Genomic DNA, 72,089 nt, shown 5'->3' on the forward strand with positions numbered 1-72,089 from the left:
GGCCGTCTGACGGTCGCGGCCGTCTGACGGTCGAGAACCGGAGCATGTAGACGTAGTCAAGACAAACCCTGCAGAATAGGGTTGATAGCTTTAGGCAAGACGAGAAAGGCAATCTGTTCCAGGTGACTTGTAGTGTCAGCGGTTCAGTGCTGGACACAATAGGATCGGGCAATGGTAGTCCATTCACAGAGGCAACAGCCAGGGGTCTCTCCATAGGAACCGTGGGTAGATGCAGGCGATCCACTAGATCCTGCTGGATAAAATTTGCAGCTGCTCCGGTATCCAGATAGGCAGAGGAGGTGTGTGATCATTCTCCAGAGACAATAGTTACAGAAATAGATAATTTGGGAGAGGATTTGGCGTTTTTCCACCTACACTTGTCTCTCCAACCAACCCTAGGTTCTGGCCATTTGTAATACGAACATGGGTAGTCAACAACAATGCTCAGGCAAGGAGTGGAAAGGTGGAGGCCTTTTTATAGTCCAGGGTGATCTTGGGATTGGTAAGGGAACTTTTAGTACGCGTGCGCGCGCTCTCTCCCTCAAGGCCAGGGACGAGCTCACACCTTTGAAGACAGTGCAGTGCAGGGCAGGGCAGGGCGGCCACGCGAGCTGCCCGAGGAGGGAGACACTGGCAGGAGGCCAGGAACTCTGCGGTCATGGCCGACGGTGGGAGATGGCGGCAGTCCGCAACTGCAGCCATTACAGCCACCGGGTAGATAGTGCCACAGTGCCCTCTGTAGATAGTACCACACATCCCCTTTTTAGATAGTGTCACAGTGCCCGCTGTAGATAGTGCTAAGGACGCAGATACAATTGAATGTGGCAGTTGCCTGGACACATCCCGTGACAGTAATTTACCAGGACTGTCTCTGTAAATTTGAGACAGTCCCGGCAAATTCGGGACTGTGGCCAGCTATGAACAATGCTATTGCATACGGTTGTAAAAAAATAAAAAAATAAAAAAGGTATACCGACGTATACAGCATGAGAAGCCAAAATTGTGTTCTTATGGCCTCTGTCAGGTGAATAGGTGCCTATGGATATGTTTTACGCATGTGACAAACTTCCCCGGCTCATATCTCAAGTGGTTACTGTTATCGCAATGTGAACTCAGCCTTATTCATAAAAAATGTGTCCTCCTTACTCTCCCAGAGAGCATTTCTAAAAAGTAAGCCAATATGCATAAATTTACTGGTTTAACATGGAGCCACAGTCTCTGCCCTTATGCTGGCATTATCCCCGATAGTCCATGGTACATTGTCTTGTTTAGAGTAAAGGTCATTCTGGCCTCAGGTCCATAGGACAAATAGCTCTACTGAAAAAAAAAAAAACATGACTCTTTCCCAAGATATTCTTCATGCTACTGACAAATCGAACCAATGAGCTATTGTTTGTTAATTTAAGCAGCAATAAATATTTAGGCTGGCACAGTCCCTTTCCCTTCTGTCAATGCCAGCGGACTTTAGCCTGGGTACTTCAGAAGATAACTCTGGCCTCATGCCCTTTCTTTACTCCTACACAAGCTGGATCCTTTCAGAACATTTTTTTCTGACACTTGGATGTGAGTTAGGAAAAATGTTGCATTTTTTAGCAAAGTTGGACCCTATACCGCCCTCCTGCAAGGTAGTCTCGTCTGTAAAACACGTGCTATGACAATGGGGTTGCTTTTAGGAGTGTCCATTGTACAATTTACCAGGCCCTCTGAGGTTGGTATTCAATTTGTCTCGAAGCAAGAACTTGTTATATGTATAAACAGGACGATTTAAGCTTACTGCTTTGCTCAGACTACAAGAGTCACCTTGTACGTACAACATTGCAGACCTGTCTTATCTACAAACCGGGCTGAAAACAGAAATGGGCAAGGATCTGAGGTATCTGTTGAATCACAGATCTGACCGTGAACAAGTGTCATTGTATGATCATAGCAAGTATAGAGACACATTGTAAATATTTGTTAGCGAGTCTGACTCCGTAATAAATAATAATTTCTTGGCCCCGCCATTTTTTGAGTTGACTATAGGTCAAGATACTTGCCTAGCAAGGCATTATGCAAACCTCAGCCAGGGGCATCACTATAAAAGGTGAAGTGGTAGCAGTCGAGCTCATGCTATGTTGTCTGAAGATGGTAGGTGGGGAGGCCTGTTCCAAATTTTGCATTGGGGCCAGGGCCACCATCAGGGGAGTACTAGTGGTACCCGTATCGGGCCCAGATGCAAGTGTAATAAGAAGGGGTCCGCCTGCCACCCGGCAGTGGCGTAGCTATAGGGGTCGCAGCAGTTGCAATTGCCACCGGGTACCGAAGTCAGGGGGGCCCGCGGTGCCACGCAACATGTCTATAAAAAGTTGCTTTAGTAACTGGGGCCTATGTAATAAAATAGACGGGCCCCTGTTACTATAGTAGTAACAATATACTTACCCTACTTGTTCTGGCACAACGTCGCAACACTGGATGGCGTCAGGACCTCTGCTGCACTCTGAGCCGAAGAGGAGGGTAAGTATAACATAACTGTCTGCTGGCCTCTAACATGGTGTGATCCTGTCTGCTGGGCCCTGTATCTAAGCCTACATAGGAGGCTTAGATACAGGGCCCCAGTAGACAGTAATCTTATACTGTATAAGATTACAGGCTGAGGGGGCATAACATGTGGTAGGTTTAGATACAGGGTCCAACAGACAGTATCACACATGGGCCCCGTATCTAAGCCTACCACATGTGTTACTAATGTTTTTTTTTGTGTTTGTGCGGTTTTTACAGGTTCGGTTGTTGGACTACATCGGATTCGAGGACTACTTCAATGACACCGTTTTTTGTTATTTTCAAGAAAATAAAATCTTTTTTTCTGTCTTTGTATTTTTTTTAAACTTTATTACTACCGTCTGGATAATTGACAGCGTCCATTACAAAGGTGGGGCTTAATGTTAGCCGGTGAAAAGGCTAACACTTACCCCGCCCTTTATCACCCTGATTCCTCCACCACCACCACCATCAGGGCCGCCAGGAAGAGCCGGGTACGATCCAGTCCCCGACCATCTGTAGTGATGGTCAGGTACTGGGGTGGCCGCATGCTGGCATTATTAGGCTGGAAAGGCCCCAAAACAGCGGGCCTTCCAACCCTGGTAATGCTAGCCTGCTGCTACTAAGTTGTATCTGGCTGGTTATGAAAAATGGGGGGAGCCCACATCATTTTAAAAAAAATAATAAGTAAAAACGATGTGGGGGTCCCCCCCATTTTTCATAATCAGACAGATACAACATAGCAGCAGCAGGCTAGCATTAACAGGGTGGGAAGGCCCACTATATTTGTTTTGTCCCAGCCTATGGCTGCCCCAGTACCCAACCATCACTACAAATGGTCGGGTATTGGATCGTACCCAGCTCTTTCCGGCACCCCTGGTGGTGGTTGGTACCGGGGTAATAATGGGGGTTAGTGTTAGCCTTTTCACCGGCTAACACTAAGCTCCACCTTAGTACTGGACACGGCCATTACTAAGGCGGTAGTAATAAAGTTTAAAAAAACAAAAGGACATAATAGAAAAAAATAATTGATTGAAATAAAAAAAAAAACACACAACCTGCTTTAACCATTTTATTGAGAATAAAAACGGTCATCTAAGTAGTCCTCAAATCCAAAGTAGTCCAACAACCGAACATGTAAAAAACACCCCAAAAAAATTTTGTAACACATAAAAAAAAAGCAAAACAATGATTATACTTACCTTTACTGGGTCCAGCGCTGGAGGCGCAAATGGCAGCGAGCTGGGCCCTATATCCATAGCAATAGGGTCGTAGTGCTACATATATATCAATGGGCTTAAACTGCAGACTCAGCTTTAATTGCGGGTATTCACATCCTAATTTGAGGAAAGGTTTAGGAATTACAGCTCTTTAATATGTAGCTGCCACTTTTTCAAGGGACCAAAAATAATTGGAAAGTTATCTCGAAAGCTAATTAATGGGCTGCATGGGCTATTCCCTCGTTAATCGATCATCAATTAAGCAGCAGGTAAAAGGTCTAGAGTTGATTCCAGGTGTGGCACTTGCAATTGGAAGGTGTTGCTGTGAACCCACAACATGAGGTCAAAGGGGCTCTCAATGCAAGTGAAACAGACCATCGTTAGGCTGAAAAAAATGAAGAAATCCATCAGAGAGATCGCACAAATGTTAGGAGTGGCCAAATCAGCAGTTTGGTACACTCTTGAAAAAAATAATAAAAAAGAGCGCCCTGGTGATCTTGTGAACTCCCAAAGGCCTGGACGTCCACGGAAGACAATAGTGATGGATGATCGCAGAATCCTTTGCATGGTGGAGAAAAACCCCTTCACAACATCTACCCAAGTGAAGGACACTCTCCTGGAAGTAAGTGTATCAGTATCTAAGTCTACCATAAAGAGAAGACTTCATGAGAGCAAATACAGAGGGTTCACCACAAGGTGCAAACCATTAATCAGACTCAAAAATAGAAAGGCCAGATCAGACTTTGCCAAACAACATGTAAAGAAGCCGCCCAGTTCTGGAACAGCGTGAAACTAAGATCAACCTGTACCAGAATGATGGGAGGAAGAAAGTATGGAGAAGGCTTGGAACGGCTCATGATCCAAAGCACACCACATCCTCTGTAAAACATTGTGGAGGCCGTGTGATGTCATGTTGGAGGCAGTGTGATGGCATGATGGAGGCAGTGTGATGGCATGGTGGAGGCAGTGTGATGGCATGGTGGGGGAAGTGTGATGGCATGGTGGGGGCAGTGTGATGGCATGGCTGCCAAAGGCACTGGGTCACTAGTGTTTATTGATGATGTGACTGGAGACAGAAGCAGCCGGATGAATTCTGAAGTGTTCAGGGATTTACTTTCTGCTCAGATTCAACCACATGCAGCAAGGTTGATTGGACGTCGCTTCACAGTACAGATGGACAATGACCCAAAACATACTGCGAATGCAACCCAGGAGTTTATACAGCAAAGAAGTGGAATATTGGGCAATGGCCGAGTCACCAGATCTCAACCCCATCGAGCTGCATTTCACTTGCTTAAGACAAAACTTAAGGCAGAAAGAACCACAAACAAGCAAAGACGCTGCAGTAAAGGCCGGGCAAAGCATCACAAAGGAGGAAACTCAGCGTTAGGTGATGTCCATGGGTTCCAGACTTCAGGCAGTCATTGCCTGCAAAGGATTCTCTACAAAGTATTAAAAAACAAAAACACATTTTATTCATGGTAATGTTAATTTCTCCAATTACTTTTGCGCCCCCGAAATGAGGAGGCCATGTAGAAAAATGGTTGCAATTCCTAAACGTTTCACAGGATATTTTTCAACCCCTTGAATTAAACCTGAAAGTCTAAACTTCAATTTCATCTCAATTGTTTCATTTCAAATCCAATGTGGTGGCAGCAGAGCCCAAATCATGAAGATTGTGTCACTGTCCAAATAATTCTGGACCTAACTGTACATACACATATACACATATCCATACACACGCACACAAATTTTTTGTTGTTGCGGGGGACATATGTATTGGGGCTATTGCCCCAAACATTTTAAGACCTTAGCGACACCCCTGGCTGCTAGTGCTGCCACCCAGCGAAGCAGTTCCCTTAAAGCCGTCTGTATCCCCCTCCCCAGGGCACCTGCCATCTTTTGTCTTGCAGGTCCCTGACCCCCCCCCCCCCCCCTGCCATCTGCTTTTCACCTCTACCATAACAGAGCCCCTATCTCCCTCTGCACCACAGCTCCTACAGAGCTTTTGCCACTTTATGCCCCCCTGTCCCATGCAGTGCCCCTTCCACCTTCATACCCTTCCTCCCCTAAGGTCTCTTGCACACGACCGTTGTGCCACTTGGGCCGTTTTGGAGGGCATCCGAGTGGCCCCAGATAGTCTTCACGGACCCATTCACTTTAGCGGGTGAATCGGCTCTGTGAAAAATGGTCCAAGTCTCCGATCCGAGGAAAGATAGAACATGTCCTATCTCTCCTCGGATCACTGACGGGACTCGGACGGTGCACTCGGCCGTGCGCATGAGCCGTTAGAAAGCCCTTTCCACCTTTTGTCTTCCATGTCCTTGCCCTCCCTCACAGATCCCCCACCACATGCTTCTGTCCACTCTCCCTCAAACAGAACCTGTCTCTTTCTGTATTTTCCGTCCTCTCACAAAGCCCCTGCCGCCCTACCTCCCGCAAAAACTAATTCTGCCTTACATCTGACCCACCTGCAAACTTGTGTTTCCTCTTAACCGCTTCGCACCCCCCATAAGTTCTTCGCAGTATGGGGCCCAGGAATTGCTGGTAGCAGACATGATTGGGGCCCAGGAGCTTCAAATTACGCCATTGCACACAACACCACTTTTGGTTGTAGTTATTGGTGGACGTCAGCAAGGACTCCCCAGTGAATAACGATTACGAGGCCCATACAAGTGGCTTTATCACACCAATACAAGTAGTTCTCTGCCATCCTATGGAAAATAGTCGCAGGTGACTTTTACCGCCAGGAGACACAATTATCATCAGTTGTTGCTGTATGCCAAACCCAAACAATGACAGATCATCCCTGGAGCATTAAACCAGTTCTGACTCCACGGCTAGAAGCATTGAGGCGATAATGAGTTAAAAACACCCACAGCAGGGCACATTATGAACTCATACTAAAGAAAGACATATGGATCCGTCATCATCTGCTTGTTGATTGTTTTTAACCAGGAACGGGAAATATTGTTTTCTATGCTGCAAAGTGGAAAAACAACTGACAAAAAACATCAAATAAGTCTAAATTCACATCACGGTTTAGGAATCTGTTGAAACGTCCTGTTTTTTTGTGATGTAGAAGAAAAAAAAACTGAAGTCAAACAGAATGGCGCAACAGGATGCCTAAGGCCACGTTCACATCTGTGTTGGAGGCTCCGTCAGAGGCCCCTGTCGCAGATCCGTCTGAGATTACAGAAACAATAGTGCGGCATGTTGCGCTATTGTTTCTGGTAAAACCACGTAAACCACAACAGAACCCATTAAAGTCACTGGTGGTATCCATGGTGCAACGGATCCGTCACTTCCGGTTTTCTCTTGTTCTGCTCCTGTGACGGAAACCCCCGACACAGTTGTGAACATTACCTGTAGCGTCCTGTTGCCAAGGATTTGCATAAGACAGTCTCCATTGGCTATTTTGTTGAGAAAACGAATCCCGACGAACACCTGACTTTTAACCATGACGGAAGCCTCATGGATCTGTTAGGGCTCTGTTCACATCTGAGTCGGAGGATGTTAGGGCACTCTGTCGCGGTTCCAGTTAAAAAGCAAAGCCTGCTGCGCTATTTCTTCTGGTAAAATAACAGACCCCCTGACGGAAATGCAACTGAACCCATTAAAGTCAATGGGTTCCAATGGGTCGTTCGTGTCCGTGAAGAAATGGCTCCGGCACTCCGTTTTTTTCAATCTTACGTGCCTACGACGAAACAGATGAACAAAGAAAAACTTAGGAGAGATGTCAAAGAAGTCTAACAGGGGGGGGAAAAAAACACACAAACTGACGGCCCCAATACAAAATCAATATATTCCAGCCCTGATGCAAACTCAATATATTCCGGCCCCAGTACAAAAATCTATATATTCCGGCCCCAGTACAAAACCTATATATTCCGGCCCAGTACAAAATCTATATATTCCGGCCCCAGTACAAAATCTATATATTCCGGCCCCAATACAAAATCTATATATTCCGGCCCCAGTCCAAAACCAATATATTCCGGCCCCAATACAAAATCTATATATTCCGGCCCCAATACAAAATCTATATATTCCGGCCCCAGTACAAAATCTATATATTCCGGCCCCAGTACAAAATCTATATATTCCGGCCCCAATACAAAATCTATATATTCCGGCCCCAGTCCAAAACCAATATATTCCGGCCCCAATACAAAATCTATATATTCCGGCCCCAGTCCAAAACCAATATATTCCGGCCCCAATACAAAACCAATATATTCCGGCCCCAATACAAAATCTATATATTCCGGCCCCAATACAAAATCTATATATTCCGGCCCCAATACAAAATCTATATATTCCGGCCCCAGTCCAAAACCAATATATTCCGGCCCCAATACAAAATCTATATATTCCGGCCCCAATACAAAATCTATATATTCCGGCCCCAGTACAAAATCTATATATTCCGGCCCCAGTACAAAATCTATATATTCCGGCCCCAATACAAAATCTATATATTCCGGCCCCAGTCCAAAACCAATATATTCCGGCCCCAATACAAAATCTATATATTCCGGCCCCAATACAAAATCTATATATTCCGGCCCCAGTACAAAATCTATATATTCCGGCCCCAGTACAAAACCAATATATTCCGGCCCCAGTCCAAAACCAATATATTCCGGCCCCAGTCCAAAACCAATATATTCCGGCCCCAATACAAAATCTATATATTCCGGCACCCAATACAAAATCTATATATTCCGGCCCCAGTCCAAAACCAATATATTCCGGCCCCAATACAAAATCTATATATTCCGGCACCCAATACAAAATCTATATATTCCGGCCCCAGTCCAAAACCAATATATTCCGGCCCCAGTCCAAAACCAATATATTCCGGCCCCAATACAAAATCTATATATTCCGGCCCCAATACAAAATCTATATATTCCGGCCCCAATACAAAATCTATATATTCCGGCCCCAATACAAAATCTATATATTCCGGCCCCAATACAAAATCTATATATTCCGGCCCCAATACAAAATCTATATATTCCGGCCATTATTGGATAGAGTAAGGAAAGTACAATTTTATTTCATGCAAAATCCAGTAGACAGTACGTAAAATCATCATGTCTCAGGTGCGCGAGACAATAGCCCCAGTATTAAAATTATCCTATATAACAGTCCTGTAAGAATATTTTTCAGAAACTGGAGATATTATATTGTTAGGGCGTGTAAATGACGTGTAAACGCATAAAATACGCTAGCATTTCTTATTAAGCGCTTTTTAAAATACAGGTGTTTTTGGCACGTTTTGTGCGCGCTATTTGGTGCGCAATTAGGACTCCAATTGACTAAGAACACTTGGCGCATTTTCGCCGCATTTTATGCATCAAAGATTCGACCGGACGCTTTTTTTTTTACACTACACGTTTTTAAAAATACTTGCGTAAAAAAATAAAAACCGCGTTTTCCTATTGATTTAAATGGGAAGCTTATTGAAGCATTTTTTTTGAAGCGTATTTCAGTGCGTAAAATGCACCAAAATACAAGTCAAAAACACGCCGTGTGAACAGGGCCTAATACAGCAGGTGGCATTCTGTAACGGGATAATATCAGTTATACCAGGATGTTAGAATATCTTAACACACAGTGCCATCTGCTGGCAGCATTAAACTATTGCATTCATAATTCTTGTTTTATGCCGTGCCAACTGTACCGTCAAATGTTAAGGGGATTGGTCACTATGACAGAAATTATTTAATGAGGGTTATATAATAGGTTGGTCATCATTAACAATTGTCTCTGTATTTACTTATATTTTACATTTCGGATGTAGTTCTTCCTTATGACATACAAAAACAGTACTGACGTTACTTCTGTCCAACGTTTTCTTCAATTGTTCAATTACATTATATATTAATATGGTTCCTGATGATGAAGGGGTTAATGGTGGTGGTCTAAGGGGGGTTTTTAGGTACTAAGAACCCCAACACACACCCACAAACCATCTGCGCCTCTAAATAGACATAGAGGCAAACAGAGACACACTGTCGGGCTGGAACATCCGAGTGGCAGAGGGTCCTGCGTTTGGCCAAGGCGATGACACAATATTGGGCCCAATTTGGATCTGACTTCGTGGCTAATCACTTGTCACTAGGGTCTATTTCTCATGGGTTGAAAATGAACCTATTAAACCTTATTTCTGACAAGTTCTGCGTGTTCAATAATAACGAAAAAACTTTCAAGGCAATTAAAAGACATGCACGTGTTCTGTATATATGGAAGGCGCAACTTTAGGCCCAGTTCACACTGAGTTTTTAGACGCGGAAACAGTCGGAATCAGCAGCAAAAAAAAAACGTCTGAAACACTCTCCCATTGATTTCAATGGGAGGCAAAGGCGGTTTTAGATGCTCTCTTTCTTCAACGTGGCGCTCAACAGCTGTGGGTGAAAAACGCAGTGAAAATCGTGGCAAGAATTTGCAGGCAGGTCAATATCTACCTCCAAATCCCTGAAGGAATTTGGAGGCAGATTTTTCTGCCTACAAAAAAAAAAAACTCAGTGTGAACAGGCCCTTAAAGAGGATCTGTCCCTAGTTTATTAATTCCCTATCTAACTAATCAAATAGTCGCTATGATGCTGATAACTACAGTGTAATTTGTTTTTTCAGAAACGTTTATTATTTGCAAAGTTCTGAGCATTTTTCTAAATATGCAAATGTGGCTATACTTGCCAAATGGGAGGTTAGGGTTTCTTTTCACTCTGGGCGGTGTCATGTTTTCTGTATGACGCTGTCCGCGGGCGTAACTAGGAAAGACTGGGCCCCATAGCAAACTTTTGACACACCCCCCCCCCAGGTGCCACAAGCAGCCCCCTTATAAATAGTGCCCCCTGTAGAATGTGCCATACAGCCCCCCTGTAGACAGTGCTATATAGCCCCAACCTATAGACAGTCACACCCCATTTGTAGATCGTGCCATACAGCTCTCCTCTAGATATCACCATAAAGCCCCCACTGTATATAGCGCTATACAGCTCCCACTGTATATAGTGCCACACGGCCCCCCTCCCTTGTAAGTGCCCCACAGCCCCCCCCCCCCTTAGTAGATAGTGCAGTGCAGCACAGCCCCCCCCCCCTTAGTAGATAGTGCAGCACAGCCCTCCTTGTGTATAGTGCCACACAGCCCCCCCCCTTGTGTATAGTGCCACATATTGCCCCCCCCTTGTGTATAGTGCCACACATTCCGCCATGTGTATAGTGCCACACAGCCCCCCCCCCCCCGCCCTTGTGTATATTGGCACACAGCTCCCCCTTGTGTATAGTGCCACAAGGCAATGGCGCATCCGAGAAAGTTGTATCAGACAGGGAGATGTCAATCAAACATGGAAAGTTGGGTTTGGAGGCAGGACTTTGTGACTCTTCAAGATAGCAGCACCGCCCCATGACCCTCTAATGAGTAATTAGCATATAGTGTGCGCCGTTTTAAAAGTGGATTTTAAATATTTTGCTGCATCTGAAAAAAACATACAAGGGAAGTTTGGAAATATTGTCAGGTCATGTATTACCGCATGGTGGCGGTTCAAGGGGTTAAAACTACCAGACAGGTTCCTATGAAATATACAATGAATTGAGAACAATTCCTTCTGCCCTGCAATTTTGTTATTATAAATATATCCTATATAATGACAGATCCAGAACCAAGCTCTGACATATATACAGTACCACAACCAAGATCAGTACATAAATACAGCACTAGAATCATGCCCATACATACAGCACCAGAACCAACCTCAGTACATAAATACAGCACTAGAACCAAGCTCAGTACATATATACAATAGCAGAACCAAGCTCAGTACATACATACAGCACCAGAACCAACTCCGTACATAAATACAGCACTAGAACCAAGCTCAGTACATAAAATACAGCACTAGAACCAAGCCCATACATATATACAGCACCAGAACCAACCTCAGTACATAAATACAGCACTAGAACCAAGCTCAGTACATAAATACATCCCCAGAACCAAGCTCGATACATATATACAGCACCAGAATAAAACGCAGTACTTAAATACAGCATTAGAACCAAGCTCCGTACATATATACAACAGCAGAACAAATACAGCTCAATTTAGTGCAACCCCTGCCGTATAAGTTTGTACTAAATTGTTTCCAGCTCCCAGCATGGCCCGAACAAATGTAAAGATATGCTGGGAGATGCTTTTTCACAAAAAAAAAGAATCATACCACCATCATCATCATCTCGCTGCAGATCATACAGTGACTACATTACTGATTAGAGGCAGAATAAACATTTACATTAAGTGACTCACCAGTGACATCTCAGATTCTACTTCTTTTCTTCTCCCTCTGGTCCAGACCTCTATGATGGATTTCTGCCGGCCATGACCCATTTCTGCAGTTTTCCGCTCAGATGTCTTCAGCTTCTCAGTTTTAAAACTTTTCTGCACCTATAAAATTCTCAGCACCTCTAACTATAATAGCGCCATACACTGTGTCCCCGATTATAATAGTACCATGCACTGTGTCCCACACACTGTGCCCCCTGTAGATAGTGCCCCCATAGCCCCCTGTAGATGGTGACCCCCATAGTGCCCTACATAGAAGCCCCTGTAGATAGTGTCCCACATACAGCCCTCTGTAGATCGGACTCCAGAGCTGCAAGGCAATAGTGCTAACCACTGAGCCACCGTGCTGCCCTACATATAGCTTCCCCTATAGTGCTCCACGTATAGCCCACCTCTGTAGTGTCTCACACATATCCCACCCCTGTACAGTGTCCTACATATAGAACCCCTGTAGCTTGTATGTCACAAGTAACCCACCCCTGTATATAGTGTCCCACGTATAGCCCACCCCTATAGAAAGTGCCCTAAAAATATCTCCCCTAGAGATAGTGCTCTAAATTTAGCCCACCCCTGTATATAGTGTCTCACATATAGCTCCCCCTGTATATAGTGCCCCACATATAGACCCCCCTGTATATAGTGTCCCACGTCCCCACATACAGACCCCCCCTGTAGATAGTGGCTCACATCCCCACATATAGACCCCCCCCTGTATATAGTGGCCCACATATAGACCCATGTATAGTGCCCCACATATAGACCCCCCCTGTATATAGTGGCACACATATAGACCCCCCCCTGTAAATAGTGCTCCACATCCTCACCCCCTGTAGATAGTGGCCCACATATAGACCCCCCTGTATACAGTGGACCCAAAAAACAAAAACAACTTTACATACTCACATGATCCCGTTCCCGCGCTATCCGATGGCAATGCAGCTCTGCTCTCTTCTGAGCAGGTCTGCTGGAGCTGAATGACGCGTCGTTCAAAGGCACTAATTGGCAGGGCAGAATGACTTGCCCCATCAATCAGCACCTTTCAAGCACGGAAGCGGCGCGATGACGTCATCACGCCGCTAGCGTCGTTGAAAGGAGCGGATTGGTGGGGCAAGTCATTTTGCCCCGCCAATCAGCGTCATTGTAAGGCGCTGAATGGTCGGGCACGGAACATGCCTGGCCATTCAGCGCTAATGCATGTATTTGTACCTGCGTGCTATAGACACAGGTACAATTACTGCAAGACGGGGTGGCTGTCGCCAGCACCACGGCCCCCTCCGGTGCTAGTGACGCCTACGGGCATAAGAGGGACTGTGTTGCCCGGCTATTCATGTTAGAGGTTCGGCGGCGCGGGCCCCATAGTAGCGGCGCTACCACTGTAGCAGTCTTAACAGCTGCTAGTGCAGCCACCGGGCATATGGGGGGGCGTCGGTTGGCGGCACGGGCCCCCTCAAGCCGCGGTAATTACGGCTGCTACCGCGGTAGTTACGCTATTGACGCTGTCCAATCAGCATACAGCTTCTCCCCCTTCCCTACCCAGCGACACAGTGTGATCATATAGTATACAGCTTCCATTCCCGACTGTGTTCAATCCAGCATTAATAGGACATGGTAGGTGAGGGATTAGAATTATATAATTCTAATTAATATTCTAGATTATTGAATAGTTAGGGCCCATGCATACGACCATAATTTGCATCTGTAATTACGGATAAAATGGAGGACCCATTCATTTCTAATGGCCACCTTTTCATATATTTACAGATGTGCATCCAGGCCGTAGGTATGATCCGCAAAATATAGAAAACGTCCTATTCTTATCCACAATTGCGGCACAGATTCGCCCATAGAAGTCTATGGGCGCTTCACCAACTGCGGACGGCTACGGATTTGCGGACAGTAAAAAACTCTTACGGTCGTGTGCATGAAGCCTTAGGGTATGTTCACACACCCTATTTACGGACGTAATTCAGGCGTTTTAGCCCCGAATTACGTCCGAAAATACGGCTCCAAAGCGGCAACAAACATCTGCAATTCATTTGAATGGGCTTTACGATGTTCAGTGCCGACGGTCATTTTTTTTTTTTTTTTTACGCACCGCTGTCAAATGACGGTGCATAAAAAAAGACGCCCGCGTCAAAGAAGTGCCTGTCACTTCTTGAGACGTAATTGGAGCAGTTTTCCCTTGACTCCATGTAAAAACAGCTTCAATTACGTCCGTAGTGGACGCAGTGACAAGCGCCTGCACATGCCATTACGTCTGAAATTCAGGAGCGGTTTTCTCCTGAAAACAGCTCTGTAATTTCAGCCGTAACGGAGGCTGCCGTGTGAACATACCATTAGAGAGAAGTATATTTACCTTTTAACCAAAGCAAAATTTTGCATTTTTTTTTTTTTTGTATAAAAGGTTATTTTTCCCAATATTAAAGGCAAAAGTAAAATTACTTAAAATTCCAGCTACAAATATTTATCACACATCTACTGTATAGGTAAGAAAATGTGAGATTGGAATAGGTTCCCACCCAATCAGTGAGAAGTGCGGGTCCCCCACTGATCAAGGTTTGTGGCTGCAATAACTCTATAATATGGCATCATTCGGACCTGGTAATTGTTGGACTATCAAATATTCTGGGTTATTGGACAATCACAAAACATTATATAAAATGTTCTTTTTTTTTTTTTTTTTTTTTTTTAACAGAATAGTATAATAATTGGTTCTTTACTAAAAATCCACGGTTTCAGATTTTGTAATATTTAAATTAAAGCGACCCACCGGTTTTCCATAAAAAAAATTGTAACAAAATATGGGGAATGTATAGTTTACGTTTCGGGTCACCTCCTTTTTATCGTCTTTTACCACGGATCCATGGTTTCCTAGCTTCCTTTGCAGTCAACTGAAATGGCCGCCAGCCCCCCAGAGTACCCTATGCAACCCGTGCTTCAGTAGTCACTGCCCCCTGCTCTCGAATGGAGCAGTGCTGATGACGTCAGCACAGGGTTCATCCTATATCTTCCCCTGCTGTTAGAAGCTGCATATCAAGTCACATCTCCACAGATAAGGAAGACAGTGCCACGGACTTAAAGACCAAGCACTCTTATAAAGAAAACTTCATTAATTACATTAATGAAAGTTTATACCGAACTATATTTTTGACAGGGTTCTGTCTGAAGCTGCAGCGGAGGAGCTGCATATAAAGCGTCACAGAAGAAGAAGGGACGTCATAGGGTAGTCTGAGAAGTTAGCGGATATTTTAGATGAATGTAGGGGAGTCAGGAACCAGCGGATCCACATCAGAAACGCTAAGAAGGGCATCGAGTACATAAACTATACTTTACCCGTATTATATAACATTTTTATGGAGAATATGGCATGATATTATATACTACTAAAGCTAGAAATGAATGAATGACACCTATGAGCTCTCTACAAACCCCTAAAAAAGAAATCTGTCAGGAAAAAAACTGGGATCTATAGATCCATGGTTCCCTCCGCTGAAGGATGGGGATTGGCCGAGGGGAATGGTATAGTTACCTTGGTCTTTACTGCAGGCAGCAGTGGAGTGAGAAGTATTTTACTGCAGCCTAGTTCCCTACCTTTTACTAACTACTTGCTTGAAATGCATTAGTAAAAAGGTAGGAACCTAGGCTGCAGTAAAATACTTCCCACTCCACTGCTGTCTGCAGTAAAGACCATGGGTAGGCACGGGTAACAGCAAAATGGATGCCTCTTGGGATGGGGAATAAGCATAAGAAGTATCACACTACTCTCTACCGGTAATAAAACCGTTAATTTATTTATTATTTTACAGTAAAATACTTTTACGGATTTAAATAACACTATTGTTTCTATCCTTGGCGCTATTATCTATAGGTTTACCAAATCACAAGTGCTTCCTATTAAAACTTCCATTATTTCAACAATTAAAAAAAAACAAAAACACAAAATTACCAAAGAGACAACTAAAACAGCCAAGGTATGTATCCAGTGAACCCGATCAGCAGGTCGGGACAAGGTAAAATGCAACACGAATGTTATTGGCTACCATTGTGTAGGTGGAACACTGTATTAATCCAGAGAAATTCAATATCTGCTTCCATTGCTTCAGTTTCTGGACGGATTGGTTTCAGCGGTTTTGGGCAAATTTGGCACCTAAATGCATTTCTCGTAACTAGGTCCTTGTTGTCTATGGCTCATGTCCACCTCGTTTCACATAGACGGGTTACTGGAAGAGCTTTTAGTAGTGGTATCTAGCATCAAGGAATCATGTACGTGCCACCATAAGTAACAGATCTACAGTTATGAGCACATGGTATTAAATCGAAGCTCTAGTTGGTTGGAGAAGTCTTCTTCACCCGAACCGTCCAGTTATAAACCCATCTGTTCCATTCTTGGGGGATGGACCACACAGAAGTAAATGCCAACTGCCCACAAAGAAGCAATTCAATGGAGGACACTGTTGGTCCAGATGACCTTTTCAGTAGTGGTTGCAGGATGGAGAGTAGGTAGAATCAGTCACGATTTCACAATGAATACTATGCAGGGACACGGACTCCAAAATATTTCCGCAGCTGCTCCAGGAACACGAAGGTCAAAACGGTGTGAGGAACCAGTCTGATGCCAGCTGGAACAAGACCCTGAGACCAAATGGGAGATGGTTAGAGATCAAGACCATTTCACCCAGGTGTGGAAAATGCCAGTTATATCCCCCCCGGATTTCGCTACCCTTTCCAATTTTGTAATCACCTTATAAAAGGCCAGTGGTCCCAGCTTTGCAGTCTCCGTTGCGCAGTGTACAACCCCCTAGAATATAAAAGGGTGTCAAAAACAAAACAAAAAAAACACATTACAAGTGAGTAATGCAACGTATAAACCAGCTGCTGGTGCAAGAGCGTATGTCTTACCCTGTACTCCCCCTTGGAATTCATCAGTCGTGTTTTCAGGACGTCCAAGGGCTGACAAAGGAATGTAGCACATCCGCCCTACGTGGGACAAAAGGCTGTGAGGCTTCTACAACTTCTTGTCAAGTTACTTCATTCATTCTAAGTGGGAGCTAGAAGCAAAAGCCTCAAAAACCCTAAACTGGAGATGGTGACAGCTACACATGCATTTATGCTGGTTGGTACAGTTTGAGGGAAGCGATGTCCGTCTGCAGACTTGTCTACTATGCCCTCATGACAACACTTCCTGTTCGGATTTCTGGCGAGTTCAACGTTATCAAGGATAGCAGATAGGTGTCAATGCACACACCAGTTAGGACAAGAACATTGACGTGGATGGTGATCGTCATCTCGATCATCTGCTGATCGTATAGTTTTAAAAAAAGTTACATTTTAATATTGTCGGTAGCGCATGTCCCTGTGTAAACAGGGAGACGCGCTCGCTGCCGACATAACAACTTATGGGGACAAGTGATCGGAGTAACGACCGCTCGTCCGCATCCATAGCTCCGTGTGACAGGAGCAAATGAATGTCTCGTTGATCGGCACTCGCTGCACCGGCCGGACTGCACACTACACACGACTTACTTCATGTCCTGATAACAGCAAAGAAGCAAGCCATTATTAGTTCTCACATGCACAGGCCACTATGAGGCCTTTATAGATTTCACCTGGTAGTTCTCCTTTAAGCCCTTAAGTACCAGGTCAATTTTGTCCTTGAGGACCAGAACCATTTTTTGATATCTTTTTGCATGTAAATATATTGTGCAGGTTTTACAGTCGTGACGATACCAAATGTGTATATTATTTTATGGTTCTTCCTGTATTTTATATTTAATAAAGTTTATTTATTGTTTAATTTGCACTTGCGCATATTTTCTAATGACTTTTTTTTACTTGTCTATTTACCCATCTGTTTTAGTAAATACTTGTACTCCCCATGAAATAACAATTCTGTAGCATAGTTTCTTAGAACTCGACATGGTGTCATTCCTGTTATTTCTCCAAGAAATGCACAAACAAATTGACAACTGGGTGTTACCATTCCGCTTGTCAAAGGGGCGTGTCCCTACATAGTCTCACTAGGTCAACACTGATTGGACAGTGTCAGTCTCTGTAAGGACACACCTCCAACTGGTAACACCCAGTTGTCAATTTATTCATAAATTTCTAGCAGGAATAACAGAGGAAAAACACAACGTAGGGTTCTAGGACCCACACCTATATCGAGAGCGGAGGTCACCCGGTCCCAGTTTGCCTGGTGCATCGGCTGGTGGTCACAGATTCCACGTGGGGACTAGTGGAGAGTGTGCCGCGCATGCATTCTGTTTAATGGTAGTTACGGAAACAGCCAAGCAAGCAGTGCTTGGCTGTTTCCGTAACTCGCATAGAACAGAATGGAGAGAGACCACTCTCCAATAGTCCCCACATGGAATCGCCAGCTTGCCGCCGCCACACCAGGCATGTGGATATGCCATAAATGCCTAAGATAGGAATAACCCTTTAAGTCCCGGAAAACTCTTGCTCACAGCGGAAAAATCCATTTTGTGTTGAGGGATCCGTGAAAACTGACAAAAATAGGACGTCCGATTTTTTCGAAAGGCCCTACACTGGTCTGTTAAAACAACAGCCGTGTGAACAGCCACATAAAAATACATGCAGCCGTGTGACAGCGGTTAGAAAAACGGCCGTCTGACGGACTATATATATATATATATATATATGCTTATCTGAATAAGCCTTTAGATACAGGATTACATGTCTATATACACTGTAAGTCTATGTATATTGAAGTGGCGGGGGAAAAAACAAAAACAAAAACAAAAAACTTACTGCAATGGAACTGGCCAAAAAGTGTGTGAAAATGTTGTCAGACATAAAACCTGTGTTCAGGACGAACTGCTTCGCCTGATCATAACAGGCCAGCTGCAAGGGAGAAGACAAGGATTAAAAAGACGACAAATCAGAGTTGGAGTTAAACACTCTTTAAGGCCCCATGCACATGACCGTGCCGCATGGCTTGCCGCGCACATCTGTCCACATTTGCGGGGCGTGTTCCCATTATGAAGTATGAGAGCACGGTCCGTAAAATAAAAAACTAAGACGTGTCCTATTTTTTACGGAAGGTTTCTATGGCACGGGCACCTTAAATATACGGGAAGGTGTCAGCTGGCCATAGAAATGAATAAGTCCGTAATTACGGACGATTTTACGGTCGTGTGCATATGGGGCCTTAGGCAATGCTTTCTAGGAAAAAAGAACAATGACTACGAAATATTACGGTCTACAAGTAGTCGTCTCTAGATAGGCTAATAACCCTTAAAGGCTATGTAAACGTTTTTTTTTTAATAAAGTGTGTTAATAAACTTTGTAGACACATTTTTACTTTTTACTTTTAAAGATACAGCTGCTCTGTATGCTCTATACAGAGCAGCTGTATCGTTCGCTATTCACTGAACCCGTCAGTCCCGCGGATCCACCTGTAATCTATCACATCTATCATATCTTCGATATGATAGTGAATCCTGTGTGACCCGCTGACACTGAACCCGTCAGGTCCGTGAACGATACAGCTGCTCTGTATAGGGAATATAGAGCAGCTGTATCTTAAAAAGTAAAAATAATTTTTAATAAAATGTATCTACAAAGTTTATTAACACACACTAATACACATTTTATATAACAAAAATAAAATAAAATCAAGCATTTACATAGCCTTTAAAGGGTAAGTGTCATTTCGCAGATGTCATGTTTTTGGTACAGGTTTTTAACCCAAACAATCATTTCTCCAGGGAGAGGCGGGGTTAGCAACGTAGAGGCTAAAGACTTTCTACGAGCGTGTAAACCGCTCGCTTCTCCCAGGAGGGTAGGAAGAATCGGATCAGAGTCGAATAACACAGAACTCAGCAGAGCAATTCTTCCCCTTTGTTACATACAGAGAGCAAGTGGGACCTCAAGCACCCATATCCTCCCCCGACCAAAACTTCTCACATATCACTACAACATGTCAGTTTGTACAATGATGGTGGTTGTACATATATTGGCTCACAGGATAGCTACCTATAGGTGGCACTAGAGAGCCAGTTTTCTGTTCTTTTGGTAGAGCGCTATGTTGCATATTGAAAATAATAGAGCAGTAAAATACATAGACATTATGTAAGTGGCCTCACCTGTCCCACTGTTACTAGGGCTCCTCTGCTGGACGCCATGGTGGCCCCTGAGAAAAGTTTCCTGAACCCCTCTAAATAAACAATAACAATTACTTATCCAACACATTTACATTGCAGGAAACATTCTGTGCCCACCATAACTGCATAGACTTACCTTCTTGGATGACTCGGTACATGCCATCTAGTGCATGGGCGTAACTGCAGAAACAGGAAGAAATAGGGGGATAATGATCCAACAGAAAATCCATTAGCAGCATGTACAAATCACACTGGTAGCTTAATTCTCTGGGGTCTAAGGCCCCATGCACAAGACCGTAGATTTCGTCCGAAATTGCGGTGGCAACTTCGGAACCATTCATTTCTATTGACCACGGACACCTCCCCATATATTTCCGGGGGAAGGCGTCCGGGCCAAAGAAAGACACTGCAAAAGATAGGACCGTGATTACGGGCTTGGCCGTGTGCGTGAGGCCTAAAGGTATAGAGGCGATTTGTGTGGGTGAAACATTATACAAAAGTATTAAGAGGAACGAGAGGCCAAATCCTAAATAACGACTAAGTCTTCACAACCGGCCATTATTTGACCCAAAGACACTTGGAAACGAACATCAAAACTGATCCCGTTGATTTGCGTGGGATTCAATTTTGCAAAAAATGGTCCCCAAATGCATCCATCGCCATCCGCTGTAAAGACAGACAGCACTGGCAACAGACAGGATTACGCATTCCACTGATTTTTCGACATTGAAATCAGTGGAACAATGGATGTCAGTAGGTGGACTGTACAAGATGGCCACGGTCGGCTCGTCTACATCTGCTCAACACTTCTTGAATTGTGTCTTACTTGCGTCTCAGATGTGCAGGCAGCTTCATATCATTCTGCATCCTGAGGGGGGGGGGGGAAGACAAACATACGTAAATAAATGGTAAAGAAAAATATACAAATAGGATTGAAAAAACATCACATTTTTGGCCTAAGTTTATTGTGTACATAAGGAAAGCTCCCGATGTACTCGCTTAACGGGTCTATAGGGATCCATTAGTCCGACAGAGTGTGTCCTTTTGGCCTTCGTCAGGCTGGTATACATCGGTATGCCTTTTTTTGGAGGCTGAAAAAGTGTAGAAGACCGAGAGATCTCGCAAAAAAAATAAAAAGTATACCACGCAGTATATACGTTTTTTGTTAACATGGGAGCCTATGGGTAACATATATTACTGTATGGCATATGTCACAGGTATACATCACAGGCTTTTCAATAGCCTTTTATAAGTTAAACAGATACCATTATAGCCTAGGGGCAACATTTGCGTTAATCGGATTCCGAATAGTGACATCCATCGCCTATAGACTTTAATGGTATCCGTTTAACGTACACCAATAAACTCTTTGGTGAGGGCTACCACTGTTAAGGCATCCGTCACACCTTACGTTTAACATATACATCAGAAGCTTTTTCCGATGTTTTTCAGTCTCCGTTTTACGTATACATCACAACATCCAGTAGCAGAGAGAACCATAGTTTCACTGCTCTTAGGTAAAATCCCCTTTCCATGCGAATCGCTAAACCTTCTTTACTCTAGATCTAGTATATTTCTTTTCTCATGGTTACTGGACTAGGAATAAAAAAAAATCATTAGACAGATCAATGTCTATCCCTTATATATACAAACAAATATTAATTCGCTCTCACTAAAGCCACTTTTTCTCTCTTTACTAAACGCTCTTGGCATTGAATTCCACCCATTCCCCAAATTACTTTGGTCATTCACGTCTCTTTCATTCTGAGGCCCAAAGCAGTACATAATATTCTATGTGCTCTCAAACTTCGTTTTCTCCTCTAGAAATCATGTTCTCATCACATACATCTAGGCTCCATTTAATACATTTCATGACCTGATCGTCCTTTGCAGCAGCTGCCTGACACCGATTGCACAGTTCAGTTTATTACACACCAACATCCCCAAGTGCACTTCCGTATCAATTTTACATTAATACGATAGGATATGTTGTACTACATATAAATATATACACCCAACGTCATACCTAGGACATTCATTGACTAATAATGGGGGCACTCACCTGACATTAACCATATCTGCTGGGGTCCCCACAAATCCTCCTGTAAAACCTAAAACATAAGAGGAGGGGAAAAAAACATGACAAAAAGGAAGCAGAGACTGTCGTCGTCCCCCACAATGTCCCCTCCTGTGATCCAGAAACAAGACAGCTGCTAAACGTGACACTGAACATACATAAGACTGACATAACCCAAAAGCCGGAAACACAATATGAGGTCATGGCTGATGGGAGAATCCTGGGAATAGAATACAGCGCGGCGTAGTAATGAAAGGGACATAGTGACACACATCTCATTATTGAAAACAAAAACCTTTTATACGGTAGGAATATGTGCTATAAAAATATATAAAATGTTGCTAAAAGTCGGAGAGAACTTCCAGGTCCAAATAAACATACAAGGCATTCAGATGAGTGTTTAACCCCTTAAAGTGTAACTAAACGTTTGACAAACTTCTGACAGGTCATAGTGACATGTCAGAAGTTTGGATTGGTGGGAATCCGAGCGCGGAGACCCCCACCAATCGCTAGGAAGAAGCAGCTGAAGCCCTCGTGTGATCGCTCAGCCGCTTCATGTCTGTTCGGCTTTTACTGGAAATAAATGCATCGTGTACGGACTCAATATAAAGTCTATGAGCCCGTACTCCGATACATCGGCTTTCCGGAAAAAGCCGAACAGACACGAAGCGGCTGAGCGATCACACGAAACACTTCAGCTGCTTCGTTCTAGCGATTGGTGGGGGTCTCCGTGCTCGGACCCCCCACCAATACAAACTTCTGACATCTCTATAACATGTCACTATGACAGGTCAGAAGTTTGTCAAACGTTTAGCTATACTTTAAGAATGTGGCAAATTTTTTCACCCCCGCCTTCCAAGAGTAATAACTTTATTTTTCCATCGACATGGCGGTACAAGTTTGTTTGATCAGTTGTATTTTTTTGGAGAAATGTTCGCACCGTAAATAAATAAAAAAATTAAAAAGTTTGTATTTGTGTCGTCATATTCGGTGTCAGTAATCATACAAAACATTTTCTTTTGTTTCACAATAAAATATTAAAATGAACATCATCACTACCATATCTATGAAAAGACTATGGCCCCGTGCACACCACCGTATCGGTGTGCATGGTCCGTGATTACGGCACAGACAGGCTGCGTCATGCCATCCGCAATCATGGACTGTGTACACAGAAGATGTGCATCAATTTCTATCAGCCCGGACCGTAAACGCGGACCGTATAATATACATTTCCTATTTGTTTTTGCAGTCCGGGCTATGCACAAACCGTGGAAAACACGGTCGTGTGCATTGGCCCATAGGAAATCATGTGTTTTACACTATCTGCAATTGCGGATAGTATACGGCATGTGCATGAGGCCTATCTCTGCAAACAGCAGACCCCGGGATCTACTCTCAGGGGATCATGTTCTAACTCTGCAAGTCACAGTCACTTTAAAAAGAGTCCAATGAATGAAATCTAGTCTTCTCCATATGGGGACAGTATTATAGTAAGCGGATAACGCAGCGGGTTAGGGGACGATGACAACGAGACTTGTACTCCATCCTTAGGCATCATCCGAGTGAATTTCATAATAAACCATTTACGTAAAGGAAGTAGCACTTAATGAGCTACAAACGACCTGAAAAGTCATTTCTGCAGAATGTATGCCACCTTTGCCAGCGTTTGATATTACAATGCCATCATTATTCAACCTTATACAGATGAACTGTGATAATCACCGCGACAATTAGCAATTAAAGAACAATCCTAAATTGTAATAGGGGACAGTGACAAAGATGGCAGTGTTATGGTCTGGAACAAGAGTCTGTGTGTACAGGGCAAGTAGTTATTCTAGTCAGGCTCCGTTCACACCTCGTCAGAGCCTTCCATCGGAGGGATTCACAAACGTATACCTCCGAAAAAAAAGTCTTTGCGGTATGCCACTGTATAGATATATGGATATACAGTCGCCCATTGACCGCATTTAAAAAAAAAACAAAAAAACAAAAAAAAAAACTATAGTGCACGATCCACTATATAGGAAAGCGCAGTCTGCTGCACTTTCCTATACAGTGTAAAAAAATACATAGAAATAAAATACAAAAAAGGGGATATAGACACATCACACGGATAGAAGCCAAAAGAGCACTCTTTTGGCCTCCGTTGGGTACCTGATTGGTCGGTTTGAATTTATGGCTGGAATTTGTGCCATAGAATGTTCTCTAAATTCTGCCTGGTTACAACAGAGTTTGAAGAAGAGTCCCTGATTGGTCTGTTTAAAAATATGGCGGGAATTTGAACTATATAATCACCTGGATTTCCCTCACAGGTGTATTTGCAGCACCACCACAGCATCGAACCCCCCCCCCCCTTCCATTTTAGGAATCTCCCGGTTTTGTTGCGTGCTTATTAAAGGGATGGGTCACCCCGCTTCAGGGCTGGGTGGATTTAATTATTTCATTATTGTTTTTTTATATATGGCTTTGGAGCTCGAGATTCTATGGCTGAGCTCCAAATTTCGTTTGTTTAAATTTATGTAACCCTTAATAAAGCACGACGGCCAATTATTTATCCAAAATGGTGTTGTCTTTTTTATTATGATGTTGTCATGTCCGTAGCTGCGGGCCGTCAGGTTCACTCTCCCCCTGACGGCCGCAGCCATGGGTCTGCGAACGCTGGCCCCAGTTTCCTCCTCAGGAGATGCCAGCGCTCACTTCCACTCACCTCGGCCGGTTCCCGTAGGGTGCGCGCACACGCACGTGCCCGCTCTTAAAGGGGCAGCATGCGCACCGGACTTTAATATTTAAATCAGCCCTGGACTATACGAGGGGCCCAGCCCCTTGCTTCGATGCCTGAGCATTGTTTGTCATTTCCTAGTTTGTCTATGCAAATGGTCTCCCAGTGTTTTCCAGTTCCCAGTGTTTCCTGTATCCTGTGCTATCCTGGTCAAGTGCCGTGCCGTGCCATAACGACCCCGACTATAAAGCTATTATTACATTATTTAACACGCCGAAAAAAAAAAAAGAAAGTAAACATTGCTGTTTTCTGTGAATCCTGACTTGAAAATAATGTGATAAAAAGTGATCAAAAAGTCGCATCTACTCCAAAATGGTACCAATAAAAACTACAAGTCGTCCCGCAAAAAAAAAAGCCCTCATACATCCGCATCGGTGGAACAATAAAAAAAGTTCTGGCTCTTCAAATATGGAGACACAAAAACAAATAATTTTTTTAAAAAAAAAAGCGTTTTAACGTGTAAAAGTAGTAAAACATACAAAAACAATATCAATTTGGTATCGTTGCAATCGTAACAGCCCGCTGAATAAACTTATTGTGTTATTTATACCACAAGGTAAACGGCGTAGATTTAGGACGCAAAAAAGAGTGGCGAAATTTCAGGTTTTTTTCTATTCCCCCCCCCCAAAAAAAAGTTAACCAATAAATAATATGTACCTAAAAATGGTGCTATTAAAAAATACAACTTGTCCCGCAAAAAAACAAGACCTTATACAGCTATGTTGACGCAAAAATAAAAAAGTTATAGCTCTTGGAATGAGACGATGGAAAAACGTAAAAAATGGCTTGGTCATTAAGGTCTAAAATAGGTTGGTCATTAAGGGGTTAATAATAAAGTTTTTCCTCGCGAATTGTAAGTCAATGACGACACCTCACACACCCATGTAATGCTCTGCTGTACACCCGGAAGTCTTCTGCACATTAGGTAACTGCTAATCCTGCAAGTCCGCGCTTGTGACTAAAAAATTATTCTGTCAAACATTTCTCAAGAAAGCGGAAGCTGATGCAATGACGACCACGCTCCACCAATGAGATTACAGTCACACCGGCATAAGGAACGCAACATAGCCAGCTTGTCATATTGTCGGGGCTGATGCAATGTTACAATTTACTAATGCTTTAGACAGATCAAAAACGAAAAAAAAACAAAAAACTGATCAACCATGGCCTTAAAAAGGGCCCGTCCCCTCTCCAGACATGTCTGTTTTAGTAAATAATTATATTTCCCACTAAATAATTCTGGAGCATCTTGTTATTCCTCCTAGAAATTTAGAAATGAATGGACAACTGGGTGTTACCAGTTGGAGGTGTGTCCCTACACAGTCTGACACTGTCCAATCAGTGCTCACAGTCCCAGACTGTGTAGGGACACACCCCTTTGACAAGGGGAATGGTAACACCCAGTTGTCAATTTCTAAGAGGACTAACAGAGGGCAACGCAGAGTTCTAAGAAAAGATGCTCCAGAATGGTTATTTGATGGGAATACAAGTGTTAGTCAGGAGAGGTGATTCCATGAGAGTGGGATTCCATGTTGTCTGTTGCGCGGTGAATGCCGTAAAAACAAAACCCAAAAATACAATGGAGGAAACACAGTTTTTTCCCACATTCCACCCCACAAATAAATGTTTTCCCCGTTTCCTAGTACATTATATGGTACAATAAATGCTGCCGTAAAAAAACACAACTCGTTCCGCAAAAAACAAGCCCTCGTACGGCTATATTGACATTAAAAAAAAAAAAAGTTATGGCTTTTGTAAAAAAAAAAAAAAAAAAAGGAAAATTAAAAACCGAAAAAATGACTGCAGAAGGGAAGGGGTTAAAGAACTGCTATCTATCAGGAAACACACCTAATCCTGGCAAAGTCTTTTTCTCAAGATATAAAAGTGATCGATTACATAATTAGTGAGTAACCAATCACGGTTATCTCTTAAGACAACCCCATTCACATGTACAAAACGGATTTTCAGGCACAAAAAGGTCTGCCACATATCTGCTTCTTGTGAACATACCCTTATATTATACAGCAATAGATATATTGCCGCTCCCTCTTACTAATCTGCCGGTGTAAGGGTCAGGTCACACGTCGCGTAAACACTGCAGATTTTCCGCAACGGAATTTGATGCAGAAAATCCAGTAGCAGCAAAGTTTTATCCCGCAGCATGTCAATTGTAATTGCGTAAACGCTGATAATTTGTTGCGGTTTTTCCGCATTGAATTCAAATGGGGAGGTAAATCCTGCAACAAATAGCAGTTGTTGCGTTTTTTTTACGACAGGTTCGCAACGATTCAGACGAAAAAATATGCAACTCTACAAAAACAAGAATATCTTATACTTACCCAGGTGTCTGTTTCTTCCTCCAGGCCGGCCTCCTGGGATGACGTTTCATCTCATGTGACCGCTGCAGCCAATCACAGGCTGTAGCGGCGATCACATGGGATGAAGCATCATCCCAAGATGCCAGCCAGCTAGGTGCTGAAGTTTTCCGCAGTGGACATTCTGGACGAAAAACTGCACCACAGTTTGGTGCGGAATTTTGCCCAGAATTCCCTGCAACGTACATGGCGGATAAACTGTGTTTTTAGGCAGCGTATCAGCCCTGTGTGAACTCAACCTAAAAGTGATATTACACAGCCCGATGTGGGCCGTGTAAACGAGCACCGATCAACGAGACAGCTCGTTGATCGGCGCTCGTTTGCTCCTTTCACAAGGAGCTAGTACAGGGACGAGCTGGTTACTCCGATCGCCCCTCCCTATACATTTACAACCATAATAGTTATGGCATTTAAAACGATGCAATTAGCTGACGAATGAGCGTTTTCTCTCTCATCGGCTGATCTGTTTACAATTATCGTGAACAATCGTTTGTCCGATAATTGGCCGGTGTAGAAGGGTCTTTAGTGACATCACTTATGGCATTGCATTCACGGACAAGAGCTGTCCTCACAGCCCGAGCCTCGAGTGAAGGCGGTCACAGATTCATGCCACGTATTAAAGTGAATGAACTTACCTCCAAATGCCCCCAGCAGCACCTTCTGGTAGAATGGGAGGGGGCCCTTGTTATCCTGGGCCAGACGGTCTCTCACAGTCTCATAAATGGCAAAACGGGTAAGGGAGTAAGTGATCTACAGGGGCAGAGTAAAACAGACATAGAAACGGACAGAATAAGTGGAGTAAACTAAAGTGTAGCAATCAGCGTCAGGCAGCTGCTGCCAAGGCAAATAGGATCATAGGGGCATCAACAGAGGCATCGATAAACATGGCGAGAACATAGTTCTACCACTTTATACATCACTAATAAGAAGCCGAGGGGTGACCTAATAACTGTATAAATACATAATATATAGGTCAGTATAGAAATCTCTCTCACGACATATCTTTACCCAGGGCTGTAACGCCTAATGCACATGACCGTGTGTGTCGGCCGAGTCCCGCCTGTGATCTGTGGAAAGATAGGACATGCCCTATCTTTCCACCGAGCAGAGACTTGGGTTAGTTTTCACGGACCGGATTCATCCGCTAAAGTTAAAAACGGCCTGAGTGGCACTCGCAGAAACGGTCACAAAGGGGCTTCATCTACAACCAGAGGAAAGAAGGTTTTTAAACTGACATAGAGGAGGATTCTTTACTGTAAGAGCAGTGACACTGTGGAACGCTCTGCCAGAGGAAGTTGTTACGGTGAATTTCTTGGGTGTAATAATATTAAACGTTATAGTTACTAGATTACTGTGGAGTGGTTTTTTTTCTTATTGTTACTATGTAAGGCCCCATGCACACGACCGTAGTGTTTTTTTCAGTCTAAATACGTATCCATAGTCATCTGTACACGGTCTTCAAATACAGTCCGTAGCACATTCCTTTTTTACAGATCCACAAAAAAAAAAAAAAAAAGGGGAGGGGAGGCTACAAATGATGTCATCAACATGTCCCAACCCTTTGAAAAGGTCACATGATCACTCAGGCGTCATTTTCTTAGGGAATCCCCTGCCGTCACATAGCAACGCTTCATCAATTACGGACGGCTACGGATAGGACATGTTCTTTATTCTGCGGATCATTTCTACGACCCGGATACATATCCGGAGATATACTGTAAGGTGTCCGTGGCCAGTAGAAAATAATGGCTCCGCAGATTATCCATAATAATAAATATTACGATCGTGTGCTTGGGTTCGGAGTTCACACGTCGCAAATTTTCAATGGTGATTTTACCCTTTGCTATGCAAAAGGCTGAGATCTGAATCAAATCAGCGCGGTGTGAACTTAGTCTTACTATGTAATAGCTGCGTTTAGAGTTTTTCTACGGCCTTCTACTGGATCCCCCATCCACCTCCTAAGGTGCAGTAAGAAACTGTTCATTTTTGCACTCACAGCCGCAGAGATATAATTTGTTTCTTCAATTCTTTGCCATTTTCAAGATCTCTGCTAGATGCCAGTGAGTGCAAACATTCTTGTTTACATCCAGTGGCTGAAAAACAGTCTTGATCATGTACAACGGACACTGGTGCAGTGCGGATTACAAAAGGAGGCAAATAAAAGGGGTTTCCCACCCAAGCAGGGTGTGCCATCACTCGCTCATAAATGGGGGATGGACCGCTGTGCAAAGAACTACAACACAGCCCCATTCAAGAGAGCGGCAGGATCTGCATAGTTTGCCGTGGGGTCCCTGGCCATAGTTTGCAGTGTCCCTGCTTGACACTCTCACATTATTGCAATTACCATCCACGTACAGGAAATTTCAGGCCATTTATAGAAACATGTCCTGGCACGGGAGGGTCTTCCACCCAATTTATTTTACACTCCTCGTGCACCTCAATAAGCCTTCATCACCTGTGATGCGAGAAAAAAAAAAAAACACCCTCTACTGGTAATATCCGGCACTGCGAGGATACGTATAAAAGGGGGCACATATACATGGCATACGGTTTGTTGAGTAATTTTAATACTGGCACCTGAAGAAGTGTTTCCTAATCATTGGCGTGGCATAAAATGGCGCAACTGTTTATTTTTTATGCTGAGCAATGGGAGGGAGGGCATGACTGCTGTAGCAGTGTAGTGTACAGTGTGAACCTGGACGTATTTTCCGGATTGTGATGGCGATGGGCGAGCTCGCTGGAACCTCTCACCTGTCTGAACAGCGATGCGCTCAGGCCATTATACAGGGCAAAGAAACCATCATTTCTAATGACAGTAACGGCCATGCCGGTCATCCTCATCTTCACCTCCTGCTGAGTCTGCAGGTGCACCTAGATGTCAAGACAAAGGCAGTCAGGTCAACGCTACGCCCACCTACGTGCCAACTCCTCAGAAAACAACTCAAAGGTCATGATCTTTTATTGCACAAGCAGCATTGCCACACACCCCGTCACAGTAATGGAAAACTTTCTTTCAAAGCCGTCTAAGACCTTTACTGTCATTAAAAAAAACTGGAAAGTCAACACGGGTCATGTGATGGCAAGTGAAAAAAGGTGATAATCAGAAGCAGAATATAATCTCTGAACCGCCCGGCTTCTGGCAGGAGGTCGCCCCCTACAGCAAAGTGCCGGTAGAACAGGGGAGAGCAGTGCGAGGCCAAACCTCAACTCTCCTCTAAGATCTCCAATACTCTACACACTGTCTAGACAATGACACAGCACCAGCACAGCGCCTCCCAAACCTGACCACCCACACACACACACACACACACACACACACACACCTCTTTGCCATTCATATTCTCTCTCACACACCTCTCTGCCATCCATACACACACACACACACACACACACAGGCATAAACCACTTTACCATTCATATTCACACACGCACACACGCACACACGCACGCACACACCTCTGCCATTCACACACACACACACACCACTCTGCCATTCATATACACACACACCCCTCTGCCATTCATATACACACACACACCTCTGCCATTCATATACACACACACACACACACACCCCTCTGCCATTCATACATACACACCTTCGCCACACACACACACAACTCTGCCATTCATATACACGCACACCTCTCTGCCATTCATACATATACACACTATCTCTGCCAGTCATACAAACACAAATCTGCCACTCATACAAACACACACACACACACACCTCTGCCAGTCATACAAACACAAATCTGCCACTCATACAAACACACACACACACACACCTCTGCCAGTCATACAAACACAAATCTGCCACTCATACAAACACACACACACACCTCTGCCACTCATACAAACACACACACACACACACACCTCTGCCACTCATACAAACACACACACACACCTCTGCCACTCATACAAACACAAATCTGCCACACACACACACACCTCTGCCATACACACACACACACCTCGGCTATTCATACACACCTCTGCCATTCATACATACACACACACCTCTGCCATTCATACACACCTCTGCCATTCATACATACACACACACACACACACACACACCTCTGCCATTCATACACACACACACACACACCTCTGCCATTCATATATATACACACACACACACACCTCTGCCATTCATATATACACACACACCTCTGCCATTCATACACACACACACACACACCTCTGCCATTCATACACACACACACACCTCTGCCATTCATATATATACACACACACACACCACTATGCCATGGAAAACCAGCTCGTGCTTTGTGCCAAACGCAGCACTGCTACATATACACAAATAGTACAGATCACACAATGACCTCTCCCATGAACACTCATGTAAAAGCCTGTAAAGCTTTTGACCCAGAACACGTACAACACACACACAATTATACATGACAGACACGCTGGTGCGGTATACATTTTGAAGTCATTCATTTAGTAGCAGACATGTCAGTGGTTGCTCTGTAGACTCCAGGCTTATTATACCCATATACAAAGCACATATTCAGCCCTACATTACACAATTACACGCCCTAATAAGCCTACGGTCATACATTACATGTGCTAATAAGTATAGTATGACAACCAGACATGACTCAAACCACACACTACAGAGGATGACAACACGGGGACATCAGGTTTTACCTTACAGACCACTGTGTATAATGTACGCTGTACGTGGCAGCTGTGTCATACATGTAGTATGTATATCTAGGCTGTGTATATATACGGACAGCAGTGTCATACATGTAGTATGTATATCTAGGCTGTGTATATACACGGACAGCAGTGTCATACATGTAGTATGTATATCTAGGCTGTGTATATATACGGACAGCAGTGTCATACATGTAGTATGTAGTCATGTGGACAGCAGCAAGACATAAGGACGGCACATGTACAATTACACCCTCACTGTCATATATATGGACAGCAGTGTCATACATGTAGCATGTATATCTAGGCAGTATATATCTGTGATTTATATGGACAGCGGTGTCGTACATGTAGTAATAGTATGTATATCTAGGCTGTATATATATGGACAGCAGTGTCATACATGTAGCATGTATATCTAGGCTGTATATATATGGACAGCGGTGTCGTACATGTAGTAATAGTATGTATATCTAGGCTGTATATATATGGACAGCAGTGTCATATATGTGGTATGTATATCTAGGCTGTATATATCTGTCGTATATATGGACAGCAGATGTCATGCATGTATAGTTCTACTTCATACACATATGAAAAACCATCTGGTAGACACATGCACCGCGCTCACCTTCAGTAAGTCTAGCGGGTGGGTGCAGCATGCTGCCCCGCAGGAGGCCAGACCCCCGAAGTACCAGCGTGATATCCTGCGCTCCGCCATCCCTCAGCCTTCTCCCCTAGATCCGGCCGCGCCGGACAGTCCAAGGGCCAGGGGAGGGACCTGACCTGCTGCGCCGGGACCAATCGAAGAGAGGCGAAATCGAGGCCCGCCCATAATGCTGCCGAAGCACAAAACGCAGCTTCTTAAAGTGGCGCTGTCAGGAGGTGGGGCCCACAGGACGAACACGTGCTGTGGTGCAGTGCTTTGCTGCTGGAAGTTGGAGAAAGGTCACTGAGTACGGGGCTGCGCTGCACACCTGCCACTTGTATGGACGAGGCTCAATCTTGGGACACTTAGTAGTGTGGCAGGGGCTCTAAAATAATACGTCCATGTCACTGGTCTCATACCAGGACTGTACAGGATCTACTGCCTGTATGCTCTGTTTTACGACATGTGACTCTGCAGCTGTAGAGAAACTACAACACTCAGCATTCCTGTACCATGGATGTAGTGTTTTTTTACTTTTTGTGTCACACTGCGCTATTCTTCTCTACCATGTAAGTCTATGGAAATGTTTAGCAACAACCTGGGCTGCATGGCAACTTTTGCCGCACAACTCCTTTACGACATTATGCGATGTATGTGACGTCAGCACGGCGGAAGGTCACTGGAGCGGCATGGTATTACATGGTAGCATTATTCACAAATAGGCGTTGCCCATAGCAACTACGGATGAGCTAAATGAATCTGCAAGCCCGTAAAATGAAATAGGTGAATGAATTTTTTTATTATTATTTTCTCTGGTTTGCCCAAAGTGAACCTCAAAATCGCATCAATGTACCCAATGGCAGGCGAATTACAAATGGGGTGGACCGATTCGCTCATCTGTAATATTAACCAATCAGAATACAGCTGTCATTTTCTGACCGGTCCATGAGGCATATAGTGCCACTACGTGATTTCTGGCGTGAGTCTTGTGTGGCAGGAGCCGCCATGCCACGCTTCTGACTTGTTGCATACAGTGTATTGGTCACTATAAATGAGTGCCCAACAGCATGGCACAATGCGGAGCTGTGGGCATGTTTCTGAATGACACCCAGCATGTTGCCCAGTCTTTGCCAGCAGCTTGTAAATATACGTTGTCAGTGGTGGGAGAACTACAAGTACCAGCACATCATGCATGCTATCTGCTGTATCAGCCGGGACTTGTTCTACGACCTCCTACCTCTGGCCTACATTATAGCTGTTCCTGTTTACTACATACGAACGTGACCAGGAGGCTACAGAACATACAGTCCTGAGTCATAAACAATCAGAGCTACAGATTTGGATATTTTCTAGCAGGATCTATGTCTACCTGCTCAGGTGGTACATTTATCATACCTCTCTACGTGTGGCGATTAGTAAAGGCGACTTCATGGCGAGGCGCTGGATTTTATACACCTGTGGCAATGGGACTGTATGAAATGCCTGAATTCAATGATTAAGAAGTGTCCCAATACTTTTGTCCATAGTGTATATTGTCCCCAAAAGTGACAAAAACTGTGCCCCCATAACAGAGCCAACCACACTGCCCCATGCTAGAGCCGGCAACTGCATCCCTTTAATAATCCCATAACAGAGCCAGAAACCGTGTCAGCCACAATGCCGCCATACCAGAGCCAGACTCATTGCCCACATAATATTTCTATAGCAGAGCCAGCCATAGTGTCCCTACAATATCACCATATCAGAGCCAGCCATACTGCCCAACATACTAGAGCCAGTCCCGTAACCGTGTCCGCCACAATGCCGCCATACCAGTGCCAGCCAAAGAGCACTGTTAAATGCTGCTTTTCGAGGCTGAGGATCAACTGGGCTAAATCTGCTCCATCCTCTCTAGGGGCCCTTTTTTTCCTGCTCCCAGTTTAATTACCTAGGTGTAGTGGGATAATACAGCAATTCAATCTTGATCCACTTGTAATCTCTACTAGACAAAAGCTGAGGGCCGGGTCTTCACCCCCTTTATCCCTTATAAGACGCGTTACTATATTTAAGATGATTCACCTCCTTCGGTTCATATCTCTCTTTCACAACTATCATAAGCGTGGCCTAGAAGTCTACCGATACTCCCCTTGTCGTGCTCTGGATCAATCTGGTGAATTTATATATCCGCTTTTACAAAATGTCATATACTAATCGTAAATGTCCGCTAAAATTGTCACACGCCGGATCGGCTGTGTGATGGCTGGTTTTTTAACAGCTGCCTTAAAATAAATACACGTCTATGGGGCTATTCACATGACCGTTTTTTGGTTTTTTTAACGGACCGTGTGAATGACCCAGGAAAAAATAGGACGTCGTATTTTTGTCCGTTTTACCGGATGCCTCTATAGACTCAAGTCTATGAGGGATCCGTCAAAACGGGCCCCACACGGATGCAAGTCGGCCGTGAAAAACATTTTTCACGGCTGATTTGGCACCCGTTCGGGTGAATACGGCTATTTGACTCTGAATGTCTGTTGTTCCTGCAAGTTGGCCATATTTTGGTCCTATTTCTGTTTTGTTTAAAATTTCAAAAAAAAAAGTTGTGTCCCCATAAAAAAATAGCCATACTTTTTTTTTTTTTTTCTCCGACGACATAGCTATATCAGGGTTTCTTTTTTATGGAAGAATTTTTGTAGGTTTTATTGGTACCTTCATTATTATGGTAAATGAAACGTTATGATTGCATTTTTTTGGAAGGCAGGATGAACAGAAAACAGTATTCTGGCATTGTTTTTTGTGTTATTTTTTACTGTGTTCACCATGCGGTTTAAATAACATATTTTTATAGTTCCGGTCATTATGGATGCGGTAATACCAATTATATTTTTTGCATAATAAAGCATTTTTTTGAAGGGGTTTTTCATTTTTTTTTTTCTACATGGGATTTTTCATAACTTATTTAAACTATTTTTTACCTTTTTGTAGTCCCACTATGATCGTTTCTATAATACACTGCAATACTTGTGTATTGTGCCTGTCTGTGTAAGGCTAGATTCACACGAACATATCTGTTTTGTGTCCGCAGGTCCGTGTGCCATCGGTGTTTTTTCCGTGTGGCGTCCGTTTTTAATGTCCGTGTTGGTGCACATTCCTTTATTTTTTTCTCTGCATTTCTTTAGCAACTGGTGCGTGAAACCATGTGCTGTCCGTGATTTTCATGCACCCATAGACTTCAATGGGCAACGTGGTCCGCAAAACGGACCAGAATAGGACATGCAGTGAGTTTCACGCAACAGAAACACGCTGGATGAAAAATCACTGAGGCCTGAATAGCCCCATTAAGTTGCATTTGTCCGTGTGCTGTCCGTTTTTTTTCATGGACAGCACACGGACGTATACAATGTTCGCGTGAATCAGGCCTAAAACTGACAGGGATACAAATGGCCATGCCCGTGGCAAGGCCTTATAGGCATACACATGGCAGAACAGGGGGCCTTTGTTAGGCCTCTGGCTGTCATGAAAACCATCAGCGTCCCGCCACTTAGATGGTGCAGTCGCTATTGAGGGTTAAATGGCCAGGATCGGTGCTAACTTCAATCCTGGACGTTAGAGCAGGATCCAGGCTGTCTTGAAACCGCCTCACACCCGCTCTAGCTGGCACAGTATACCCATGTCAGGCTTACTACAAGGTGAAAAGGCAGCGCTGTGCCATAAGTACCCGTAATGATCGCCGTGAAAAGGTGTATCATTGATAGATTTGATGTTGAGCTGCTTCCTGTTTTATCTTCTGATTTGCCCCTTGAAATACTCCGATCAGAGGCTTGTAATCTAGACTGTACACCACGTCCTGGCTACTACCTCAACTTTAATGTAAACGTGTATAGAATGTGTAGCCCAAGGTCACAGGATCTCCCAAGATGGTGCGTGTATCATGTGCGCTCTCCACCCCTCCATGGTGTGTTATTTTTGTAATCCGGGGGCCACCTAATGAGTGTTTAGTGGGTATAAGTTTCAAGTCCTTCAGGTTGTTGATGTAAGTAATACAAAAATAATACCACTTATCTCATTTGCCGTACCATATATTGTATGCGTGTCATCTATTGTTCACTGTTATCAGCTATTTCAGGCTGGGTAAAGAATGATTGTCCTGTTCTTCAATGTGATGACTCCGAAGCCTCTAGAAAAACTCCTGCCCCCCATGAATGATATTCGCTGATTGCTTTGTAAACTGCACATCTCATAGTTCCTTCAAAGAAATGGATCCACTTATCAGTATACAATAGATAAAGTCGTCGTCGTCCCCCGGAACTATTAGCCAATGTGATTACCTGACCACAGTATATGACATCACTTTGGACGGCATGTGGCCATTGGATTGTGGGCTTGAAGGACTGGGGTAAAAACTTAGAGGCTCTGTCACCCCATTATAAGTGTCCTATTTCCTTCATAATCTGATCGGCGCTGTAATGTGGATAACAGCAGTTTTTAATTTTTAAAAATAATTTTTGAGCAAGTTATGAACAATTTAAGATTTATGCTAATTAGTTGCTTAATAGACAACTGGGTGTTGTGGAGAGAAGTGTATGATGCTGACCAATCAGTGACCAATCAGCATCATACACTTCTCTCCATTCATTTTTAGCTGTACACGCAACACAGCGTGATCTCGCAAGGTCACCGAAGAATACCGAAGTGTCTTGGGAGTGACTAGACATCACCTCCAGCCAGGACGCGATGTCTATTTATCACTCCCGACACTTCGGTAAAGTTTCTGTGAATGATGGGGTGGATACGCTGCGTAAAAGCATGCAGCATATCCACCCTGTCCGCTGCTGGGAATTATGGAGCATGTCCTACTTTTCGTATTTTACGGGCTGTGCTCCCATACTTTGTATGGGAGCACAGCCCGAAAATGCAGCCGTCAGCGGCCGACCGTGCCCGCAATGGCGGGCCGTGATTACGGGCCCGGCCGTGTGCATGAGGCTTTAGTGAAAGGATATCAAAAAGTCCCCTCAACACAAGTAACATTTGGCCACTCCGGTCTTATGCCAGCAGGCAAAACGTGTGCGATTACACTTTTAGGCAGGATTCACATAACACAAACAACCAATTTTTGTCCTAACAAAGAATACACTACTGGGATCACTGGAAGACTCTACAGGGGGAGAGGGGACAGAAATAAGCTGCGTCCTTTCGTGCAGCTGTCACTTGCAGCCTCCCCGCCATACAAACACCTGAAGTAAAACTTTCTATACTGCTCCCTGACTGCAAATGAGTGATTGTCCCTGAATATTGCACTTAGTTTGTATATAATACCAGGATCAGCTCTACGATTTAATAGGATGCCAACATATAAGCTATAGCATTAGACTCGGGAAGCCTTCGTAGCCGACGTTCACCTCTCACATCAATGGCATGTGGTGCTCCGCAGTTTCCACTTCGATTATTGCCAATGGTGCCATTTGTCACTCACAATACACTGTCACCACAGCAGCACGCGAACAGTTCACAAACCACACTGTGTGAGAAATACCGCCACCCTTAGCCTGAAAGCCAATAATCAGCTCTTTTTGCAACTCTGATAAATTGCCCCTTTTACCCATGGCAACAAGTGATTTGTGTTCAGACAGCCTATCGCACATCTTATATAACCACCAGCCCACGACACATCACTTCCTTCATGGGTTGCGCGGCCCACATCGAAAGTAGGAGGTGCTCATAATAATGTGACGCGACTGTGTATAAGTATATAACAATCAATCAAAGCAGTTGTCCGGGCACGGGGTGATTTTTCATACTGATGACTGCAGGATAGGTTATCCTTGTATGATCTGGGCACCAGATGTCAGTGCCGGAAGAAGATGGCTCTAGTCACATTGAGCTGCAGTACTGCAGCACAGCCACTATGACATGTACAGAGCCCTCTGCTTCCCACACTAAACATGGCATAACATTCACTGACAGAGGCAGCCGGAGCAGCTGATCGGTGCGGGGTTAGAGTGTCAGATCCGCACCGATCACATACTGATGACCTATCTTGTAGAAAACAGTCTAGTGTCAGGACAACCGCTTTAAATAAATTTACAGTATTATGTCACAGTGATCTATATAATGCATCCAATTCAATAATTTCCATGTTCTCAATGCGTTTCACTCAAACCTACACACATTGCCAGGTACCAGAAATAACGTCTGATCAGCGAGTGATGCTGCCAGGGAAAAGAGATGGCAAACAGATGGTAGTTCAGCACAACAAGGCAGATATTGGCTTATCTGCACATCGGAAGAAAATATCACTGTCCAGAAAAGGCAGATGTTCATAAACTGCTGCAAACAACTTTACAGTATATAAAAGAAAAAAACAAAAACTACTTTTTCTCCTTCAGTGAGATTTTCTTAGACCCTAATCCCGAGCATTAAACAAACCCTGGTACTTAACTATTATTGCTGCCAGATATTAAAATAAAGCCGTAAAAAGCGGTGACAAAGAATGTAGCATTTTGGAGTCTAACAGTGACCGGCAGTGTTCACCTCTACTATTCTCAAAATTATAATTCTTCGGTAAACATTTCACAGTTTAAACTGCATAAAAAGTTCTAACCTTTCCAACGCTTTGTCTGTAATGTTTCTAAACCAATCATTAGATCAGGTTGTTCGCTATATCTATCTTTCTACTGGTTGCCTTTGGAAACAGACAGCGGTTTATCGCCACCCCGTTGTCAGACATGTGACCTGGCAGCTGTGCTCTTACTGTATTGAGTGCCCACAATGGCCTGGTAACCAGAACCAGCAGAACTTTGACTGTATCTTCAGATATGGGTAATCCTGTTCAAAAGTAGTGCTCGGTCCAATCTACACCAATGAAGTAGAGACGTGAATGAAGCACAAATGCAAAGAGGAGAAAAAGGGAGCAGCCTGGAGGTAAGAGTTTAATGTATAAAACAAGATTAGATAATGACCATTAGACAATCGATTAGCGGTGAAGTGCTCTAAAGGTCAATGTACACGGGGGAAAAGGGGACAAACAAACTGTTCGGCACCCAGAACATACACAGTGGAGCTGTTCCCATCATAAACATTGATCGTAGACCTTACAGCAGCTCTCCCATAATTTTGTGTGATGGCCACAAGAACACACAACAGTCTGTCTAGGTCCTTGGCCGGCCACATCAGAGTCTTGAGGCGTAAGGGAATAAACCCCAAATAGTGACCCATATGAACTGTCTTAAAGCGTCCAAGTGCTTCACTCGAGCACAACCTTCCCCCCGGCAGCCTCCAGGGCAGCCTTCATCTTCTCCGCTTCCTCTTTGACCACATTCACCTTGATCTCCTGTGGAAGGGACTCAACCATCTTCTTGGCCTATTAAGAAAATGAAGTAAGAAGCTGAAACATTTATCCAGAGCAATGAGGATTTTACCGCCAAGGTGTGTGCGCGCAAAACGTACCATAACAGTAAACAGAGTAAACATAACACTGCTCAGACGTATATTCAACCATAAATTTTGTGTCCATGCCTTAAATGTGTAATCTGTGCTTGGTCTGCCCCACGAATCGCGAGTACAAAGGGGGTCCTGGTTCCAGAGAATAGGCTGCGCATTTGGGACAGCCCCTTTAAATTGATCTACTACCCCTATCTGAATATAATGATCTTGGGGCCACTAGATACACAAAGATACATAGGGGCCATTTAGTTATGAGGTCTATTGGCCAGACCAGGATAGACAAAGTCAGAATCAACCAACCTCACTCCTGTATCCACATGGTTCAAGTCTGCTACACTGCCACTCGCCAAAAGATATTGCAACTTGGAGACACACGTAAACGGGTTCCCCATTAAACACGTATAGAATATCAGTTGTAATGGGTGAAGTTCCAGAACAGGAATGCATGACCCCCCCCCCCCCCCCATTCCCGGGAGACAGCAGACCACATACACTTGGTCCCTCTCCATTTAAATGAATGGGAGATATAGAAACAGTCGACAGCTCACGCTGTAAATGAGCAATTTTTAGTACACCTAAAATTTATGTCATCTCTGCTTGTAGAATCGAATGCAATATAAGGATCCATTTCAGGCCTACTGTACACATTTACATACATATGTGACTGATATTAGCAGCTTGTGATCTGCATCTTTATATGCTTTAGTTTCACACAAAAAGAAAATAAACAGCCATTCCTCTTTTCATCTCCTATCCATTCATCCTATTTTGACACATATTGCAATTAAAACTGAGCAATATATAAGAAGTCATATTTTTGTCCAAGGAGATCAGCCATTTCCTCCCTCCTCCTCACAATCCTATCTCTGGCTGTAAGACAACTGGCTGCAGCAGGACCCTCCCCCTCTGCAGTAGGACACAATGACTTAAGCCCCACCCCTTTGCCAAGCCCCACCCTCCAGTTTACCTGTTGAGTTTTACCACACTGTTTGTTTCAGGAACATGCAGAAAATCCTGCAAACTAACAGTGTAAGCAAATTTATCTCCTGGTTACTTTTAACATTCTTTTCCAGGTTTAGTGTTCCTTCAAAGTGAAACCGTCATTTGTTCCTCCATTAAAAAGTTCTGCTATGGTGTGATAGCTGGGGTAAAGTCAGGAAAATTCACTTACTCTCAAGTTAGGCACACAGGAGTCCAGGAAACAATCCTATGATTGCCTAAAAAATGGTGCATGGCAAGTAGAGCCTGGACTGGCACGCCTACCTTGCATTTATGGTGGGAGTAGAAGCGACAATATTGATCGGTTAAGCTCATTTTATTGGTAGCTTCTATGTATCCTAAGTACTTAGATGCTGCAGAATGCCGCTGTCAGCTGAATCTGTCAGTAAGCTGGTCTGACGGCGGCTTCTGTGTGCCTCTGACACCTCATTTAAGCCCAATACTGATAAAAATCAAAGTTGATCAAAAGGGCACATACAGACAATACAAATATAGACAAACATAGATCTGCACAATAACTAGAGCGGTGATACAGACAAAAATGTGACACGCCAAACCCAACGCGTATCTCCTGCCAGTATGCAGGTTCACGAGGGGACAGGTCCTAAAAAACCCATATGTAAGACAGTCAAATACACAAAAAACAGAAGTGTGAGGGACCTAAACAATACTGAAAAAATAGAACAAAATTCTGGAAGAGGACTACAAGAACCATTGTGTTTGAGATGCCCGACACTTCCGTATTGACTTAACAACGCCCAATAGGACCTACTACACTATGAGGCACAGGTCTGGGTCTACTTTTGTCATTTCTACAAATAAGAGGTGGAGCTACATTTTAAGGCTATGGATAATTTGGGGTTTTAGGACCGGCTTGTTTTCCCCTCGTAATAATAAAGTAGTCCCAGGCACAAGTCCTTGTTTATGGGGTGGCCGTCTTACCTGCACTAAGTTCACTCCCTGCACGCAGTTCTTGACTTCTTTGATGAGCTTGACTTTATCGGCAGCATTCACCTCGGTTAGTTTTACAGTGAAATGCGTCTTCTCTTTCTTCACTGGCGCTTCCTCTTCTTCTTCTTCTGTGCCCTGTGTTCATCCCAAGAGAATATTCAGAATATTTTTAGCTTTATCATCTACTAAATGTATCCGGTCTGCTCTACAGTACACACTTACCTGCACGAGCGCTGCTGCAGCAACTGCCCCTGGCATCATTGTGCCCATTGGCATCATACCAACATCCTGAATCTTCAGCGTTTTCTAGAGGACAAGAATATAATGTCATAATGCTGTATCCAGGAGATACAAAGTGTATGCAGGTGGAGGAATGCTGCACCTGCGCAGTCAGTAAAAAGGCAGCGGTGGCCGCCAGTCCGCATGGATCGTAGTTATAGATCACTCTGTTGAAATGCATCATTTTGATTATAGATGATCTATAACCAGGGTCAATAGGAACAAAAGGAAAAAAATGAATATGGGTATAATCCCACAGGTTGAAGGCGCTGCATAAAAGTACCTAGGAATTGCAGCCAAAAAGCTGCACAAAATTGCGGTGTAGATTTTCTTCCGGAACCGTCGTTGCGGAAAACAGCAGAAAAAGAATAAAGTCAATACTTATCTTCACTGACGCTGCCATAGCGACGCATCCCTCTGTTCTCCGTGTAGCCCGGCTTCCTGTGTTGATGCTGCAGCCCATGTGACCGCTGCAGCCTGTGATTGGCTGCGCCAGTCACATGGGATAGAAATTCATCCCAGGAGGCCAGGCTGTAGAGAAAACAGCCGGGAAAACAAGGAGCTGTTGCTATGACAACGCCAGGGGTGTAAGAATAGACTTTTTTTTTATGAAATTGAAACCAAAAAAATCTTGGTTTTTTCCAGATTTACGATTTTTCTGCAAAAACACAACTTTGCAGTCGCAACATTTGCTAGTTGTTGCGGCTTTTGCCTCCTCATTGAATTCAATAGGGGAAAAAAAAGCAATAAAAATGCAACGATTCAGCAGTAAGAATTTATATGCTGCGAATTATAAAAAAAAAAGAAAAAAAAAACGCACCGCAGGACAATTTATAAACATTTTCTCAGTGGGCGTTTTCCGCAGCCTGGGCAAGAGATTTGTTAAATTCTCATCCATTTTGCGGCTACTGTAAATGCTCCGGATTTTCCACCGATTTCCGTTGCGGGAATACCCCAGCGTTTACGCTTCGTGGGAACACGGCCTAAATGGCCAGTGGCTCAATATGCAGAGCACTGTGGGTAAATTGCTTTCATCTGGTCTATGTTGGCAGGTCCCTGGCTGAATTCTAGCTGTATCCGTGGTTCATTGGTTAGAAGGAAACATGGAACATTAATGGGCAATTGGCCACAAATGTGCGGAAAAGTTTGGTTACAAGGAAACAAAAACCTCCAAGAACACAAGCTGAAATTCTACAGACCAAGTTCTTTTTAGTCTATGTAAATAAATTCAGTATTAACTAAACTTCAGATGTCAAGGGTTGCAGTGACCTCTACAGGTTATTCAATGTACTACACTATTTGGAGGAATCATATGTCCGCTCACAATAAGTAAAAGTAAGTTCAGGAAGCAAATCTGTAACAAAATCCATGAGTTACATGGGGATTTTTGCCATCGATTTCATGGGATAGATATATATATATTGGGTATAACTTTAGTCACATCTGATTTTCATGTACCCACCTTAAGTAGTTCGTTGAGGTCAGAGACTTCCAGTAGAGTGAGACTTGCTATTTGGTCTACCAGTTGCTGTATTTTTGGAGGGTATATTTTGGGTCCATTGTCCAAAGCCGGGCTAGGTAAAGGTTCATTGTTAAGCGTGCCGGACGTCCGTAGATACCTCACTGCAGATAACTCTAACCTGTACAATCGACAAGAACCCGTTATCCGCACCAGTTATGATCATCCTAGACCCCCGCCCCTCCCCTATGATCCAGAGTGGAGCGCACAGGGTACCCCATTCATTCATCCATCCATACTACATTTCCTAGGCAGCGGCCGCAAGAAAGAGCGCCCCCTTGTGATAACAGCGAACCGTCAGCGGGTAAAAAAGCCGATCCTGTAGCGATGACGCTTCAATTTAAGATCGGTTTGTCTAGATGGGACAACCCAGTCATATAGAGAGGAAGTGTTTTTCATTTCTAAGGGGTATCGTAATCAGGACTGGACCCAGAGGTCGCATTACGTGTTTTCCAGCAGAGTAAAAATACTCCTCTTAGCATTTTTGATGCTTTCATACAGAAATAGCGAGTATAGGTCATTCTAAACCTTTTTAATATTAAACACTGAACATAAGTGTGAACACGACCTTCCTTCAACAACGAAACCGGTCAATCATGGACCAGGGCAGAAAGCAACACGAAGAGACGAAGTCAAAGCAAATAACAGCTGAACTTGTCAAATAAGGTCTGTCGCCCCCCCGGCCTCCACTTTATTTGGACTGTGCACATCTGTGGTTCAGGGGGGCGCAGTATAGCACTGCTTAATATAAGTAGTACTATACAGCGCCTCCAGCAAAACACAGAAATGCGTAGTCAAAATAAAATGGATGTCTTACACACACACACACCATGATTATTATTTTTTAAATGATTGTGTGGCAATGTCACGCGGGATTTGCATAGATCCCATTCCAGTCAAGCCAAGTTCAGACATCGTGGTTGAAAATGCATTTTTTTGCCTGGAACTGTGGCAAAACCACACCATTTAAAAAAAAAATTGTGGCAAAATGGTGCCGTTTTTCCTCCAGATTCTAGCAAAAAAATAAAACCATTTTCACCGTGGCCTGTGAATCCAAGTAAGAACACATGAGCAAACGGGTGAGGTGGAGAAAGTGATAGTCCCCCCCCCCCATAGGGAGGTGATGGGGTCAGCTGCAGACATGGAGGAGGGGCAAACGACCATGAAGGATCACAGGCCGGACAATACACACGAGGACATAAACACAGGGGCTGGGGGGAGGGTAATAAGTGAGTAGGAGACAATGGAGGAAGGGGATTGATGGCGCAGGGTAAGGACCTTTTGCCTCAAGCTCTGCCCTCCTGTGAGGACCCGGGCACTGCCACAGCAAAGACTTGTCTCCCTCCTGTGAGGACCCGGGCACTGCCACAGCAAAGACTTGTCTCCCTCCTGTGAGGACCCGGGCACTGCCACAGCAAAGACTTGTCTCCCTCCTGCTCCACCGTGTCTATGGAGGATTAGTTCATTGCCCTAGCGGCTGACTGGACTCGTCATATATTCTTGGGTACGTCTGACAAGAAGCGCAGTAAACGCCCCGAAAAACGGCTGAAAATACAGGGGCTGAACGCCTCCAAACATCCGCCCATTGATTTCAATGGGAAAAAACGTTTCGTTCCCACGGGGTGTTTTTTACACACCGTTTGTAAAAACAGCGCGTAAAAAAACGCCCTGTAAAAAGACGTGCATGTGACTTCTTGAGCCGTTTTTCATGGGCTCAATAGAAATTCACGTCCAAAACCGCCTGATGCATGAAAAACGGCTGAAAATCAGAGGCTGTTTTTCCCCTGAAAACAGCTCCGTATTTTACAGCCATTTTTAGTTTAGCGTGTGAACATAGCCTTATTATCAAACCTTGACACAAAGCAGATAATTCATCAACATCGATGGGCGGTGAGAAATTTGGGGTAAGGGTGAGTTCACACATAGGGTAATTACTGCGGATTTTCCACAGCATTATACAATAGCAGCAAGAAGGATAAGACGTGAACAAATCTCATCCACACGCTGCGCAAATGATAAGTGCGGCGTGTTTTTTTTATTCCACAGCATGTCAATCGTATTTGCGTAATCGCTGCTTTTTTCTGGCAGTTTTCCCCACTGAAGTCAATGGTGAGGTAAAACCCGCCACAAAAAGCAGATGTTGCGATTTTTGCGGCGGAAAAGCAGCAATTCTGACCCAAAAACCGCAACTCGGGAAAAAGAAAAAAAAAATCTTATACTTACCCAGAATTATGTGCTTCTTTGTCCAGCCCGGCCTCCTGGGATGATGTTTAATCCCACGTGACCGCTGCAGCCAATCACAGACTGCAGCGGTCACATGGGAGGAAACATCATCCCAGGGCTGCAGAATGTCAGGACGTGGAAGGGACGCGTCACCATGGTAAGTATATCTATTTTTTTCCCGTGCAGGACTTCCGCAGCGGACATTCAAGACAAAAAACTGCACCACAATTTTGTGCGGTTTTTCGGCTGGAATTCCCTGTGTACTTTTAGGCAGCGTATCCACCCTACGTGAACCTAGCCAAATAGCAAGCATGGGCTGTCTCACCCTGCCGACTGTAGTGTCTGCAACAGCACGAATGTAATGGACCTGAAAATCCAGAGCAGAGCACCCCTTCACTTATTGGCCAAGAGAGGTCACCTGACAGGTGCCACAACTCTCGCTGCTTTATATACAGCATGCGCTTCCTCTCCGCTCCCCCTATAAGGACCGTGAGGGTTGTTCAGCAGGTGCCTTTTCGTACAATTCACTAAGAAAGTTTTTGAAATTATTTTTTAAGCAAAACAGTTTTAAAAATTCTTCAGCTTTGTTTGTTAGGCTTAAGACCGGCTCATAGACGTAATATAAGGCCAGGCTCCCACCTAGAACCCACAGACATTCTATCTGAAGAACAGCACCACTAAACCTGGCCGTAGTCATGGCGACGCACCCCTCTGACGGGTAGTCCGGCCTCCCGGGATGACGCTGCAGCCCATGTGACCGATGCATCCTGTGATTGGCTGCAGAAGTCACACAGGTTGAAACGTTATCCCAGGAGGCCGGCCTGCAGGAAGAACAGAAGAAAGTCATTATGACAACGCCCGGGTAGTAAGAATAATGTATTTTTTTTTCCTCAGTTGTGTTTTTTGTGCCGTAATTCCAGCAATTCCGCTGCAAAAGCCGAAGCACTTGGCTACTTGTTGAATGTTTTACATCCCCATTGAATTCAATGGGGAAAACCTGAAACAGAAAACGCAGCATAAATTGACCTAGGAAGGATCATCATCCAGGCAGCTGTCAACTTCAGCCACCTCTGCGCCATCACACTGCACAAAACGCAGGGAGTGAAGTCGTACATTTACAGCACAGGGAGGGAAGAGGATAAATTATTAATATGATTATGTAAATAAAGCTTACCTATTGTATTATGGAAAGTTTTGCAACCTTCTAAGATACATTTTCAATATCTCTGCTCACTGTCAGTGAATGGAAACACTCAGAGGCTGAAAAGCCACAGACCTAATACTTCTCACAGCTGAAGCTTTGCTACAACTGTATTCAGTCTAGTCTGCACGCCATACTGATACAGTTCACCTTCAGTTACATTTAAAGCGTCTCTGTCACCACATTATAAGTGGCCTATATTGTACATGATATGATCGGCGCTGTAATGTAGATTACACCAGTGTTTTTTATTTAGAAAAACGATCATGTTTGACGGAGTTATGACCTATATTAGATTTATGCTAATGAGTTTCTCAATGGACAACTGGGCGTGTTTTACTTTATGACCAAGTGGGCGTTTTACAGAGGAGCGTATGACACTGACCAATCAGTGACCAATCAGCCTCATCCACTTCCTCTGCACATAGCGATATAGCTATATCACTATGTGCAGCCTCATACACACACTATAACATTACTGCAGTGTTCTGACAATGAATATACATTACCTCCAGCCAGGACGTGATGTCTATTCAGAATCCCGACCACTTCTCTGTGATTTAGAGCACAGCAGGCGTAGTCTCACAATATTACGCTGTAAGCTGTCAGTTAGGCCTTATTCACACGAACGTGATATTCACGCGCGTCACACGGACCTGTTAATGAATGGGGCTGTTCAGACGGTCCGTAAATTTCACGCAGCGCACGTGCGATGTCCTATATTTGCCCATGTTTCGCGCAGCACGCACCCATTGAAGTCAATGGGTGCGTGCAAATCACGCTCGGCACACGGAAGCACTTCCGGGTGATGCGCGCAACAGGAGCAAAATAAATGAATGAAAACAGAAAAGCACCACGTGCTTTTCTGTTTGTAAACATAAAACCAGAGTGTCATCATGATGCCGGCTGCGCGAAAATCATATACTGATGACACACGGACCTTTTGCACGCGACATTGAGAAACTCATTAGCATAAAGCAAATATAGGTCATAACTCCGTCAAAAATGATCGTTTTCTAAATAAAAAAACACTGCTGTAATCTACATTACAGAGCCGATCACATCATGTACAAGATAGGGCACTTATAATCTGGTGACAGAGACTCTTTAAGCCTACTAGAAGGATGAGATATTTGTAGGGCACAAACCACCACATATACCCGTCTGCTCTCCCACCCCCAGACATTGGCAGGCATGGTTACGGCACCAGTGGGCATGCTGCATTGGTGTTCGGCATGTTTCAATTTCAGACAGTGACAGGGCTGCGGCAGGGATGCCCTTTATGTGCATTATACGGGTGTGCCATACATTACATAGGCCCGACACCACGCATGCGTAACCACCACTTTATTCAAACTCCTCCTCACTTCAGTAATGGGGGGGCTCAGGACTCCCATTCCAGTGACCTGTGGATATGTGATAAATGCTCCTCCTGGGAATCCTATCCCATAAAGGGATTGTGCTAGAAGTATCAGATCTCTCATCTGCCGATGAATTAGCCCCGATAAGTATCAGATCTCTCATCTGCCGATGAATTAGCCCCGATAAGTATCAGATTGCTCATCTGCCGATCAACTAGCCCCTTATTCAAGGTGTAACGTGCCCCGTAGAGCTGTAGACCCCGGACATGCTCCGCAGCGCTGTCACTGCCGACCTCCCGTCCATGCAGCCATTCATCCCGCGCACATTACCAGCAGCAGCTCCGTTATTACCTGCACATGGAGGAGGACGCGGCGCTCCGCAGCCTCCAGCAGCAGCGGGCGGCGGGAAACATGACTATAGGCTGAGCGGCTGACTACTACAACACCACGGTATACGAGCTCCACACTGCTCCCGCTGTCACCGGCTGCAACACATGGAGTCCTCCACACAGTGACCTACCCACAATGCACCGCGCGGGCGCACGACAACAAAAACTTTACTGTTCCCAGTGTCGCGAACATTAGACGTCACATGCACTGAGGTCTTTATTATTAGTGTGGGGAACGTTTAAAAACGATTGTGCCCGGTGCTGAGGAAAAGAGCGGGAATGAAACGTGTTATACATTTGTGTCATATATACATTATTTGGCAGAGTGTGCGTTATATAGAGAAGTGTGAGATTAATAAGCCAGAATTCTAAATTAAAGGGCACCTATCGTTTGGGTAAAGCCCACGGCTGAATGGGTGTCTGAGTACCTGGACCCCACTGAGGAAAACTTCTGACATGTTTATATGACAGGGGAGAAGTTTTCTCAAACAATAGATACCGTTAACCCCTTCTTGATGGAGCCATTTTTTGGTTTTCGCTCCCCACCTTCCAAGAGTGGTTCTTGTATTCTGCGGGGGGAGTTGTAGTTTCTATCGGCCATATAATGTGCTGGGAAACTGAAAACAATTCTGTGTGGGGTGGAATTAGAAAAAAAAAACGAATTCCTCCATTGGTTTTTTGGGTTTCGTTTTTACGGTTTTCACCGTATGGTAAAAATGACAACTTAACTTGATTCTACGGCTCAATACGATTACGGTGATACCAAATTTTATATACGTTTTTTTTAAAAATATTTTACCACATTTACAATGAAAAAAACTATTTGTTAAAATAAACATTGTTTTGTTTCACCGCATTCTGACAGCCGGAACTTTTTTTTATTTTTCTGTGGATTGAGCGGCGTGAGGGCTTATTTTTTTGCAGGACGAGACGTAGATTTTATGGGTACCATTTTTTTTTTGTACATACAACGTCTTGATCACGTTTCATGACATTTTTTAAAAAAAAAAAAAGTTAAGGTGACCAAAAAGCAGCGATTTTGGTGTTTTCGATTTTTATTTCTTTTACGCTGTACATCCTGCAAATTAAATGTTATATTGGAATAGTTCGATACCAATTTTGTTTATTCTTTTTTTACATTACTTTAGAGGAAAAGGTTGTTTTTTTTTTAACTTAAACTTTTTTTTTTCCACTACTGAAAACTTTATTAAACTTTTTTTTTTTTTCTACACTTTTCAATTGTCCCCATAGGGTATTGGTACAATACACTGCAATACTAATGTATAGCAGCATATTGTCATTTTTACAGGCTTCTGTTAAGCCCAGAGGCTGTCACCACATTATAAGTGCCCTATCTCCTACATAATCTGATTGGCGCTGTAATGTAGATAACAGCAGTGGTTTTTATTTTCAAAAACCATCATTTTTGACTAATTTATGAACAATTTTAGATTTATGCTAATTAGGTTCTTAACCAGTGTCAGGGCGGCTTGCGCGGTGTTCCCTCCTACGAGAACACACAGACTGGTGGTTCTGCAGAGAGCGCCCTCTGTGTGTCCTCGTGGGAGGGAGCCGCCCTGACACTCTCCGTAGCTGATTGGACAGTGTCCGAGAGAAGAGATCCCGCCCCCTTGCCATTTAGTTAGATAGAAACGCCCCATTGACAGTTATTTACATATCAGGCGCCAAATGTAACGGCACCGATATGTAAATAATGGAGAAAGATAGAAAAATAATTTTAAGTGAGACTATGTTTGTGCAGCCCGGCGCATTACATGCTGCACATCTATGGGCAGGTGAACGGTTCTCTTTAACGCTTCTGCACCTTTTCAGTGATGGGGGAGTTCAGCACCCAGACCCCAACCAATCAAAACTTCTAATGTATTTCTATGACAGGGGTAGGCAACCATTTTTGTAAAGCGTGCAGAAAAAAAAATTAGTGATGAAGTGCTCAGTGTGCCATGCAAACATAAGTCATATAAGACGCATTACCATGTATGTGACATAAAACTATTTATCAGGTAATTAAACTTACATTACAGTGTGACCCTTGTCTTGTACTTTCTTTGTAAGATGATTCATCTGTAGTGCATACGAGGCTACTGAACACCAGCTGAGGGGAAATGCGCACAGAAGAGACCGCAACTACTAAATACCAACTTGGGGGTTCTGCATACAGGAGAGAGCGGCTACTGAACACCAGCTTGGGGAGGTGCAAGTAGGAGAGACCACGGCTACTAAACACCAGCTTAGAGGGTGCACGTAGGAGAGACTGCGGCTACTGAACACCAGTTTGGTGAGATGCACACAGGAGAGACCTCGGCTACTAACTACCAGCTTGGGGGGGTGGGGCGCTGCACACAGGAGAGCAACTACTGAACACAAGTTTGAGGGGGTGCACATAGGAAAGATAGCTGCCAACTTTTACAGAGCGGTTACTGAACTCCGTCCTTGCGGAAATGATCACTATGAGAACAGCGCTTCATTATGTGATTGGCGGCGCTGTGCACCAGGAGAGAGAGCAGCGCTGCATTGTGTGCTTGTCAAGTGTTCAGCAGCAACAAACACAACGAATCACTGCTCTCTCCTGGTGATCAGCATCGCCAAGCGCATATTGAAGCTCTGCTCTCTCTTCGTGCTCAGTGCAGGCAAGCATGCCGATGCGCTGGACACCTGGGGAGGGAAGTGTGCCAGCAAACCATGCCCCACGTTCCGGATGTGGCACTGGTGCCACAGGTTTCTGACCCCTTTTCTAGGACATATCATGTCTCTCTAACCGCTTAGATGCTGCGGTTATTACTTACCGTGGCATCTAAAGAGTTAAACGAGGGGATCCTACATATTGCAGTGAAGCGTCGGCTGTAACATACAGCCGACATCCGATCCGTATGGAGGGGGCTCAGCCCGTGAACCCGCTTCATACTTACCCTGGCCACCTATGACAAAAGTATACGTCAAATTTAGGCAAGGGGTTAGAGGAACTTTAAAATTGAAGTTAATAAAAAAATTACTGTATACATAGAAGCAGTGTCGTTCGGTCAAAGCGAACGACAGAACTGCTTGCTGTGTAACAGTAGACTGGTCAAAGTGCACATGCCAACTCCTGTCCACAGCCGAAAGTGCCTGCAGTGGGCACACGGCCTGGTCTGATGAATCACATTTTCTTTTACATCATGTGGGTGAGAAAGAGATGTCACCAGGATGCATTATGGGAAGACAAGCTGGCGGAGGCAGAGTGATGCTCTGGGCAATGTTCTGCCAGGAGACCTTGGTCCCTGGCATTCATGTGGATGGGACATGTACCACCCACCTAAACATTGTTGCAGACCAAGTACACCCCCCCCCCCTCCATAGCAACAGCGGAACAATTGCACCCAAACTACAAGGCAGTAAGAAAGAGGTAACGGCTTTACATATACTGAGGAAGCCATGACAGCCCTGGACCTATAGGCAGACTGCACATACAGGGCTGTACATATACTGAGGAAGCCATGACAGCCCTGGACCTATAGGCAGACTGCACATACAGGGCTGTACATATACTGAGGAAGCCATGACAGCCCTGGACCTATAGGCAGACTGCACATACAGGGCAGTACATATACTGAGGAAGCCATGACAGCCCTGGACCTATAGGCAGACTGCACATACAGGGCTGTACATATACTGAGGAAGCCATGACAGCCCTGGACCTATAGGCAGACTGCACATACAGGGCTGTACATATACTGAGGAAGCCATGACAGCCCTGGACCTATAGGCAGACTGCACATACAGGGCAGTACATATACTGAGGAAGCCATGACAGCCCTGGACCTATAGGCAGACTGCACATACAGGGCAGTACATATACTGAGGAAGCCATGACAGGCCTGGACCTATAGGCAGACTGCACATACAGGGCAATACATATACTGAGGACGCCATGACAGCCCTGGACCTATAGGCAGACTGCACATACAGGGCAGTACATATACTGAGGAAGCCATGACAGCCCTGGACCTATAGGCAGACTGCACATACAGGGCAATACATATACTGAGGACGCCATGACAGCCCTGGACCTATAGGCAGACTGCACATACAGGGCAGTACATATACTGAGGAAGCCATGACAGCCCTGGACCTATAGGCAGACTGCACATACAGGGCAGTACATATAATGAGGAAACCATGACAGCCCTGGACCTATAGGCAGACTGCACATACAGGGCAGTACATATACTGAGGAAGCCATGACAGCCCTGGACCTATAGGCAGACTGCACATACAGGGCAGTACATATACTGAGGAAGCCATGACAGCCCGGGACCTATAGGCAGACTACACATACAGGGCAGTACATATACTGAGGAAGCCATGACAGCCCGGGACCTATAGGCAGACTGCACATACAGGGCAGTACATATACTGAGGAAGCCATGACAGCCCTGGACCTATAGGCAGACTGCACATACAGGGCAGTACATATACTGAGGAAGCCATGACAGCCCTGGACCTATAGGCAGACTGCACATACAGGGCAGTACATATACTGAGGAAGCCATGACAGCCCTGGACCTATAGGCAGACCGCACATACAGGGCAGCTGCAAGGAATAGGAGTTCTCTGCCCTGCTTGATTTTCCAGATGGCAGTAATTCAGTAAATTATATCTCATGGTATGGTGGTATTTGGCGCAATAGTTTAACATGCAAAATGATTTGAGTTTAAATAAGTCTCTCTGCAGGTAAATGTAACGTTTAATATGAACAGCGAGAACAATCCACGTTTCATACACGTTTATTGTCACTAAAGCAATAGATTACAAGCAAGAATCCTGCGGTGCCCGGGCAGTAACAGCCGCCCGCACCTTCACAGTTTACAAGCACAAAAAGCAGCAAAACACGCGGGGACACCTGGCATGGTAGGCCATCCCAGGAGCACACCTGTGCCCAAAACCAACCCCTCCGCTGCTATGTATGACTTTAAAAGGCTGCAGTACAGCGGAGAACGGGAACACGCATTGGTCATCCACATTTACATAGCCTAAACTCGATTGGCTCAAAAAAGGACACTAAAGTCTACATTTGATGTGCAGGTGAATCAAATCTATTCTTCTCTGTTATCAGCCGTGTCGTAATAGGGAGAGGCTGAACATATGTAGTGTTCTTCCATCGCTGCTTTATTTCATCTATCCGTCCCTATGTAACAGTGGTCCGGGAAGCTGAGGTGATGAGGAGTTATGTGGTGACGTCCTTACACTATAGAGCTGTGTTTGTTAATGGAAGAAATCTACTGGCAACGACTGTGCCTTCCGTGACAGGCTTCAGTGACAGCTACAAACTCCTCATATCTCAGCTGCCTGGACGCGGGACTGCTGGCACGTTCATACTATAGATTCTAGGTTGAGACTTTATGAATGTTCTAATATTTTGTGTACATCACTTTTGAAGCCGGGCAATCTATCTGAATCATCAGATTTATAATCAACCATGGTCTTCCATATCAAGTATTCCTTTAGATCGGGACTCTATGTTCACTATGCAATACTATGGGTTATAGAAGTGTCTGTGTTCCCAGGCAAGTGCAATAACTAGAAACAGCCCATGGAAAAAGAGGAGCTCGGTTTCTTCAGGGGAAAAAAAAAAAGGCAGATCGTCTCATACAACCCCTTTAAGAAGAATTACACGCTTCCTGTACCGGGTTAAGAACGCACATTCCGTCTTTTCTATTAAGCTCTAAAACTTAAGCTATTGGTCTTGCCTTGCGCTACTAAAAAACGGAGCATAAGAAAAAAAAAAAGACGGATTCATACACAGAGGGAAAAAAAAGAAGAAAGCCGCGCTTTTCATCACCCACCTGTATATTGCAGGATGGCAACATTAAAAAAAAATTCCACTGATGCTTAATTTATCTGGATAGGAGCTCAGGCTTTTAAAATCTACAAATAGGCATTCGCTATGGTCAATAGTCCTATAGTACAGAAGCAGCACGAGACGTGAGAGACGATGGAAGATATAACGTACCGTCTACTGTCATTACATGGGAGAAGCTCCTCAACAAGCGAAAGGAAACATTTATACAATTATTAGATTTGATTTTTTATTCAAATGGGCATTTCCCTGGCAGCTAGCGGGTCACTGCCGGATTTTCCAGCAATCAGCTGTTACTGCCAAGGGAAACAACCGACTGATCGTCTTGAAAAATTGGTTGGCATCTGGCAATTGATGGACGTTAGTGGTCCTATAGCGTGAGATACCCTCTGCCCCCTCTTCCTCCATATGCCCTAATACATCATAAGAAAAATTATATAATGCAGACTATTCCTTTTATAAGACAGGTAAGCACAAGTTAGTGTGTGATGTATCCCTGCCACGTCAGCAGCTGCTGCTACAAGGCTTGGCATCAGTATATAGCAATCCTAAGACAAAAGATCTGCTGCAAAGAGTTTACAATGTTAGTTGACTGCAGCAGTTTACCAAAATCATGGATGTGAAAGAAGCTGGCAGGCAGACGGGGGGTAACGCTAGGCAAACACTGAAAATGGCAATTCTAGAAATGTAGTGTTTTACTGCAGCAGTGCTGGCGAAGTGCATGCGACACCCGTCAGAAGGAACTGCCGGCAGGTTTAATGAATGGACAGCGTTGGTGTCTTCTGGAATCAATCGAAGGAGATCAACTGGGCCTCACTTCTGCCTTGTACCTGCTGACCATGCGCTGCCTGCTGCGGGGGAGGCAGCTGCTGACCGGCACCAACTGGCATCTACAAGAGAGACAAAACACAGCTACAATATATAAGGACATGGAATACTATTGTAGCCTTCCAAAACATCGCAACTTTAGTCTAATCTTAAAACTGTTCTCTGCTTAATTATACCCTATGCAGAAGAATCAGTATAGTATATAGCAGTGGACTGCAACGAGTGTACGACGGCAAGCAGCACGCCCTCCCGACGGCAAGCAGCACGCCCTCCCGACGGCAAGCAGCACGCCCTCCCGACGGCCGGCTCTTAGGGAGTTCTGTGAGGACACAGGTTTCACTTTTATGTTACCCTGTGCACAACTTATCTACAAGGTTCACGATGGAGACTTACATAATATACCAAAGTGAAATGCAAATCCAGTGTTAATCCAGTAAAAATCGATGGCCTCTCCTCAGGATAGGCCATCAATAGCGGATGGGTCAGGGTCTGACTCCCAGGACCCCCGTCGATCAGCTGGTTTTAAGTGATCGCTGCTCCCCCTTCCTTTCTTCTTGCTCTCTGAGTTGTCGACACGCATTTAGCGGCGATTCACAGGTATTGCAGCCTTTTCTCCCATAGTGAATGAAGTGAAGAGTGAATAGTGAAGAGGCTGCAATACCTGTGAATCGCCGCGAAATGTCAAAGATTCAGAGAGCAAGAAGAAATGAAGTTGATTAGCGGGTGAACAGGGAGTCAGACCCTGAACCATCAGCTATCGATGGCCTGGCCTGAGGCTAGGCCATCAATTTTTATTAGCTGGAAAACCCCTTCAAGGGGTTCACTCACAATTAGATATTCCATTTCTGTTAAATCATGCAAAACTATTTTTCAATTGAAATAAATATATATAATTTAAAAAAAATAAAATAAAAAGATATTGCTGTTACATACTTGTTATGGCGCCACCTGGTGTTCTATTGATTCCCTCTCAGAACATCCACCTAATATGTTTAGTACCTACTGTATGTACACAAATTCCCGGCAGCTCAGTTCCACTGCCCAGATCCTGTTGTACACGGCGGCGCAGTGACTGCTTCTAGAAGAATCTGTGCACTTAAAAACCGGCACTGGACTTATTAGGGAATTAAAACACCAGGGGGCACTATAGCAAGTATGTAATAGAAATATCTTCACACAGGAGCGTTTTTTTTTTATAAAGATATTTAATGGTAGGAATACACCTTTAAATACTTATGTTGCACATTGTCTACATTATATAAAAAAAATGTTTTTTATATATATATATATATATATATATATATATATATATATATATATATATATATATATATATATATATTTTTTTTATTTTTTTTTTTTTTTCAGAATCTAGCACTTACAGGTTGATACATCGGTTGCTGTCCAGGGTGGAAAGGCTGCTGGGAGGGCATGTTGTTCATGGTCGGGTCTTGTCCGGGGAGACTAGTCATGAGGTTCTATGATAAAACAAACTTGGATTTATCAACAGTGAAACGTCTGAACAGTGAACTGGTCTTTTTTTTTTTATATGGACCCATTCAGTAACTAAGAAACATAAAAAGTTTAAATATTTTGCATTATTTGGACTCACCTGCATATTGTAAGGCTGATAACCCAAGGGCACGGACTGTGCACCCATGTAAGTCATACCGCTGGCTGGGGGATTCTGGGAAACTGAAGGGAGGCTCTGGGAGGGCACGTTCTTTAAAAAAGGAAGAAAAAAAAAACAAAATACATTAATGAATGAATACATAATAATAGGATATTATTGCGAGTGGCATTTTTTAGGACACTTTCCCCCCATTGTGGCAAACAATGCATCGAAAAAACAGGCAGTAATAGTTAAACAGGTGTAAGTGCTTACTTGGTAGGGCTGTGTTGGGGTGGGCTGGTAAGACGTGTATGCTGGGTTTGTAGTTGGCACAGGTTGGCCCTGCTGAGCTGTTGGTCCTGCTGAGTACATGTATGCATTCACCATGCTGGGATCTGTGGAAAGACATTGTACATTGCTGGTGTTGGAGTCACTGGAGACTATATGAACGTGCAGCCCCCAATACAAAACGGATTGTACTTACCGGTACCAGGTACTGGCATGGTGGGGTATGGAGCAGAGGTCGGCTGTCCAGCTTGGTTCATGTATACCCCATGCATAGGGGACCCCTCAACTGACCCAGAAGGACTAAATGTGCCGGGATAAGCATTAGGGCCTGAGGGTGGGTACATGACCCCTCCAGATGGCGGCAGGGACTGCAACTGGGGGAAAAGCAGGTAGGAGATTAATATTAAATGGCAATTACATCGCACACAAAGTTATAAAAGAGCTCAGACAGGACGGGTGGCAAACCTGTGCGTAGGGGAGTTGAAACGCTGGCATCTGGGCTCTCATCTGGATGGTCTGTTTCTGCTGTTCCAGCCTCATTTGTCTCTCCTTTTCTTGCTCCTGTAAGCGCTGGATGGCGAGCTGCCGCTGCATCTCCAAGTATTCCTACAGGATTCATTTATTACATCTCAATTTAGTGTTTTCAATACGGTCATCATCATCATCATCATGTACCTGGATAGGGCTGCCATTTTTGCATTATGTGCACCACCCATGACTTTAGCCCGCAGCCCATGCGACTGCACGTTACCCCCAGCTCTGGGCTTAGGTTTCAGTGTAATGTGGAGGTCCAGAAATACCTGGCTATTCACACACAAATAATCTCTCCTTCCCGAGTCACGCTGCAGCCTGCCAAACATTCACAGCAGAACACCAAGCAATAGGGGCAGGAACGTCCTGAGGGGCGAGGGAGAGAACACGGCTGCTGGGCTAAGAAACCAAAAGCTGAATATTTCAGCTTAAATAAGAACAAGGGATTGTATAGAGACATACAATCCCTGCAGGATTACAGGTGATGGCTGGAGTACTTCTTTAAAGGGAAGGTGAAAATTACCTATTGTTTAAATCAAGTTTTTACGTTAAACACATTCTCTAAAGGGAACCGGTCAGTACATTTAGAGCCACTAAACCACTAGCATGCCGTTACACAGCTGGAGTTTAGTGTTCCAGACCTGCCCACGTCAAAAACTGACATTTAGAGAAGTTAAAGAGGCTCTGTCACCAGATTTTGCAACCCCTATCTGCTATTGCAGCAGATCGGCGCTGCAATGTAGATTACAGTAACGGTTTTATTTTTAAAATCGAGCATTTTTGGCCAAGTTATGACCATTTTTGTATTTATGCAAATGAGGTTTGCAAAAGTCCAAGTGGGTGTGTTTAAAAGTAAAAGTACAACTGGGCGTGTATTATGTGCGTACATCGGGGCGTGTTTACTACTTTTACTAGCTGGGCGTTGTGTATAGAAGTATCATCCACTTCTCTTCAGAACGCCCAGCTTCTGGCAGTGCAGATCTGTGACGTCACTCACAGGTCCTGCATCGTGTCGGCACCGGAGGCTACAGTTGATTCTGCAGCAGCATCAGCATTTGCAGGTAAGTAGCTACATGGACTTACCTGCAAACGCCGATGCTGCTGCAGAATCATCTGTAGCCTCTGGTGCCGATGTGTCCTCGCTCGTCTGACACGATGCAGGACCTGGGGCAGGAAATGAGTGACGACACAGCGTGATCTCTGGAGAACACGCTGTGTCTGCACTGCCAGAAGCTGGGCGTTCTGAAGAGAAGTGGATTACACTTCTATACACAACGCCCAGCTAGTAAAAGAACACGCCCGATGTACGCACATAATACACGCCCACTTGGACTTTTGCAAGCCTCATTTGCATAAATACAAAAATGGTCATAACTTGGCCAAAAATGCTCGTTTTTTAAAAATAAAAACGTTACTATAATCTACATTGCAGCGCCTATCTGCTACAATAGCAGATAGGGGCTGCAAAATCTGGTGACAGAGCCTCTTTAATATTAAACCCCAGCAGCATAACTGCATGCTAGTGGTTTAGTGGCTCTAAATGTACTGACAGGTTCCCTTTAAGAATTTTGGGTGATTTTTTTTTTTCTTTTTCTAGGTCATGATGTATATTTAAAAAAATCAATCCTAAAATCTTGAAGTTGTCACCCAGGCCACTGAGCCTCACAATACACCGACCCTTCCTGTTCTGTAGAGATCATTTCTCCACATCATCTCATTATCATCACAGGCAGGATTACACTGACAGGTAACCATCCACTCACCTGTTTCTTTTGTCTCATAATTTCCAGCTTCTGTGCCATCTGAATCTGTCGCTGTCGTTCCGATTCCTCTGCTGCCCGTCGCAGTTTTTCTCGGTGCTCCTCCCTCAGCGCATTCAATGCTCCGCGAGCGTCTCGGATCTGGGCCAGCTTGTCCTGCAGCCCTTCATAATACACTGTAAAGAACAATTCGGTTACGCACTCCTGACTTTTTTAGGACACACAGACTTCGAGTAGCTCCTCGTATCAATCCTGAACCTCATTGCACACACACAACTCACAGACGTTCTCTGTAATACATACATCGTCTCTCATCCAGCTGGTTCAGCAGCTCCAGAAGCTGCGGGTGCATGTTGTTGATAGACTGGAAGAGCGACAGAACTGCGGAATCATTTGTGATGCTCCTGCCGCGCATGTGGTTGCTCTTCATGCGGTTCACAAAAGTGGTGACTGCGTTCTGCAGAGCCTTCAAGAACTGCTCGTGATTCTCCTCGGATTCCCCGTTCTGGTACTGCTGCTGGAAGAAAGAAGTAGTTCAGTCCAGAACCCATGTACAGACCGGCTTTTCAATAGGTACTAGTGACCATCCAATCAGAACCCATTGACCCACAACTTCCCTGGCTGGCAAGCAGGAAGGACAAAATAGTCAACAATCCCCAAAATGATAAGACCCGCTTGCAATCAAAAACACAAGAAACTTCAGATATTATTTTTGTTTTAACCCCTTCAGGACAAAGACCAGTTTTAGAAATCGGATGTGTGTCAAATTCTCTGGGAATAACTAGGTAATGGTTTTATATATCCAAGTAAATCGGACATTGTTTTTTTTTTGTCACATATTGTATTTGCTTTTGAAAAATTTAGGTTGATGTTTTTAAAAAAACAAAGAGAGAGAGGGATAGTAGGCGTGAGTAGAACAGGCCCATAAGATGATTGTGTATGTTTGAAGAGGAAAGTTTTAATGTTTCGGAGGAGGTCAGAAAAGGAAGTCAGATCAGTGGGCAGAAGAGCGATGAACCTTCCGTGTATACATCAGCTAAAACTAACGTGCACAGCCCCCTTTTTAGCCCAAAGGCCACACTATCAGATAGTTGAACTTGAAAGAGCCGCAAAAACATTTCAGCACAATGTATACTATAAACCAAGATAAAGGGTTATGTGGGGACCAAAATTATTACCAGTGTAGTCCCTGCAGTATGTGAGTACTCTCGCTAAAATACATTCCGGTCCCCCGTCGCGCTGATTCTGAGATTTTCATAGCGCTATCGGGGGACCGGAAGTCTAGTTGCTTCTTTGATGACAATACGACTCAGTCATGTGACCAAATGAGAAACCGGGTTCTTACCTCCATGACGCTGACCATGCTCACAGGAGGCACCTCAGTCACCTGGACTACTGGATCACTCATTGGTACGGGAGCAGAAGGGGTCGGACTCTTCCGGACCTCCTCCTGTTTCTTCTCCCAGTAATTTCGGTTCAGATAGCGGGCCAGCTGCACAGAACAAGAATGGAGATGAGTAACAAACCTAAAAATGACAGCATCAAGTCATTTCTCAGCGAGTTTACCTCTGGATCTATCTCTTCAGCCAAAGGAGCAGATGAATTCTAGGCAAGAAAGAGGAAATCTTTAAGAATTCTTTTGTATTAAGGAATACATTCAAGTTCTACAATCGTGTCGCAACTCACCATAGCAGAGGAGTACAGAGTACTGGCGGGTGGAGCGGAGGAGGTGACCGGGGTGGGGTCTGTTTTCGGATATACGCCATAGGTGGTCTTTTGCCTCTAAAAATAACAATAGGATTTGACAGAAATTCAACATGGGCAAAAAATGGATGATTGAAACAAACGTTTACCACAGAACCTCGTGAATGTTGAATAGAACATAAGTCACCCGTACATAGATTCTGGGGGAAGACTTGTCTGACTCATTACAAATGTTAAAATTGTTCTTCCTCACAAGAACGAAGGAGTAAGTTAGAGGGATTGTCTTTAAACCGTGCCTATGTGTGTGTGATTGTGATTGTGTGTGATCCTGGCCTAATAGGGATGAAACACGGTATACCAGACTCAGCCCATAGACAAGATGGTGCCGTTTCTAGGAGGGAAAAAGAAAAAACAAATCCTTTAACCTCAGGCCCCACGCACACGACCGTAGATTTTGTCAGTAATTACGGACACATTAATTTCTATGGCCGACAGACATGTCCTATTTTTTTTGCTTTTTACGGACTGTGATTACAGGAACGGGCATGTGCATGGCTGTCATATCCAAGACATCCCCTTTAGGCCTTGTCTACACTGTGCAGATTTTCCATGCATTTTTTGAGACAAAACCAGAATCGGATCCAGGAGAGCGGACATTTATATATTTCTTCTGTTTAGGTTCCTGGTATTGGCTTAAAAACACATACAAATACATTCTGCATAAAATATTTTTGATATGAGGTTGTGCAGCATGGTGTAAACGAAACGGCGCTACCATCCTTTCCTTCTCTTCAGCCTCCGACTGTGACAGGGCTATAGCAAGCTGCAGCTCCTCTTCCTCCTGCAGCGCAGTCTCATCTCTCTTTGGCGGCATCTAAACACAGAATACACAAGTCAGTGCATGAAGACAAAGATCTCCGGTGCCGTATATCTAAACTATATGAAGGGAGAGTTTTCTAATCATTAATATAGAAGACATGAAAACACTCCAGTGACTCTTTCCAACAGACAAAAATCTGATCCTGCTCAACAAAGATCACGAGAAATTTAAAGGGGCAGTGCTGAAATTCCCAACACCGACATCTTTGATCACCACTAAACGGACATACAGCAGGCAATACTGGAGACTCAGCAATGGTTGTAACCAATGGTCACCTCACCTGTGACTGTGAAGATAGGGGGCTGGTCAAGTACTCCGGAGGCAGCTCACCAGTAGTGGCAGCTTTGACTTCACCTTTCCTAAAAAGGGAAAGAAGTCCGTAAGAAATAGAGGGAGTGAAACAGTCGAGGCCGATGACCCCGGTGGTCCGCGCCCCGAGTCTTACTTGTTCAGCTGTTCATAGCAGGGCTCACAAACACGCACTTCCTTCTCAATGCCAAACTTGGGGATGGTGGAATATTTAGAGGAGCATTTTCCGCAGAAAATTTGTCCACAGGCTCTGCAGTGATGCTGGAGAGGAGAGGGGACATGTGTGAACAAGGTTTTAAAGGAAAACTCTACCTTTTAGTTTTATATTCTTACTAGGGTCTAGCTGTTTATATCAAGTTGTCCCTACAAAATAAAAACAAGGAATGGAGATCGAAACGAATAGTTTAAGGCCTGGTAGAGTCAAGTTATTTCATGGAATTAGATTATCTAACCTTGCGTGTAACTACGCCAAACTGAACACGGCAGCGATGACACTCCTCAGCATCTACCCAATCAGGAGCCTAGAAAACAGCCAAAAAGGCAACCTTTTTACTGAAGCACTCCTTTTTTTCACCATCAAGCCACTTTAGAAACTGGCATGGACGCTCAACCAGGCTTACCCGTTCTGCCGCAAACATGGCATCACTTTCCTTGAACTCAGGGAAATTGTGTCCTGAAAGATAAGGGGATGAAAATTACAAAACTGAGACTTTATATGGTTACAAAAAAACCACAGCAAGAACAGTCAAGGATTCTGAAGCTCGATGTATATTACGGTCAATGGAGAATAAAGTATAGAAACATGCTGAGAAGACATTTATCTTCCTACAGAGGTGTACAATCCGTCAGTTCATAGCAGCAGAGTTACAAAGCTGGGCTAGGAGATATCAAATGACCCAATGCCCTTCACGGAATACAACTAGCAGCAAAGCAAATCGTGGAGTATAATATCAATCCGTCCCCTACGGCAGTACATGGTAAAAAAAAACCTAGGGCTCCATAATGCGAACCATAACACCACAGGGTCCCCCAAAAACACACACAAGTAAGAACCTTACCTTCCACTTTCATGATTTGGTAAGTGTCCTGTACGACTTTATACTTGGGTTCGTTACGGAAAGCATGGGCCCAGGCCTGGATCAGATACAGAATCTTGTTGCGTACATTTGGTTCCACCTGACGCTGAATAAAAAGGTCCGTTAGCGAAGCAGCAGACGTGACCCGGAGTTCTAATAGACCACAAGGCCTATAAGTGGTTAATATCAGAGAGCTCTAACTGTGTGCAGCACGACAGACAGGTGAGAAGAATGAGACAGTCCGAGCTCAATGACACCGCTCACCCGCTGACTGCGTCACAACTTCCGGCTCAGCGTCACATGACTGACTACAAGGCGATTTCCATAGATAACAGCTCTGCGGTGCAAACCGGTCAGACAAAGTATAGCGGTGGAAGTACTATAGACTTCCTGCAGAGGTCAGGCTGGTCCCTTGTACGTCATCCCAGCACCCATCAAGTGAAAAGAGCTGGACATGCAATATCAGACACAGCGTGGCGGCGTGACTCGGAACGAATTAAAAAAAATAATTAAAAAAAAGCATCCCCTTTCTATCATACCGTTTTTTTTTTGCCTTTACAATGCAGCGTTTTGTTAACGTTTTATTTTTCCCGCTGACAGCACGTGAGCTTGATTTTTGAGGGACGAATTGTATATTTTTAATGGCACGCTGGATACGTAAAACGTTACATGTTTTTGGGGGTGTAAAAAAAAATAAATTGCAATTCCAACGGCGTTTACCGTGAGGCATAAATGACGTGTTAACTTTATTCTGCGGGTCGGTAGGATTGAGGCGATACCAGATTGATATCGGTTTTTTTAATGTTTTGCCACATTTGTTTTTGTGAGCCATTCGTTTTTTCACTTTTCAGTCGCTTGAGATTTGTAGGGGGGGGGGGGAGGGTATTATGTGGCACGAGCGGTCGTTTTCATTGGTTCCATTTTGAGGTACAAAAGACTTTTCAATCATTCATTTTGTTTTTGGGACGCAGGTCGGACTAAAAACAGCAATTCTGGCTTTTTATATTTTTTGCACATTAAATGGTCGGTAACTATAGTTTGGGTCATTACAGATGCGACAATACCTATATCTACTTTTCTCTAATATTTATTTTTTTACATTATAAAGCATTTTCAATTGGAGAAAAAAAAGTTTTCTTGGGGTTTTTATTTTTTACTTCTGTGCAGCGTATTACTCCTGTCAGCGTTACATCGACAGGCATCCTATTAGGCCCCATCTCTGAATGGTCCTAATTGGTGTACTAAGATGACAGACCTGAAGGCCTTAATTAGGCCTACGACTGCCATGATAACCCATCGGTACCCCACGAACACGCAGCGGAGCGGCTGATGGGTTGACAAAGGGAATAGTGTCCATAGATGCCGCAATTGCTATTGACTGGTAGAACACAAGAGAAAGAAGGAGTCAGAAACTATTGAAATTTATATAAATTGCCGAAGGCATAGAAAAATACAAATTTTATTGGACAATACAAATAACATGATTAAAAATAGACTACAAATCAAAAGAAACTGTATATCTCCAATGGTATAGGAGGGGAACTAGGGTCACAGTAGTAGAACAAAAAACAATACAGAGAACACCTTCTAACAATCGCTTTAGGTAGTTATAATGTAGTTAATACAAAAAGAACGAAGATTGTCCCCTGGCATATACAATGCTACTACATATCATCAAAAAACGATACTTCTAATAACAGGTAGTGAGAAAAGGTACACAGTGGTAAGCAGAGAAAATCTCCATAGGGTCACACCTGTTCTCTAAATAGACACAAGGTATTTAGACTGAGCCTGTCTTAAGCACAAGCAGTGTGTCCATAAATGTGTAGATAGCATTGCAGGTATTGAGTATGCAGTAAAAATAGCGCTAGTACTAACCCATCTAGTTCCACGGATGTAGTAGCTCCCAGGTATGGAGAGACCCCAACGCGCGTTTCGCGTGGATGGCTTTTTGAAAAAGCCATCCACGCGAAACGCGCGTTGGGGTCTCTCCATACCTGGGAGCTACTACATCCGTGGAACTAGATGGGTTAGTACTAGCGCTATTTTTACTGCATACTCAATACCTGCAATGCTATCTACACATTTATGGACACACTGCTTGTGCTTAAGACAGGCTCAGTCTAAATACCTTGTGTCTATTTAGAGAACAGGTGTGACCCTATGGAGATTTTCTCTGCTTACCACTGTGTACCTTTTCTCACTACCTGTTATTAGAAGTATCGTTTTTTGATGATATGTAGTAGCATTGTATATGCCAGGGGACAATCTTCGTTCTTTTTGTATTAACTACATTATAACTACCTAAAGCGATTGTTAGAAGGTGTTCTCTGTATTGTTTTTTGTTCTACTACTGTGACCCTAGTTCCCCTCCTATACCATTGGAGATATACAGTTTCTTTTGATTTGTAGTCTATTTTTAATCATGTTATTTGTATTGTCCAATAAAATTTGTATTTTTCTATGCCTTCGGCAATTTATATAAATTTCAATAGTTTCTGACTCCTTCTTTCTCTTGTGTTCTACCTGATATTGTTTGGAGTTTCTATTGTTACTGGGGAGTTCAAAAATCCGCACTTGCTGGTGACTTAGCCCACATATTGTATAGTCCCATGAGACATATGTTGACATAATAGCTATTGACTGCAGCATCTTGTGGTTAAACGTACGAAATCGTGGTCATCTACAAACACGTTCATGGCAGCAGGGTGTCAGCTGTATGTTACAGCTGACACCCACCGCTGATGGCATGAGCTCAGCTCCTGTACCTTCTCCATCACCGCGTGATACATGTGTAGTGGGTGACAGGGGAAGTAGTTTCCGACAGCACTGTATATACAGCGGATGTCAGGAAGGGGTTATTCGACCTAACTTTTCAGAATAAGCGGTCATATGTGTGTATATGAGGAATAAGACTATATCTGGCCATTATATACTTGCACGTGCCATTATTTAGCAGTTTTCCTATCTGCAGGCTCTATCTCGAATTCTCCGGTCTTTCTGAGCTAGTGAGCGGAGCCAAACTGCGATCACGTCTTATATAACCTGCACACAGAGAAGAATCCTGCTCTCCGATCTCTATCAGTGTAGCTGAGAATCCAGCACTGGGGTGAGACAATAACACTTAGGCCTCATTTACACGAGCGTATTATACGCGCGTGCGACGCGCGTGCTTTTCACGCACCTATAATAGTCTATGGGGCTGTTTAGACGATGCGTGAATTTTGCGCTGCGTGAGTGCGTTGCGTAAAACTCACGACATGTTCTATATTCTTGCGTTTTTCACGCAACACGCACCCATTGACTTCAATGGGTGCGTGAAAACAACGCATGCCACACTGACGGTCCTGCGTTGCATGCGCGAAAATCACGCAAGAGCTGTCAAAAGGATGAATGTAAACAGAAAAGCACCACGTGCTTTTCTGGTTACAAACATCCAAACGGAGTGTCAAATTAGAGATGAGCGCACCGAACTTCACCGGGTTCGGCCGAACTCGTTTTAACCGAACCCGGCAAAAAATGTTCGGGTACGCGACGTCAGGAGACAGTCACTGCCCACGGTGCTCAAAGACTTAAACTGTTTCAGCACCATGGACAGTGACTTTCGATCACAATATACATATACGTGTAAAAAAAAAAAGAAGTTCTGACTTACCGATAACTCCCGGCTTCTTCCTCCAGTCCGACCTCCCGGGATGACAATTCAGGCCAAGTGACAGCTGCAGCCAATCACAGGCTGCAGCGGTCTCATGGCCTGCCGCGTCATCCTGGGAGGTGGGGCCGGATGACGAGAGGGACGCGTCACCAAGGCAACGGCCGGGAGACCGGACTGGAGGAAGCAGGAAGTTCATGGTAAGTGTGAACGTCTTTTTTTATTCACAGGTTGGTGTATATTGTGATCGGCATTCACTGTCGAGGGTGCTGAAAGAGTTACTGCCGATCAGTTAGCTCTTTCAGCACCTTGGACAGTGACGGGCGTCGACTACCTCATCTCTATGATGGCGGCTGCGCGAAAATCACGCAGCCGCGCATCATACACGGATGACACACGGAGCTGTCAATTGCCTTTTGCGCACGCAAAACGCAGCGTTTTTTTGCGTGCGCAAAACGCACACGCTCGTGTAAATGAGGCCTTATACAGATGTCCTGCAGCTTTCTGGTGTCTTTCCCACTCTGCTCCTGCTCCCCCTCCCCTTACAGACTAGTACGGGCAGCATGTTTGTGTCTTTCTCTCTCTGCTCCCTCCCCCTGCCCCCCTTACCCTCTCCATATACTTATACGGGCAGGAAGAGAAGAGACCACCTACTGCAGTTCATCTGTAACTAGACACGGTTTTTGCTTGACAAGAGGGGGGTGGACAGCAGATTACAGGAAGGGAGACACCTAGTGGCAGTACCGTCACACAGACTTTGCTCGGGTAAAATAAAATGTGAACAGTAAGTAAATTACAAAGTGGTTTTATATCAGGTATACTATTAAATCAGCAGAAGTGTCCACGTAAAGGCAATCAATGCATGTTTACTATCACCTTCTGCAGCTCTTTTAGCTCCTCCATTGTTTGTTTATTTGCAACTTCATCATGTACAGTCGAGCCACAGTTTTTCACCACAGACTCCATTACCTGCAGGAGACACAGAAGACAGTGAGAACACGCACCCGAAAAACCGTGGCTACGCACAATGTCAAACGTTAGACTGGGATAACAACGTAGCTGGGAACGTATTATAAAAGATAGGGGGTGTCTGAAGATCTGACGGCTTGGAATGGCTTTCCAGGATCAGTGCCATTTTCGTCCATGGGCCACGTCTGCTATTGCAGATCATCCTTATGTGATGCTGCAGCGGAAATGGAGAGGGTTTCAGCTACTGGATTTGTGGTCGGCATTTTGACTGGAATGGTCAGCAGTCTCCGTACGTGAAAAAGCTGGTCACAGCAGGGACAGGAGGTGGCTCTAAAAAAGGCTTAGCTAATTTTCTAGAACGGAAAAATATCAGCTCTTATGACAATGTGTAGAATTCTTTGTGAATGTTGATCTACATGGATTGCCACTTGGGTTCAGGAGGGAATTTTTCCTTTTTAGGGCAGATTGGTAATTGAATTATGGTTTTTTTTTGTTTTTTTTTTAACCTTCCTCTGGATCAATAGAGGTAAAACAAAGTTCTATCATTTTTCCTATCCCTTTCCTTTCTCGCATCTCTTGGTTTAACATCATGGACATGTGTCTTTTCTCAGCTCCTAAGGCCCGAGATTCACGGCAATTACCACACTTTGCAATCACGGTAGATTGCAGTGCCATGTTACACGTTTTTGCTATGCGACCCTTAAACTATGGGTAGAGTTAAAGCACGTGTGCACATTCTATTTTGCCTTCCATTTACTTTTAAGAAAAATAGGACATTGCTAGTATATGCCATCACTTTCTGATTGGTAGGGGTCCAACTGCCGGGACCACCACCAATCCTGAGATTGAAGAGGCCGCATCGCTCCTTTAGCACTGCGTCCCCTTCAACATTCACTGCACCCCAGACTCCCGGGCCACCCACAGTGCAGGAAACTGCAGCACGGCCCCATTCCCTAGAAATCATTTTAGAGGGGAAGCGACACTTGAGGTCCCAGAGGTCCGACCTCCACCAGTCAGAGAGCGATGGCCTATCCTAGTGATGCGCCTCCACTTTCTGTAATGGATCAAAACCACACACATGAAACAATGCGTTTTCTTTCCAGTTCTATATAGAGGGTCACAGAAAAAAAAAATCCCCTACACAGTTTCATCCCAGCGATAAAGGCGAAGCCACAGCAAAATCCCCATGTATTGTTTTCCCCCTGGTTTGTAGATGTAGCAGTGGTGCTGCTGTGTGTGTGGATGGATCAGTAGACAATCCTGCGGACAAACACTCCAAAACCATGAAATGCCTTCCCTGGATGAGGAACTCACCTCCAGAGCAAAGAGAGCAACGTGTGGGTTTTTGTCATTGACTTTCTTCTTGATGGCGGCCACTGCATACTTGGCTCTATAAGCAAAAGAAAAACATGGAACCCGGTCACAGTCAAAGTACAAAATACACACCAAATAAATCTAAGAATACACATTACCCATTCCAACCCTAAATCTCCAGCCCATAGATATTTACATTTTTTTTTTATAAGGGATATGAAATTAAGAGAGGGCTCTCCTCTTATACACCAGCTCTTGCCCTTGAGAACCCCAGCCTTAGGCTGAATTCAGACGGCCGTAGTATGCTTCCGTGTGACAGCGGTTTACACGAACCTATGTAATTCAATGGGGCTGTTCACGCGGCCTTTGTTTCAACGGACCATGTGAAGGGTCCGTTGAAAAATAGAACACATCCTATTTTCTTCCGTTTTCACTGATCCCTCGATAGACTCAAGTCTATGGGGATGCGTGAAAATGGGACCCACACAAGGACAACTCGGACATGAAAAACGTTTTTTTACGTCCAAGTTTCCACGCGTTTGTCTGAATTGGGCCTTATACGGACGGCTCACTGGTCTCAATGGCTGCGGTGTATTGCTTTATTCAGCAATGCTGCCCGGGGTCCAGGCTGCGGCATAAACTCATTTATCAGGTGAAGCACCTGCAGAACAGGGTTTGCCAGTGGCCAAGCTGTCACCCCAGGATTTCGGGCGGTTCCGCTGTCCTGGTGCCACTGACATCCGGCTCACATTGACTTTTACCACAGCACAAGACTTACTGAGTGTCTCCTTGGCGGATCATGTCACAAATCTGCAGAATGGATTCCCAGTCGGTCTCCAGAAGCAGCTGGCTGGTGGCTTTATCTACAAAGATCAACAATAGTTCAGCAGAAAGAGAGAGAAATCAGAAGGGTCAGGTTTCTACAAGTTAAACAGTAACTGCAGCCCCGGCGCACGGTCTCACTATTGTGTCATCAGGTCGTCCTTGTTTTGTTGCTTCTTTCAGTTCTGATCAGGTCAGATCCTCCCTGATCGCACATACATCAAAGTAGTGACTTATCCGAGCCCCATCTCCGTTCCTGCTACACTAATAATATGGCCAGAGTCTCAAAAATAATACGAGTCACCACCTCATAGAGGAGACTACTGAGTCTTACAGTGACTGACCTCTCACCAAACTTCTGATAGGTCTCTGACGTATATAAAGTTGGGTGAAAGTGCAGATACTCAAAGTTTCAGTTGCTTTCTAGATCTGCCTCATTATGGAACAGCTTTGATCAATGACTTCTGGGTAATAGAGTCTTTTCCTGTCTGTTCTATCCCACCCCTATGATTTACACTGCAGCTCTGGTTGTTCAGTATAGTTTCTTTGACTAAACACAAGCTCGGTAGAAAGTATGCATGGATTTTTATTACAGCAAAGAGAGAAAGATTATAAACTACAAGCAACCACGAGACCAAGATGAGCTCACCCTGCCGACTCTAAACTATAGGACAATAAAGAGAGGATGCCAGTGTCACGCCAACCCCCCCTCAGATATATATATCACGATGTATACAGTTTTACCCAGTCTTCCTTTATCACCCATCCAATGACAGGTCTCCGGGTAGTTGCAACGTTTATGCGGCCACAAATATCCATGGTGCCCATTGCTCTACTGGACGCAACTTTTGGGGGGTTTGACTTTACCTAATAAGTTCCTGCATTAGATAATATTCTACATAAGAGCATACGGAGAGGCATGTGTAAGATCTATACCCCCCCCCCCCCCCCCCCCCCGTAACAGAAATATCACATCTCATGGGTCAAAGAGCGAAGGACAATTTCATCTTCAGATGTTTCTGTATCCTACCCCGATCTCATACACTACAGTATACAGCTATAAAGGAGAACCCTAAAGCAATAGTCATCCTGAGCCGCCTGATTCATTACCAGCAATTCTGTCACATAAAGAAGTGGGAGAAATGTAACATGGGACAACCATACAGAGTCATTTGCCATTCAGGATGTGCCAGGGTGACCACCATAATGTCTACCATCATTGATTGTCACCTATGGAAACCCACCAAGATCATGAGAAAATGCAGAATAAAATAAGAAAAGACGTCACAAAGGAGGGCGAGTCAGGGATGATTATTTCCAGATTATTGCGGTGTGTGTTATAGCCCTTTAAGGGT

The 72,089-nt window shown here is 44.3% G+C and overlaps 3 protein-coding genes across 6 annotated transcripts in view; all 3 read right to left on the minus strand.

Annotated features, from left to right (window-relative positions):
- Positions 1-15,856: 15,856 nt before the first annotated feature.
- SLC25A10 (solute carrier family 25 member 10) lies at positions 15,857-32,956 on the minus strand. Its single transcript, XM_075845199.1, has 11 exons — positions 32,774-32,956; positions 30,199-30,318; positions 28,083-28,197; positions 22,276-22,324; positions 21,040-21,081; positions 20,350-20,393; positions 20,196-20,266; positions 18,859-18,951; positions 16,990-17,067; positions 16,832-16,888; positions 15,857-16,722 (listed from the first exon to the last, which is right to left on the minus strand). Exons 1-11 carry the CDS (start codon positions 32,861-32,863, stop codon positions 16,621-16,623), a joined length of 861 nt encoding a protein of 286 aa, XP_075701314.1. The 5' UTR covers positions 32,864-32,956; the 3' UTR covers positions 15,857-16,620.
- A 6,725-nt stretch (positions 32,957-39,681) lies between these two features.
- Positions 39,682-49,280, minus strand: MRPL12 (mitochondrial ribosomal protein L12). The gene is made up of 5 exons (XM_075845490.1): positions 49,098-49,280; positions 43,905-44,082; positions 42,386-42,469; positions 42,155-42,298; positions 39,682-40,130 (listed from the first exon to the last, which is right to left on the minus strand). The coding sequence occupies exons 1-5, from the start codon at positions 49,157-49,159 to the stop codon at positions 40,014-40,016; spliced, it is 585 nt and encodes a 194-aa protein (XP_075701605.1). The 5' UTR covers positions 49,160-49,280; the 3' UTR covers positions 39,682-40,013.
- A 4,620-nt stretch (positions 49,281-53,900) lies between these two features.
- The window catches only part of HGS (hepatocyte growth factor-regulated tyrosine kinase substrate), an 18,897-nt gene continuing 708 nt past the window's right edge, over positions 53,901-72,089 (minus strand). Inside the window, exons 2-21 of one of the 4 annotated variants that reach the window (XM_075846086.1) lie at positions 70,691-70,775; positions 69,913-69,988; positions 68,506-68,598; positions 63,960-64,077; positions 63,522-63,574; positions 63,354-63,422; positions 63,038-63,162; positions 62,873-62,951; positions 62,488-62,586; positions 61,695-61,790; positions 61,575-61,613; positions 61,354-61,500; positions 60,312-60,525; positions 60,012-60,184; positions 58,183-58,323; positions 57,914-58,091; positions 57,703-57,824; positions 57,430-57,540; positions 57,200-57,295; positions 53,901-55,879 (exon numbers count right to left, since the gene is read on the minus strand). In XM_075846086.1, coding sequence (XP_075702201.1) covers positions 55,778-55,879; positions 57,200-57,295; positions 57,430-57,540; positions 57,703-57,824; positions 57,914-58,091; positions 58,183-58,323; positions 60,012-60,184; positions 60,312-60,525; positions 61,354-61,500; positions 61,575-61,613; positions 61,695-61,790; positions 62,488-62,586; positions 62,873-62,951; positions 63,038-63,162; positions 63,354-63,422; positions 63,522-63,574; positions 63,960-64,077; positions 68,506-68,598; positions 69,913-69,988; positions 70,691-70,775 — 2,216 coding nt within the window. In that variant the 3' untranslated portion in view covers positions 53,901-55,777. Of the gene's footprint in view, positions 55,880-57,199; positions 57,296-57,429; positions 57,541-57,702; positions 57,825-57,913; positions 58,092-58,182; positions 58,324-60,011; positions 60,185-60,311; positions 60,526-61,353; positions 61,501-61,574; positions 61,614-61,694; positions 61,791-62,487; positions 62,587-62,872; positions 62,952-63,037; positions 63,163-63,353; positions 63,423-63,521; positions 63,575-63,959; positions 64,084-68,505; positions 68,599-69,912; positions 69,989-70,690; positions 70,776-72,089 lie in introns of all 4 variants that reach the window. The other 3 variants (XM_075846087.1, XM_075846085.1, XM_075846088.1) reach the window with 3 other exon arrangements.

Source organism: Rhinoderma darwinii, chromosome 13 (assembly GCF_050947455.1).
Source record: "Rhinoderma darwinii isolate aRhiDar2 chromosome 13, aRhiDar2.hap1, whole genome shotgun sequence".
Classification (NCBI taxonomy): domain Eukaryota; kingdom Metazoa; phylum Chordata; class Amphibia; order Anura; family Rhinodermatidae; genus Rhinoderma; species Rhinoderma darwinii.

Bases quoted from the DNA above. Each gene is read 5' to 3' on its own strand.
- SLC25A10 (XM_075845199.1), bottom strand. From the start codon at position 32,863: ATGGCGGAGCGCAGGATATCACGCTGGTACTTCGGGGGTCTGGCCTCC. The intron at 30,319-32,773 runs GTGAGCGCGGTG...CTTGACATCTAG, and splicing joins ACCCGCTAGACTTACTGAAG to GTGCACCTGCAGACTCAGCA. The intron at 20,267-20,349 runs GTAAGTCTATGC...TTGTTTATTTAG, and splicing joins GTACCGAGTCATCCAAGAAG to AGGGGTTCAGGAAACTTTTC.
- MRPL12 (XM_075845490.1), bottom strand. From the start codon at position 49,159: ATGTTTCCCGCCGCCCGCTGCTGCTGGAGGCTGCGGAGCGCCGCGTCC. The intron at 44,083-49,097 runs GTAATAACGGAG...TCGATTGTACAG, and splicing joins GCGTCCTCCTCCATGTGCAG to GTTAGAGTTATCTGCAGTGA. The intron at 42,299-42,385 runs GTAAGTGTGTAC...GGATGAACACAG, and splicing joins CTGCAGCAGCGCTCGTGCAG to GGCACAGAAGAAGAAGAAGA.